Genomic DNA, 68,605 nt, shown 5'->3' with positions numbered 1-68,605 from the left:
CCGCCGAGGAGATCCAAGCACGTGGGCAGGCAAGTACTTCTGGAAGTGTTGGAGCAAACAGAGCAACGGATTAGAGGCTCAGCTTCAGACAAATCCAGCATGATGGTGGTTAACGTCCAGACACCGAGCTGAGGGAGACAGACAGAGCCTGTGCGGCTTCTTGTGTTGGTACTGCAGCCCAAAGTCATAGAATCGTAGAATCAAAGAATGGTTTGGGTTGGAAGGGATCTCAAAGATCATCCAGTTCCAACCCCCCTGCCATGGGCAGGGACACCTTCCAATACACCAGGTTGCCCAAAGCCTCATTCAACCTGGCCTTGAACACTGCCAGGGATGGGGCAGCCACAGCTTCTCTGGGAAACCTGTTCCAGTGCCTCAGCACCCTCAATGTAAAAAATTCCTTCCTCATATCTAATCTAAATCTCCCCTCTTTCAGTTTAAAGCCATTGCCCCTTGTCCTACCACTACATGCCCTTGTCCAAAGCCCCTCTCCAGCTTTCTTGTAGCCTGTTTAAGTACTGGAAGGTGCTGGAAGGTCTCCCTGGAGCCTTCTCTTCTCCACGCTGGAAAACCCCAGCTCTCTCAGCCTGTCTCCAGAGCAGAGGTGCTCCAGCCCTTGGATCATCTTTGTGGCCTCCTCTGGACCTGCTCCAACAGCTCCATGTCCTTCTGCTGTTGGGGACCCCAGAGCTGAACGCAGCATTGCAGGGGGGTCTTGGGAGAGCAGAGCAGAGGGGCAGAATCCCCTCCCTGGACCTGCTGCCCACGCTGCTTTGGATGCAGCCCGGGACACAGTTGGCTTTCTGGGCTAAGAGCGCTAAGGCAGCTGAGAACTGCCAGACATCAGTGCAGCTCAGGAGGGGAAGAGCATTGAAACAGTTGGAGTTAAAGGGTGTAAACCAGATGTGAGTGCTGGTGGTCAGCTCTATTGTTACAGCACCGTTTGCAGTCAGTTCATTAACAGCATCAAAAGTTCTCCAAATACCTGCCTTGGGATAGCTATGTGGTCCAACCTGCTCCCTCCCCCATGGGAACCTGCGGATGGGTCATTACGTGACACATCCCAGCACAGGGCTGTGACCCACAGGATGAAGCTGTCCTCACAGCGGGTAGAGTAAAACTCTGATTTACACACCGAGATCCGTAAATGCCACTTCTGCTCCTTAAATAAAAGCAGTTTTTTGAAAAAAACAAAAGCACGAGGGGGAAAAGTCTGATTTCGAACCTCAGTTACAAGCCACAGAAACTGAGATCGCACCTCGCATGCCAAAAAGTGGAATTGTTGAAGAAAAGTCATTTATTTCATGCCCCTGCCCTGGAGAGGACCAGCGTGCACGACACACAGCCACAGTGGCTGGGGCCTCTCCTGCAGCAGCCACAGCAGGTTCCTCCATCCGTCTCCGTAAATCTCTCCTGCCGGTGCTCCAGCACGGTGCTGCACGTCCCATGGGACTCACCTGGATCTGGGGATGGATTTGCCTCCTGGATATTCTCAGCAGGAGTGACTGGTTGACTTGCTTCATTCTGCACTCGGTACGTGTCCCCACTGAGCTGCGTCGTACTTAATTCAGGAGTTTCTCCCTACGGAGTTTGCAGCCTCTTTGAGCTTCGTGTCTCCTCCAGCTCTGCCGAGCAGCCTGCGGCATTGCCCTTCGATACGGGCGCTCCAGGCTGGAGGGTTTTTCTGTTCCTGCCTTCCACTGGAGACAAGCTGTTTCCTGGGGGACCCATGAGCAGCTGCCAACACCCAGGGCTGGACAAAGCCCCATCCCGAGCGCCTGCGCATTGAAGGGCTTATTCCAGAGCGTCTACCCTACAGGGGCCACAGGAAAGCTGGAGAGGGACTTTTTACAAGGGTGTGTAGTGACAGGACATGGGGCAATGGATTTAAACTGAAAGAGGGGAGATTTAGATTGGATCTAAGGAAGAAATTCTTCACTCTGAGGGTGGTGAGGCACTGGACCAGATTGCCCAGAGAAATTGCAGATGCCCCATCCCTGGAAGTGTCCAAGGCCAGCTTGGATGACGCTTTGGGCAACTTGGTGTAGTGGAGGATGTCCCTGCCCATGGCAGGGGGTTTGGAACTAGATGATCTTTGAGGTCCCTTCCAACCCAAACCATTCTATGATTCTATGATTCTACCCCAAAGCTGCCATGGTTGCACAGTACTAAACCATTAGTCAGTCCAGCGAGAAGGCAGCAAGTGGCCAAAATTTAGCTGCTGGTCTCACACCTCTCTCCATCCAAAGGGATTTATTTTTCTTTTTTTTTTTTTTTTTTCCTGGGGGTTTCATACTGGATGAGTCACTTTTCCTTTTAACCTCAGGGCTCTGAGTGCATGGATGTCCATCTGTCATCCCGGCTGCACTGGGGTAACGCAGAGGTCAACAGGATAAATCGCAGAGAGGCTTTGCGAACGCCCTCCCCTGCAAAAAAAATCCCCTCTTTGTAGCCAGGAAATAAAATCACCCCAAATCCATCAAATTACTTGCTTACATAATTAAGACGTTATTTTAAAAAATATCCTATGTTGACTTCCTTTTCCTTTTTTTTCCCCTCCTTTCTAAAAGCTTGTGGAACAGGATTCCCTGTTTTCCGTGGTCTCCTGACGCGGTGCCAAACGGCAGAGAGCAGCTGAGGTCACGTTTTGTCAAACAACCCCAAAGCCAACGCACTTGGCAATGACCGCGCACGAGATGTTACGGTCGTCCCGACACAATGAGTGGGTTTCATTCCGGGCCAGTGTGTTTTCCTCGGACTCAAGAGTACTGGTGGCAAAGCTCCGGTGGGGTAATGAGCCTCATCCACCACCGAGCCGGCCGCTAACACCATTATTCCGCTGAATTACCAGGAGAGCTTGCAGTCCCTGCTCACACCTGCCGTCCACCTCGCAGCCCAGGAACACGGCCCCAGTGCTCCTGATGTGGGGTGGTGGTGAGTGCCGAGCTGCCTCTGCCCCCATAAATCCTCCTGACTCTACATTAAAGAGAAATTTGGAAAACGAGGCATTAAGCAGCCCCAAGGGGAGCTGCTGGGAATTCCCAGGGTGCGGAGCTGCAGGGGAGCCCTCGCCCCACTCCTGCAGAGGATGATGAGGATGAGGATGATAGGGAAGGGAAGGGAAGGGAAGGGAAGGGAAGGGAAGGGAAGGGAAGGGAAGGGAAGGGAAGGGAAGGGAAGGGAAGGGAAGGGAAGGGAAGGGAAGGGAAGGGAAGGGAAGGGAAGGGAAGGGAAGGGAAGGGAAGGGAAGGGTGCAGACGAGCTGCTCCCAGGCTTCGGGCACTCGCGCCTGGCACCGCTGGCTCCAGCCTCCTGGGCTTCTTGTCCCAAGCCAGGACTCACAGCTGCAACCACTGTGAAGGTGGTGACGGGAATTTGGGATTTGTGGCTAAAATGCCTCTGTGTATTTCACGCCGGGGCATGGCAACGGAGCAGCTGGAAGGGAAGGACAGGGCAGCAGCTGAAAATAAATTGTGTTCAGCCAGGATGAGAGCAGCCCCATAACAATGAAGTGATGTAAACCCGAGGCATATCTTCAGCAATTAATTAACGTGATTCCGTACGAACAGCCCTGATGGTAACTCCAGTTTGCTTTCTGCTGTAAAAGCAGAGGCTGGCTCACAAAATGCTGCGGTCCAAGATTTGTAGTGGCCGTTTTGGCCACTGTCACAAAGAAAAAGGGCAAAATATTGCAGGTCGGGCTTGAGAAACAAATAAAAAGCAAATCCTTACGAACCTCGGAGCCTATTTTAAAAATAAAATAAAATTATTTTAAAACTTCTCTGAAACACAGTGTCTTTGTGGAGTTTAAATGAGCTTATAATCCAGAATACCGGGGTTTATTCTGGGGAAAACTCCAGAAGAAAGAGGCTATTTCAGAGGGTTTTTATGCCTAGAACAATAGCAGCAGTCTAAGATGCTGCTCCTTCTCTGCGGATATCCAAGCTTTTTCCAGCAGAAGCCAGAGAGGTTTCCCTGGCTTATGGCAGGGCCAGGGGCACACGAGGCTCGTGAGGCTCCTGCAGCAGCAGAGCCAGGACCGGAGCAGATGCTCCCACATCCCAGCCAGTGGTACCCGGGGCTGCGCTGGTTGCCCAGGCCACCAGATACTCAACAGTCAACTCCGGGCTGTCCCCCTCCATCGTTTCCATGATTCGAGGTGGATGGATTGCTTTTGTTGCTCTGAAACTGGGAAGCCTGAAGGGAGGTTGTTTTCTTTACATCTGGAATTGGCTGATGCTCTGCACAGAAGCAGCTGACATTCATTAGGTGTCCCTCATCCAAAGATTTAACCTCTGATTGCTAATAAGCTGATTTATGAATTAGCTGGTTTATAAACTGATTGCAGAGAGCATATCCTGAAAAATCTCATGCTCATCAGAGATTATCATCTGTGGCACTAATTGCAAATGTATGTTGGATTTCAGCAGCTTTATATTCTGCTTCGCTGAGCACTGTGATAAGGAAGAGCTGATACATCCAAGCAGAAGACCCGTTCACTTTAACGAAACTTTTATTTGAATTAATTAGAAACTCAGATTCTGTGGAGCATTACTGCTGCCCTGAATTCAATTACAACAGTGTATTCAGTAGGCAAATGCCAATTAATCAAGATTGGCTGAGTTCAACTCAAGAACCCCACAAGATACACTAAGAGCTGCGGGAACATATTTTCTTAACAGCATCGAGTCATTCTCCTGGTCACCTTGTTATTAATTCTAGCATTACACCAATGGTGTAAATCAGCATACAAGCATTGGTCTCAGCAAAGCTCCTCGTGAGCACCTCGTCCTAGAGCATAAAAGCCAAAAACCTAAAGCTAAAAAAAAAGTCCTTATATTTTTTCCTTGGCAATCACAGCAAATGGAATATAGAATTTCTGCTACATTTAGAAAACAACAGGTTTCCTTGGGGTTATCCTGAAATGAACCCAGTTTAGGTCCCCAACGCAGCCCCAGCAAGTTAAAAGACAGCTTTCCACTAACTTTGGTGGGAACCAAAGCTTCGCGGAGAAAACGTTGGCACGTCTTTCACATCACAGGCGTGTTGTACCGGGTCCTTCGGGGAGCAATCCCTTCATTAAACGCAGAAGAAACCGGGGGCTGTGTGTTAGTGACTGTCCGTGAAGAGAAGCAGGTGCTCCTAACGTGACTTCCAGACACCGAAGGAAGCGGAGACCCGGCGCGGCCCGTAAGCTCTGCCAAGCAGAATTCATGCGGAAAACGTCCATCGCAGTCTGCTCGACTCTCCACCTGCTGTCGAAATTCCCGACCGGGAGAGCAGCAAGTGCCAGGGGAGAGGAGCCGTGGGTGTGCCCCCCCCAGCCTGCCTTCTGCTGCCCATCGCTCCCAGATCACTGCTCCTCCGGGAGCGGAGAAGGCTTCCCGAGCAACGGAGCCGGAGCGGAGCAGAAAGGATGGGATTGTGTGAATTCACAGGATTGTGATTTGCAAGCTGTGGGTTGTGCTTTCGTTCCCAAAGGCCTCTATAAGGTCACCTTGTTTCTGCATGTCTCAGCTTTGCAACCTGAAGAAAGGCTCTTCCTTCTCCCCATCTCACCCCAAGATGTCCAGCCCCTGTCCATCAGCCCTGGCAATACCAGGACGGGGCACATACCAGGTCCTGACCGGTGCCAGGTTGGTGCTGGCTGCTGTTTATCCCCCTGCAGGTGCAGGAAGCCGAGGCTCAAAGGGACACCCTGGGGACCCACCACGGGGGACCGCAGGACTGCCCCGGTGCCAACACACTCCCTGCAGCTCTGCCATCCGACCCGCAGACGGACAATGCCATGGAAACAGGAACTGTTGCCACAAAACTTTCTCCTTACACTTAGAGGCCAAAACCCCAGTATCCTCGTCCTGGTTTCTGCTGGAACAGAGTTAGTTGTTCTTTGTAGCAGCCAGGAGAGCTCCGTGTTTGGGATTTAGTTCAGGATTTGTTATAAGAAGAATGTTGGCAGCGCACTGATGGTCCTAGTTGGTGCTGAGACATCAAGGACCTTTCAGCTTCCCGTGTTCTGCCGGTGTGCAGGAGCACAACAGGCTGGTGGGTAATGGCCGGGACAGAGGGCCCCCAGCTCCCCTTAGGATTTGAATTTAGGCTTAGGATTGAGGGGCAAATTGGCCAATGGAGTATTCCATATCATGCACTGTCATGCCCAGTATAGAGATGAGGGTAGACTGGGGAGAAGAGCTTTTGCTCTTCTGGGGGCTCTCACTGTTAGTCTCTCGGACTTCTGCCTCTCTCTCACTCTCCTTTCGGGTCTCTCACTTGTCCAGGATTGCAGTGTTGGGACTTAATTGTTTTGGGATCGTTAGCTGGGATGGGCCAGGCGTTGGTCAATGAGTGGCGAGCAATTACACTGTGCATCACCTGTTTGTATACATTATTATCATTAAACATACATAAATTCTATAATAATAATAATAAAAATAATAATAAATTGCTCTTATCTCAACCCTTGGGTCTCTTTCCCTTTTCCCCTTTAATCCTCGTCCCCATCCCCTGGGAGAGAGGGAGGGTGAGTGAGCAGCTAGGTGGCATTTAGTTGCTGGTCGGGCTAAAGCCCAACAATCCTGCTCACATCCACTGTATGATTTTATTCACTATTCTTTACATTGAGGGTGCTGAGGCACTGGCACAGGTTGCCCAGAGAAGCTGTGGATGCCCCATCCCTGGAGGTGTTCAAGGCCAGGTTGGATGAGGCTTTGGGCAACCTGGTGTAGTGGAGGGTGTCCCTGTCCATGGCCGGGGGGTTGGAACTGGATGATCTTTGAGGTTCCTTCCAACTCAAACCATTCTATGATTCTATTCTATTCTATGACCATGTTTTGTGACACAGGTGTGTTTTGGTTCTGGAGGAGGTGAAGCCCTGTCCTCAACAAAGCAAACGCATTTGCACTGACTCAAAAATGTTCCCTGCGTTTACACGTCCAGCTGTACTGCAGGATGGAGCGCGGGGTGAGCCGGGGCCAGGGGTCCGGCTGAGCCCGGGAGAGGGGATGGTGGGAGCAGGGCTGGCCTCCTCGGGAGCATCTGCTCAGCGGTGGTCTTACTGGGGAATTTACACACAGGCAATGCAAAACAAATGGGGTGGGTTTATATGTCACATAACGCTGGGCTACAGAAAGCAAAAACGAAGGCAAGAACTTCATTATGCTCAGCAACATCCCTCTTTCATTAGAAACCAAATACGTTTTGTCTGCAGTGACTATAAAGCAAATGCCTGGGAAACATCACAAGCAATCCATTCCTTCTTCTGGCCGGCTCCGAAAAGCCACAGTGACGGGAAGGCTCACGTGGGCTGGATCGGAGCCAACGCGCAGAACGTTTGGGGGCCCCTTCGTGTGTTCAGCAAAAGTAAATCCCATTTCGGCTCCAGCCTCTCTCAGGAACTTCCCTCTCAGGCACCTCCAATGGGCCAGAAAGGCTTTTTCTACACCCAGAAATCATTTCTGAGCATCTATGCGTGACATATCACCTGGAACTCGTGTCTGGCCGTACCCATCCACCTACGGGCTCCTGTTGCTTGGCAGGAGTGGGTCAGCCGAGGAGGGACCACGCGTCCGGCAAGGAAAACCCAAATTTTATACAAAGTGTCCCCATGCACAATAGGGCACAGCGGCCGCTCTGCCAGGTCCCCCACGCAACGCTGACTCACAGAATCTGACCCTATACATTTTATATATCTCTAGGAAAACTTTTTTTTCAAGAGTGCTAAGGTTCTGTATCTAGGAGCTGCAAAATTTCCATGCTGGAAGGATTTAGGAAATCACCAGGCTGAGGGCTGGAGGGGCACAGCTTCGCACTCGTGTTCTCCCACGGTGCTGGGTGCCAGCAGCCAAAGGTTAAGGCACCTGTGCTTCCTACTGACGCCCAGGTCAGGAATGTTGGAGGAAGTGCCTGGGAGGGGCGATGGAAGAGAACTGGACTTCTTTATAAACTAACAAGTCTCAAAGGAAATGACTTTAGTTTCTTGCACAGAAAGCTTTAGGTGAATGTGATTTGGCTGCCTATGAGAGGAAAAAACAGGAGACAGAAAAAAAACCCTCCTGAGAACACTTTATAGTGGAGTTACACAACTGGGAGACACAGAGACCTCCAGCCACGGAGAGACCGTGTCCAAAGCAGCGGGATGCTGGGGTGCGGGATCAGGAGGATGCGAAGGGGTGGATCCACTCCAGCCACGGAGGAGGCTGCGCTGAGCAGCCGTGGGACCAGAGCTGCTGCAGCCAGAAAGGTCTTGGCCACCGAAAAGGTCTCGGCCACCAAAAAGCCACCAGGGACTGCTGTGCCCCCAGCCAGCTCCCACCCAGACACCCTCCTTGCCCCTCTGGCAAACCACCGTCCCTACAAAATTAAGATACTTCTTTATCACTTACAACCACCGCTCTGGCATTAAGCTCTCTGTTGCTCAAAATATCAGCACTGCTACAAAAGTTAAGAGTTTTCTCAGTATAAAAATGGGAAAATATATGAGGCAAACTGTTAGCTGGCATGAAGCAGCAGAGATGAGTGCACTTGGACACGACACAGCTACGCAGACTGACACAGCCAGAGATCCAGCCTCGCTGATTAGCCACCCACGAGGAGCATTATAGAAAAAAGGCTTTTAAAAACACCAACAATAAATTTGCCACCTGGGTATAATTTGTGGATTTCGGTGTTTGTTTAGGTCATCACATATTTTGTCTCAAATGAAGCAGCCATAAAGTAGCACAATATCCTGTCCAACATGAAATAACTCCATAAATGGAGATGAATTAACAGGAGTTCAGTTCAAACCCGAATCAGGCTTTGCAGTTTGTTTGGGCTTCTCCATCCTGCCCATTCCACCGCTGCGGTGTGATTCAGCAGCAGAAGGTCTGTCCCCACCTCGGGCTGATGCTCACACCTAATGGGATGTGCAATTCTGTCTCTTTTTAGCTTTTTACAGTGAGTGACCCATTCTGATGAGGTAATAGGAACCTTACACCATTACAGAGGAGAAAGCTCTGTCCAGGACTAAAAATATCACATTTAATTGTCCAAAAGGACAGAAAAAGTGTGCTTCCTGAAGCATGTTGTAACTATTCAGTTGGACACCAGCTGTAACAGCCTCTTACTCATGAATTCTGTCTTCTTAGTCACAGAAATAGAGAAGACCTAATAAGTTGCCTCACTCGTTCAGTGAAGAATATTTTCCTGACAGCACTGTCCAAACTTTTTTTTGCCAAGTTCAGCAAAGGGGCTTCCACTATTTCCTTTGTCAAATCCCGTACGGGATCAGGAACTCTTAGGGATTTTTTTTTATCCCTGCTGTCTATTGTCGTCAGCTGGATTTCATCGCTGCCCGACAGCGCGGAAACGGCGCGTGCAGCGCGGGGGTCTGCGGGAAGGGTCGGCTGGAGGCTGTGGGCTGGCTGGGGACGAGCTGCCAACAAATCATTTCCAAATGAGTCATCAGCAGTTGCTGCTTGGTGGCTGTGAGATGCAGAGGAACCTCTCTGCCGTTGAACTCAGTTGCTCCATCCCAGCTTCAGTTTACGAACCATCGAGGCGCTCGAGGTTTGTGTGGCATTTCGAGGGCACTGCACATCTCCCCATCTTCAGCCCGTCGGACCCCGTCTGACTCGGGAAGGGGATCTAAGGCAAAGCTGGCCTGGCTCTGAGCCGGAGCTCGGGTCCCATGACCTCTGGAGGTCCCATCCAGCCTCACGTGCCCCGTGATCCTTCAAGGTGTTTCGTCAGTGCGTGTCGGCCAGCATACACTGGTGAGAAAGTTCTGGAAAGGCGAGCGTGGGTGAAGCTTGTAGCACATACAAAAGCCACAGCCTGGGCTCCCACAGCTACATCTGCACTGCACTCCTGGACCGAGTTGGCCAACACAAAATAAGCTGTAAAATCTTTCTCTAACCAAGCCTTCACGATGAGCACCCTTCAGGGACGAGGAGCAGCGTTTCCCAGGGGGGGTGAATCGCCCAGCGCCCGTCCCGCAGCGCTCCCCGTTCCTCACTCTGCTGCTTCACCACCTTTGAGCCACTGACCACTGGAGACATCCCGAAGCAATCTGCCAAAACCCGCCCAAATCGGTACACACGTGTTTCTGCATATGAGTGAAACGGGAGGGGGGGGGAAACACAACCCCAAAGTAACCTCTTTATTTGGCTGTAAATTAAAACCATTGCACCAACGCTATGCAAGAAATCCAATGAATTTTTATTTCTCCCAAAAGGTTCCATTGACCTCTGCTGAAGAGGATTTGGGAAATGCTCACTGGATACGTACCTGAGAGGTGTGCAGAGGTTGGCCGTGCTGTCCTGGGGCGATGCTCCCCGTGGCCGTGGCATGGCTGGGCTGTGGCTCCTGTGGGAACCGGGTGGAGGGGCCACACATGGGAACCCCTAGGAAGGTGGGCAAGGTGGGCAAGGGCAACCCAGCAATCGCTTCCTCTGCAAAGTACAGTCTAAAGAAAACTTCTTCTGCCCAGAATTATTTTTTCAATCTCTTTCAGAAGAACAATAGTACACTTATTTCAGCAATTCTACAAAAGCACAACGTGGAAAACTACCTGGGGATCTATAAACTTAAAAGCTTCCTTGAACATATGTTTAAACTATTCATGCTTCTCTCGAGACATTCTGAACAGGCACAATGGACTCCGCATCCACGAAAACAGAAAAGCAAATATCAACCTGTGCCAAGTATTTGTATTCTCTCTCCCCCAGCAGTGACACTGGTTGTTGTAAAAGTAGTCCTGAAATCAGGATATTGAAAGAAGCAGTGAACGGTTCTTGGGGTGAACTAAAGAAAAACGATGTGACTTGGGCCTGAGGAGTATTTTCCTGACAACAGGCAAGCAGAGGCAATGCCACAGTGCTGGGCGGCCGTGCTCATCAGAAGCACCACTAGATGAATGTTACTGCTACTGAGGAAAAATAAGGAGCTTCAGAGCACCACTAAGGTTGAAAGCCAACCAAAAAACCATGTTAAATCTTCAAAGAGGCACAGAGGACTTAAAAAGGCTGAACAATTCATCCTTCCTGCACGTTTTATGAGCTCCCAGAATTGCCAGAATTTGTTTGACGTTGTGACACCTCACCTGGCATTTCTAAACACCCATTAAAATACTGTATTTTTTGGCAACCACGCGCTATTTTGTATGACATCTTTAAAGGCTGCAATCATTCCGTTTTGGTGGAACACCGTTAGCTTCTTCTGCTCACCGGTGCTGTATCCAGATGGACCTTGGAGCAAACAATGGGACAGAAGAGGACCCTCAGTCCCACATGGGTTTTTCAGATATGTCCATCTTTTGTTTAAACCACAGAAAAGTGAATTAGAAGACCGGGTACAATTTCTAGCATGAGCTGCCTGTTTTTCTTGGAACTCGTTATTTAACCATTTGATGCCACAGTCTCACTCATCTGTTAGAAACATTATTTACCCTGTCTGCGACGACTAATTTGGAGATAATGTTTGCAAAAGGCCCTTAAATGCCTCAGTTAGAGAAGTAGATGGGAGTTATTTTCTTAATGATAAATTCAAGTTCAGCTATAGACTCATTGTCATAGTGTAATACTGTGCTTGAAGCAGACGAATACTTCAAATATCCATAACACTTGCTTTCCATGCTCCTTGAATTTTAAGTGGTTTTTGTTATTTTTTCAGAACATAAGGCATCTTTACTCCACACTCAGGTCATACACTTTCCTAAGAAACCTGGAGAAAGGCTGAGGAACATAAAGAGCTGCACATGTTAAAAAAACAATAGCATGATCTGACTCACGGATTATCCTAATGCCCACTAAACGCTCGGGATAACGGCCAAGCTGCTCGTTGAAGGACATTCCCACCGTCATCGGTGGGAGCTTTTCTATTGACGTCACTCAATATTGGATCAAAGTTTTCAATGCTGTTAAACAAGTTTTTGTACAATATCACCTAACAGCCTTGCATGTTCTTAAATATTGTTTATTTTATTTAAAATTGTTTATTTTATTTAAAATATTGTTCATTTTATTTAAACTCTGAGGGCAAGTTCTCCTCCAAATCCTGCAACGCAGCTCTCTCAACCTAAATGAGTTGCACAGATGCAGCCAAAGGCAGAATTTTGGCTGGGCCGATGCAGTTTCTGAGTAACATGTTTCTTTCTCTCCATTTCCTTGCACTCCAGTAAATGTCAGACCTATTTCTATGGCAATTCCTTCAAAATACTTTAAATATTCATCTCAGGCTCAGCTTTTCCGTGTCCGAGTAACTGCATGCTTGGGATGAGGGGAAAAAGAAAATCAACTTAATTTGTGCGGAATGAGTTTCTTTGAGGAGCGTGCTCCAGAAGGTAAGCTAGTGCAAAGCTCTGAAGGGGTTGAAGGCATCACAGGAGCATCTTCAGTGGGAAGAGCCTGCAGCTTATTAACCACAAAATTATGTGCCAAGAACCTAATGATACCAGAGGAAAGGGATGGACAAAGATGTGCTTGACCTTCTCTGAGCAGGGATGTGAATGTGTGTTGTCCTCTGACTGCAGGCGTCGTGTTCTCGGTCTCAGCCTAGACCATGCCCATCTTAACCATCCCCAGTAAGAACACATGACGACGAAACCTCTTAAAACTAACCTTATTTGACTGAAACCTATTCATGCAACCAGCTGAGCAGGTACGAGAAGGGTGCTGAGGAACCAGAGAGGATAACTCCATCGCCCACACAGCTGCAGCGGGAAAGGATGGGCATCTACACCCCAAAACGACAAACACGGGGGAAATCTCGACAGCCCAGAGCTGAGGGGACTGGTGGACAGCTGTAGGCGGGCGGCGGGAGGGCCTGACAGATGAAAGGAGCAGTGATGGATGGTGTTGCAGCAACAGTCACTGCACAAGCAGAAAAGGAAACAAAAGAAACAGGATACGGCTGTTTAAGGAGGTTGATATGTTACATTCCCACAAGCATTTATGAATTCCTGCTTATGCACTACAAATATTGGCCATTACTTTTATTTTTTTGCCCACTAAGCAAAGCTACTGCCTGTATTCAGGGTTTCTGAATTTGCACCGTTACGTTTTGTAATCTGAGAGCACAAATGCGAATTTAGGGAATATTAAGAGGGAAATAAGACGAGAGATGCAGTAAATCAAAATGTCAATCTTGAATTGTTATGACAGTCTTGAAAATTGTATTTGCGTGTTAGTTGACTGCGTTTGGTCTCACTTGGTGCCCAGGAGATCAGCTCCCAGAAATGGCAGGGTTTGGACACCAAAGCATCTTAATTCTGACCTGCAGGCCTCGCTAGTGAGAGGAATGCTTAGTCCATTTGTCTCTTTACAGTAACAAAAAAAATGAGGGCTGAGCTAAAGCCCATGATGTCAGTAGGGAGTTTCTTCATTTGGTGTTACTGTTACTGAGTTCCTCATTTAGTGCTTATGGATGATGAATGCTCTTTCTTTTCTCTAGCTTGAGCACCTCACAGCGTTTCATCTCAAAGTTCAAGCAAAATATTTTTCAAAAGATTTTTGGAAATCCTCCTACTGCAATCCGATGAACTCAGGAAATTGGGAGAGTTCGAATTGTTAAACACACCTCACACATCCAGGATAAACACCACCGAAAACGCTCTGCATTTTCCATTTAATTCTAGGGGAAGTTTCTTTCAGTTCCCCCAGGGCAGTAACAAGTTATAGAATCATATCATAGAACATAGAATGGTTTGGGTTGGAAGGGACCTTCAAGATCATCCAGTTCCAACCCCCCTTCCATGGGCAAGGACACCTTCCACTACACCAGGTTGCTCAAAGCCTCATCCAACCTGGCCTTGAACACTTCCAGGGATGGGGCAGCCACAGCTTCTTTGGGAAACCTGGTCCAGTGTTTCACCACCTTCATTGTAAAAAATTTCTTCCTTAGATCTAATGGAAATCTCCCCTCTTTCAGTTTAAAGCCATTGCCTTGTGTCCTGTCACTACATGCCCTTGTCCAACGCCCCTCTCCAGCTTTCTTGAAGCCCCTTTAGGTACTGGAAGGCTGCTGGAAGGTCTCCCTGAAGCCTCCTCTTCTCCAGGCTATGTTGTGATTCACTGTGTATTAGCAGTTTTCACCTGTGATGTGAAGGTGCTCGTGCCTCTATAAGTAGATAACTTCTGCAAAAGTCCCATAAACAATGACAAACAGCCCGAGTGGAGCATCTACGCTAAGCACTGAGCTGAACCTTGTGCCTTACGTCTTGTTCTTGTGCCCTAAGCAATTTTATCAGTGTTGCTTCGTCCTTGCCATGCAGTTTACACATCGTGTTTGCTGGACCAGGACTGCTCGCTCCGGCTTCTCCCTGGGCAGCGTGTCAGATACCCTTGGCACAGTGAGAATGCCTCTGCACGGGGCGAGACAGCAGCTGATGAATCAGGCTACATGAATTCTGGCAGAACGCACAGGGATAAGATATCACAAGCCTTATCTCCTCATTTTTCAAGCGTACTGCTTGTCCCTCTGTCCCTATCACCGTGAGGCTGTGGGATGTTCTGAAGTGAATGGGGAAGCTTCGGTGCAACCCACCTGCAGAAACCTTTGTGATTACTGAGGATTAATACCGGCATCTGTGGAACTCAGCCTTTCAAAAACAGTTTGCTGTACTTATCTCTGAACGATAAAAGGCAAACTTTCCTTGACCTGCATAAATTCGGAACATTCAGCTTAATTTTCTCCAGTTGTCTGCATTCTGGGGCTGTACAACACCAAAAAAGGAAGCACCACTATCAACGGAGTCAAGAGTGAGGGTGATAAATGCTGAAATCCCAAAGAAAGGCTGGGGTCCTCCTCTGCTGAACAGGTACAATCGCTTGGTTTCTACCACATGAAACAATAATACTAAAAACGTACCAAATTTGTTTGCAGAATATACCAACAGCTGACATCTCTCATCATCTCACAAGAAAAAAATACAAAAGCTCAGTGTTTAGCTGCTCGGCGAAGTGACTCACATTATACCAGAGGTTTTGACTTTGTTCTTCCAGGCACCCTTTCTGACAGGAAATCAATCAGTTTAATCCCATAATGGGAACAATTAGCCTTACTGAAAAAGCAGATCACTTGTAATCTCGTCTTCTGCTTACGATATCGGGCCAGTATTTCTTGTTATTTTCTCAACTGCTGCTCATCAGTCACGTTGTCATGCCTGCAAAGAGGTTACAGCTCATGTAGAGGAAGAGTCGGGGCTAATCCTGCCCTCGCTGTCAGCACCAGGAGGTCACCCATCCCCAAAGCAAACAGAGCAGCTTCTTGCATCTGGTCAATATATTCCAGGCTCATAACCTCACGAGTGAGATGAAAAGGAACTGAGCATCTCCTCCGGTGCGGCCACTGACAGTGGCAGGGTCCCCAGTTGGCCACTTTGTGACGTCCAGGCTTGTCATCAGGTTAGTCTCAGCCTGGGAATTAGAGGCTGGTAATTAGACCCGAGCTAACAGGTGCTTGCTCTTCCATTTGCTCTGCTGCCTGAGATGGAAAATGGGACTGATGGTCCTGGGGTGAACACGGGACCAACTCACTTTTCAGCAAAATCGATAGGAAGCAGGAAATACCAAAAAAGGCCGTGTTTTGATTGCAAACAGTACGATGGAACATTTTGTGAGCTTTCCCCGAGCCCTGACCAGCTGCCTCGTCCTTCTCCGCAGCCTTATGTGAAGTTGCTGGTTATCAAGACGAGGCTGCTGCCACGCCAGGTCATTGCTTCCCTGTGCTCTCCCTTGGGAAATCCATCCGCCGGCTCTTATCTTGTGTTTAGTCTGCGACGTCTGCGAGGTGGGGATTCATCCCTGCCGTTCCACGGGTTGCCAAACCCCGGCTGTACGAAGCTCTGGCAAACGGCTGGGAGGCTGATGAGCACAGATTAGAATAATACAGAACAATTGTCTCGGTAGTATTTGCCAGATTTGCCAGAACATAAGAATAAACTGCACTTTGGGTCAGGCACTGCTGCTTTTGACCCTCTGAATATATTTTACAAAGACAAAGGATTTATTTACCTTGGTCCTTACCGTGAACCTGCGTCTGCTGCGCGGTATTTAGGAGAATCAAAGCCAGAACTGGCCTTGCACAGCACAGCTCCTTGCGTACGGTTTTCTCCGTAGCAATCCAAGAAAGCCAGAAAGCCTTGGGAGGCAGCAGCCCGCTCCACCTGAAGGTGGTTACAGAAGATGAAATTCTACTGGACCAGCGAGATTTCTTTCATTATCCTAATGATTTCTATCACAGCTGGATTTTTCTCTGTGGGATGCTTAGATCAGTGAGATAAACTTTTTAGAAATGATTTAGGCAAACAAATGAATTCAATAGAATTCAGAATGACAGCTCCCCACACTTGGGCATCCGCCAAGGAACTCTCAAAAGCCAAAATAATAACTCAGATCTGAGAGCTCCTGCAAAGCCTATAAATTAAGTAATCCTTTGGAAACCTGCAGTTAAATCTATCACAGGGTTGGGATTTGCCTGGACTTAATCCAGATAATGAGTTTCAAAATTAACTGTGTTCACAGGATGTTGGTTTTTTGGATATTTTGGATTTTTTAAACTATTAAGTAAAGAACGAAACTGAAACCCTTCAGAATCTGTTGTACGTGAATCCCATCGGGTTAGGAAGGCACCAGAAAGGATTTGTTTAGGCAATGAAATTGGAAAATTAAGATGAAACTGTCTAGGACTACTACTCCAACAGCTCCATGTTCTTCTGATGTTGGAGGCCCATAAAAATGAGGTGTCTTTGGAATATAAATGTATTCCAGACCTCTGTTTACCCGAATGCAGGTGAATGCGACAGAAGTTCAGTTAATATTTTCCTCACTAGCTTTCTGTATGAAGTAGGGAACTGCCAAATGAACCTCTATTAAAACTTCTTGCAGTTTAATAATTTCTACTAGTACCAAATAATCACCTTCAAATGGCCTTTTAACCTACATGTTGGGCCAAAAAATGTCTCACTGTTAATTTCATCTTCTTCAGATGACATTCCATCACCGTCCTGGATCAGCGTTTCCAAATGTGCCCTTTCTAGAAGGCAAATTAGGCATGACTGATGGATGAGTGAAAACTGTAATTCCCAGCACATTCCCAGTTACAGGTCACATATTCTTGCTGAATAGTTTAATTGTGAGGTGAGATATATTCTGGCTAGAAATGGAGATGTAGCTGATGTAGCTACCAGATAACGGAGGTGCCAGCAGTCATCCTGGGGACTCCACAAACACTTGGGTGGTTCTACAGGAAGATGCTGCTGGTTTAGGAGAGTCATATGTGCCACATGAATGTCATTAAGTCACTTCAAAACCTAAGCTGTGCCTGCTGGGAATAAAACAGAAAGTACATGCTGATTCACTGAGCAACTTGACAAGTTGCAACCAAGAGAGCTGCCCCTGCTCTAGCAATCACAGTTGTACATACAGGTAGAGGTTTTTATTCCTCCACATCAAAAGAACATTCATCTATAGAGCAGCTGAAGTCTACTTTAAACTCTGAAAAACAAAGAAGCTTCTCTTAGCACGCCTTTTGCAGACCTCTCTGACAAATGTAGTAATTTATTGAACTTACAAGGTTTTTCAGGTATTTTTTTCATAGTCTACAAACAAAATCTTTCATGAAGGGCCTGAGGGCAGTGCAAAGAGGACAGTAACTGCAACATGTCACGGACTGGTAATCAAATTGTGTCCATCAAGCAATTTATGAATGACTAACTTCTAATAAGAAGGAAAACACTGAATAAAATGTTCGTAACAACCCATACATCAATTTATTGCCCTTAAACTGATGTGAAAATATCAGAGGATCTCATTTTGACGTCCACTAGACCCAACCAGCTGCTATAGAGGACTCCTGGCTAACTTCAGCCTCCCGAAACCGCTCCGAGGAGAAACCGCCATCGTCCAGAAGAAGATGATTTGTAGAGCAGGAAAATCTCCTGACCTAGAGGAAAACTCTCAAGCCATAACAATGCTTGAAGTCACTCTCATGTGGGCAGATGTTCAAAACCAGCGTTGGGGGGTCATTATTGGGCCTCTCAGCTAAGCTTGGGAGCTCTGCTAGGTGTCGGGAGGGTGGCAAGTGGAAAACCTGAATGCTCATTCAAAATGGGACACAGAGCTGGATATCCGTAGTTTACCCAGTCGATCTGTGATAACAAAGGAAGGAAACCGAGAGTGTCACCAGTGGCACAGGAGAGCCAGAATGGAACAGTTCAAAAAAGAAACAAAGAGATGATAAGGCTTCGGGGGTGGAAAAACACCGGAAACGAACACCGAGGAAAATATTGCAGTGGGGAAAGATAAAGCGAATGGAGTGATGAGATTGAATTCCCCAACACGTTTGACCTCTGTTTTGAATAATGTGTGGTCTTTGTTAGAGCTGGCGGCAGGGCGTCAGCACGCGGCAGAAGAAGGAGCACGTTGGAGATACGGAGTTTTAGCCGGGTGTCAGGGCTCGCTCCCGCAGCAATATCCCCCCAGCTCCTGCCAGTTCTCCTGATTTCTGTTCCGGAAGTAGAACTCGAATTAGTTTTTACAAATGACTTGAAAAATAATTTTAAAATTCTCAAGTTATCAAAGACAAAACAAATAAATTTATGAGCCCCCCTTGGTTGATTGAAGCGAGAGCACCAGCGGGTCCTTTGCAGGCTGCAAAATTGTATTGGCTTTGCTCAGAAAAAGCACATGTGTAAAGGTGTGTGAGCAACTGGGGGAAAATGGGAAATGTGGAGTTCTTTAGCTAATGTTCTTATTGCCCAAATCCTGGGAAAAAAACCTCTGTCGCTGATAGAGGGGGACCAAATTAATTCCTGATGCAGTTCTGAACTCTGAGGGCTGCTCTACACGTGGGCACTTTCCATCAGGAGCAATTCAGCTGCAGATACTTTTATTCAGAGTAAAACTGCCTCTACTTCACCTCAGTTTAATATATTTTGGAATATAGTCTCATTTGGATCAAGCACATGCACAAGTTTATACTGATTTGGCTAATTCTAATTGTATTTTACTTGGGTGAACTTTGCAATGAGCCTTTAGTTACGTGAGGGGCTGAACATTCAAAGTGCCTCGGAGCCAGCAGCTTTCCCAGCAGCTTTTGAAATGAATACTTTAATAGTGGGGATTTCTGCGTTTTGATCAGCTATTTCCTGTGCCAGTGGATGGCTTTGAAAGCCCCGATGGTTCGCTGCGCAGCAGAGCCCACCGCTCACAGCCCGAGTGCAATTTAGAAACCGCCCCGGTAATCAAGCCCCGATGAACACCAGTGGAAAATGTTTGGCTCCACTGAGCTGCAATCTCCATTTTTTTCTCTGCTCTTTTCCTTTTCTCTGTTTTTCTCGTTGCTACTTTCCAGCAAACTTAGTTTCTTTCACAGAAAGGATTTTTTCCCTTTCCCTCCTAAGAGGAAGGAGATGCCAGTGGGGACACACCGTGCTCGTGCACGGCTTTAACCCAGACCTTGGGACACTCCTCGTCACCCAACAGCAAGAGCAGGAGGTGGGATGTAAACAAGACCTCCACTCTCTGCAAGACAAATTTTGGTGTTCAGCTGGACGGATTTTCTAACGCATGTAAGGAAACCTCAGGCCAGCCTACTCCCAGACTTCTGCAGGCTGGGTGATATCATGCAGGAATGGGGAGAAATGATTCATCACCAGTTGCAGAGACAAAAGTCAGCTCTTACAGCCTCTCTCCGTGGAGGACAAAGCATATGGGTGGAAGCTCTGCAGGTACCAGCTGCAGCTGAGCTGCTCCTCTCTGGGTACCTTTCTAGCAAAGCAAACAAAGGTGGCTGTGTTTCGGGTTCATAGCACAAAACACCCGCTGCATTCACGTTGCTGAATCCCACGGCTGCAGCGGAGCTCGGGAGCGTGTTTAAAAGTCTCAGCTCCCAGCCCTGTCCCGGACCGAAGCCGCCCGGATAACACGGGCACAGCAGTGAGCCAGTCGCACGGAGCTTCCCGTGTCACAAGCGCGTGTGAAAAGACTTCACAGCAGGCAGCACATAAATCAAACTCACAGAAACTGGGCGACAAGAAGCTACATGATGAAACCGGACTTTTCGAACAATGAATCCTTTGTTAGTTCCTTTTTTGAAGTGGGATATTCCGGCCCAGCCCTTTCCAGGAAGAACAGAAGCTCTCCCAAGCCGAGACATTTTGAGTTTTGCTTTCAGCTTTTGGGGAAGACGCTGAGCAGCTGTGCTGCCCACCCAGCCCACCACTGAGCTACTGCTGCATGCCTACAAGACATCACCTTAAACACCCTCTGCTGCATGGACATCTTCTGGGTGCTCTGATGGGCACCGATTTGGCTGTACCACCAGGAAGCAGCGATGCCCTGTGGTGCCTTGATGCTGCCCAGAGAACCCTGCAAAGACACAGTGATGCTGGGGTGCATTGGCTAAGTGATTCCCAAACTGCTTTAAACCCAACCTGATTATTTTCTTGGAAGTTTATCTTTTGGCCAAGTGATGATTGTGAAGGATTCCCAAACTGCTTTAAATCCAACTTGACTATTTTCTCGAATTTTTCTCTTTTCCCCTTCAACATAGAATCACAGAATGGTTTGGGTTGGAAGGGACCTTCAAGATCATCCAGTTCCAACCCCCCCTGCCATGGACAAGGACACCCTCCACTACACCAGGTTGCTCAAAGCCCCATCCAACCTGGCCTTGAACACTTCCAGGGATGGGGCAGCCACAGCTTCTCTGGGCAACCTGTGCCAGTGCCTCACCACCCTCGGAGAGAACAATTTCTTCCTTAGATCTAATCTAAATCTCCCCGCTTCCAGTTTAAAGCCATTGCCCCGTGTTCTGTCACTACACACCCTTGTCCAAAGCCCCTCTCCAGCTTTCCTGTAGCCCCTTTAGGTACTGGAAGGTGCTGGAAGGTCTCCCCGCAGCCTTCTCTTCTCCAGGCTGAACAGCCCCAACTCTCCCAGCCTGTCTCCAGAGCAGAGATGCTCCAGCCCTCCCATCATCTCCGTGAGCCCCGTCTGGCCCCGCTCCAAGAGCCGGGAAAACCAGTATGAAAGCCCCGCGCCACGAATGGGCGGGACGGATCGGTCCGGCCCCCACGCCCCGCCCCGCCCCGCCCCGCCGGGCGCGGCGTGGAGGCGGGACCGGCCCGTCGCGGTGGAGATTCCCGAAGCGGTTCGGTCGGTGCTCGGGAGCCGGAGCCGCAGTGGGGCAGGGAGCGTCCCGCCGTCGCGATGTCCCAGTCGGTGATCCTGCGCGGTCCCTCGCCGTGGGGTTTTCGCTTGGTGGGCGGTAAAGACTTCAGTGCCCCGCTGACCATCTCCAGGGTGAGCCGGAGGAGAGGGGAGCGGAGCGGGGACCGGGGCCGGCGGCAGGTGATGGGCGGCGGGGTTGGGGCCGGGGTCGGGCCGCTGGTACCCGGGGCCGGCGGGCAGCAGCGTTTGAGGCGTTTAAAAGTATATCTTCTTATATCTAATAATATATACTCGCCGCGCTCTGAACGCAGCGCTGTTTCAGCCGCTCTCGTGTTCGCGCAGAAAACCTTCTCCGTGCTTTTTATTTTTTGGATGTTAATTCATAAAGATCGGCTTTCAAAAGTTTTTAGTGCTCAGCGCTGCAGAGGGCTTGGACTCGTGCCCTGGACCGAGTTCACAGGCTGTTGAGGGGTTTTTTTTTGGTTCGGGTTTTGTTGTTTTTTTTTTTTTTTATTTAGGAAAGCACGAGTAAAGTCAGCGAGAAGTTTCTCAGCGCAGGCTGCTGCTTTGCGGGGTCCCCGTGGGCTGGTAGTAATTACTGTGTAAGTGCGCTGGCACTCGTGTTTAACCTCCCAAAGATGTATTCTGGAAACTTCGCTAAAGACACCGCCGCGAGCTTGAAATAAGCTTTGTGCGTGGATATATCCGAAAACAAGCCTTTCCCCCTTGCAGGAGGGAGCGCGGCGAGGTGGCACGATGGGCTGTGGGATGGATGAGGTGCTGTGCCCCAGCTGGGTGCTTTCCAGTGGGTGCTGGTGTTTCCATCGCTGTCAGGGTGCCCTGGGAAAGGGCTGGACACCCGGAGGTGCCCTGCCTTGCCACGGCATGTTGAGGCCGTGTAGTGCTGCCGAGCTCTCCTGGGGCGCTTGGACGAGCCCCGAGCGTACGGAAAGGCTCTGAAAGGAGCTATAACTTAAAAATATTGTCGTAACGCACGCAAGCTGTTTGCTGTCTTCTCCTTCATCTGCCAAAGCTGGGACAGAAAAGGGAAAACATGTACCCTGAGCTTTAAAGGAAGAATTATGGAAGAGAGCATGTTTTTAAAGAGACTTGGTTTGTGTTTGAGCTCGAACGCGCCTGTTGCACAGCTTTATGTCTCTGTTTTTGCTTTGGACTGTCCCTTACCAAGGGTTCCAGCGAGGGTTTTTTTTTGAGGAGTAGCAGGAGGGGATGGATGGAGGGAAGGGAAGACATAGACCAGGAAAGCCTGGAGTGATGCAGCTGGTGGGGCCGGCCAAAAGTCGGGCAGGCGCCTGCACGCAGCCGGGGTGTCTGGACTGTGGGGGGGGGGGGCAGTTGGTTTTCGGGGCTTAGCCTTGTGCACGGGGAAGTCGTCTTTGTCCCCCCCCAGTGATGTGGGATGTATCATAACAAAATACCAAATTGCCTCGCAGTGACCATAAAATAATGTTCCTGTTGTGAAAATGAACACTGTAATTTAGCAGAGGGAGCCAGTTTCCCTGTTACTTTGAAAAAAGTTTGGTTTAATGTTAAACAAGAAAAAACAAAGTCTGCTTTTGCCTAGACGGGTGGCTTGCCAGATTCCTTGTTTGATTCAGCAAACCTGGGAGGTGTGAGGATAATTCTCACCAGGCCAGTCTTGCTTTGGATTGCAGGGAGCTGGAACACAATTAACAGTTGTAGGGTGTTATTTAATGCGGGGCAGCCTTTTAAATCAGATCTTTTTTTTAAATTCTGCTCCCACTGAAGATGGAGGTGATGCTCTGATGTGCTGTACGCCACAGCTGCTCCCGGAGGGTGATAAACAACCTGCTAGGATGTAAATATGTGTGTAGGGGCTCTAGTCTAGAGAGAAGAGACCCGCTGCTTCTGCAAATAGGACCCCAAAATGTTAAAAGTTGGGAAGAATTAGGAAGGAGCTGTTATGTAGTTAGAGTGGGAAATCTTTTCAGCTAGAAACCCGGGCAAGGGGGCTGGGGGCTCCCCATCCCTGCAAAAGTGGGGACAGGGAGCCCCCAGCCCCCTTGCCCAGGCTACAGCACTGTAGGAGGAAGGGTTGAGACTTTTGGCTGACTCCTGCTTTCTTCAAAGTGCTTTTTTTTAAAAAAAAAAATTATTTGTTTTATATTAAAGCGCCATTCCATTACAAACACGTTTTGAAAAGCAGAAATTCTGCTGGGAGGTGGGACCGGATACTGGGACTCCACGTTTCCAGCTGTGCAAAATGCTGATGTGCTCCAGGGGTGATGGGCTGCCCGAGGGATGTGGGTTTGCTGCACCCCACTTTTGTGCCCAAGGAGGGCTGAGGACCGATGTGCCAACACCAACGAGGTGTTTGGGCTGTACAGGTCTGCAGGAATCCTATCTGAACTGGTTAAATTGGGAATTTATAGGATGCTATTTGGGATTCCCAGCATCCTAAAGCCACCCGTGCTCAGATCTGGGTGCCAGAGGCTGGCTGTCTTCTTCTAAACCACAAATTCATGCATGTAGGGGTTGGAAAAAAAATATTCAGTTATTAATAGGGTGGTTTCCTCTAGCAGAGACGTGTCACTGCCACGGCGAGTGATGCTTTGCTCTGCTGGGGGGACCCTAGAAGGGTGCAGTTTCTTCTCCAAAACCTGTCTGAGCGTCATTGCTCTGGGTTAAGCGAAGGCAGAGTTCCTTAACATGACGTTTGTGGGATATGAAGCTGAAATATTGCTGCAAAAAGGGGAGATAATGAAGCAGTCGGTGGGATTGGAGCTGCTAGAGCTGGCGGAGCTGAGCAGGAGGCACCGTGGTGCGGCTGAACGCCGGGCAGGGAGGAAGGCTGAAGGTAGTCCCCAAAAGTGGCTTGTGACAGCATTGTCAAGGGATAAACTTGAAAAAAAAATACGGATTTGGCAGCAAGGAAGATAACAATCTTGCAGTCCTGCTTTGGAATGGGACTTGACTCGTTTCAGCCTTTGGCCCCCTGTGAGGCCGCTGCGTCGGGGCAGGTGTAGCTGATGGTGCGGAGCCCGTCCCTGGCAGCTGTTCCAAATGGACTCATGAAATCAAGGAATGATCTGTTTTTCCTGGAAGCAGGTCACTTTCCTGGGTGGTTTGATCAATGTTAAATGACGATGGGTAAAGATCTGTTTGCCCAGGTGACTGGGAACAGCTGGTGCTGAGTGCTGGGCTTGGAGTGTGGAGCTCTTCAGCACTAAAGATAAGGCAAGATAAATGCAAATCCAGAAGGGTGTGCTTAGGGCATCTTCCTCATGTGGTCATGTAAAAAGCTAGGTGTGCTCGCCACCCTTTTTTCCCTCCCCCTGTTTCTTCTTGCATTTTCTGGGGGACCTAGACAAGCAGGGCTGGAGTGTGGTGGGCTGGTTTGGGGGTGCGCAGCCCCGAAGGATGCTGTGGCAGCTCCACGTGGGGGTCGTGACGCCGATGTGTCGTCAGCACAGCACTGGGAAGGGGATTGTAGCTCAAGGCTGAGCTCTGGGGAGGAAACCCAGCTCGTTTTATGCCCAGAGTTAAGCTAACGCTGGGTGTAGCACATCATTTAATTGGTGGTTCCTCCTCCTCGTGATATTTATAGGGGTAAGGGAATGACCCAAAACATCTGCTTAGAGTTGGCCTTAATGACTTGATAGAAAGTGGTGGTTTAGACTTAATAATTAAGTTTCTGGTAGCTGACAGCTGCTTTTCTGTGATTGAGCAGGCTGACAACTGGGTACTATTGGCCTGTGGTGGGAACGGGGCTTTACTGCGGGAACAGCTCTGGAACCGAAATGGAATCACTTACTCAGCTGCTCTCAGTGTTGTGCTTGCAACCACATCAGTGAGCGCTGCGGTTCCGTGTGGGATGACAGTTGATCTGCCCCTTGCCTGGGATTAAAAGATAATCGGTCATTAGCGTAACTGGAGGAGCTGAACGTGTTTAATCACTTGAACTGGCTTGTCCAGCTCCTGGCGCAGTCGGTGTCGTCATTTACCCAACTCTGCCAGTCTTAATCCAAGCACTTGGTGCTTTTAGAGTCACAGACGAGCTACTTGGCTAAACAGATAATTGACAAATAGTCTGATTCCAGTATTTTTCAAAAAAGGTTTTATTACAGTTTTTCCTTTATCTGCTGCCTTCAACACCAGTTTACTTGCTAGTTTCTAGCAGAGCAGCAAAAATGTGTTTTTCCCTGTTGGCGTGGAACTGTAACACAAGAAGGGTGAGAAATAATTGGCCTGCAATCCATTACCCAGGTATTGTTTGAGTTAAGGTTGACTTTTAAACTTAAGTAGCTTTTGTATTTGAGCAAATACGTGCCCTGTTAAAGGTTAGGATACTCGAGAAGGAATTCTGCTGAGGGAGGAATTCCAGTAAAAGTGGCCTTGTTGACTCCGGGCAGCCGGCAAATGCCTGGTGTGTTGCTGTGATCCCACTTGAGTGCAGCGAGTACCTGCTTGGGGTAATGATTTTTGGGGTGACCTGCGAGGCTTATAGTACAATAGAATGGTTAGGGTTGGAAGGGACCTTCAAGATCATCTAGTTCCAGCCCCCGTGCCATAGGCAGAGACACCTTCCACTAGACCAGGCTTGTTCTTGTGTGCTCCAGGTTGGGGATGGCAGAGCACCGAGAGCTCTGTGGTGCTGGGTTTAACTGCCCCAAGAGCTCCATGGGTGTTGGTGGAGAAGGCAAGGACCAGAGATGCCAGCAAAGGGAATGGGGTGGAGAAGGCAAGGACCGGAGATGCCAGCAAAGGGAATGGGGCTCTTTTTTCTTTTGCTTTCCATAAGGTTTTTTCCTGGTTTTATGTCTAACTGGTATGTATTTTATTATTTATTACATGGAAATGATGTGCTTTGTGTTCGGAGCTCCCAAACGGACTGAAGTTGTCCGTTGAAGTTGAAGGACTCTGTGATGAATCCTAAACCCAGGACCCCAGCTGATTTCTGCTGACCTTTCGTGGTTTTATTGCCCGTACAGAAGAACAAAGAGATGCTAGCTATTAATGTTTGTTATGACATAATCATTCAAGTGGGATGATTTTTTAAGTGGAAGGAAATAGCTTTGCCAGTCGTTCTTTTTTGCTTGCATCGTTCTGCCAGTGATGGCTGCTGGTAAGGTCTGGAGTGTGAGGGATTGGGTGACTGCACGTGAAGCTGTAGTGGTACTTAACAGCTAATCTGAACTACAGATAAGAACTAATGGAAGTATGTAACACATATTTGCTGCTGAAGTTGTTCTGTCACTGAGGCTTTATTTAATAAGTGCAAGAGAAGAATAAATGCTTGTGCTGGTTCAGGAGACAGTAATGGTAGAATATGCTGGAATGAAAGCCCTAATGCTAATTACCATCATCAGGCACGCTGATAATCCGGAGTGGGAAAGCAGGCGGAAAGAGTGATTCATGTAGGTCCATTCATGCAAGGTCTGACCTTGGGGCGAGTTCAGCAAAATAAACCCAGCACACCCTTGAAAACACTTCGGGCCTCTGCCAGGTTGAACAAAGCAGAATGGGCTCAGTGTAAGTGGAAGATTTAGGGTTGGGGGTTTGGTGTTTTGTTTTTTTTTTTCTTTTAAATGATGATGATGTCAGTTTTCTAACTTCTTGAAGACTGTAAGATTGCCTGTTGGGACAGGTATTCAGAGTTACTTTGGAAAAGTGCATGGTTGCATCCCGCTTGATACCAGAATAGAAGAGAATAAAGTTAGATAAAGACTTACTAAAATGGCCCAGTTAGTGTAGGAAGCATACAAGGGAAATATGTAAAATTGTTCTTTAATTTTCTTAAACTTTAAATTGCTGTATAGCACAATAGATGGTGATAATCTTGATCCTGCTGGAGGCAGATCAATCCTTTCATTTTAATACAAATATACCACTATGGATGGTATGGAATTAGTGCAGACTGTTGTAATTTAATTTTTTTTCATAGCTTGGGGGGGAAAATGCATGTCACAAGTCTGCAGGAGTCACATGGCAAACGTCCTCTTACATATAGTATTTCTATCTGAATTCATTGTTTGATTTCTGAGCTCTTAAAATGCGTTGACTCGTGGTTCTTAGATACCCAAACACTTAGTGAAAGTGTTTTTATTTTTTAAGTCATCTGTGACCACAGGTGCTAGAGTGTGAAAGAAAACAGTAGATCTCTCAAGATCTGGTAGCGTTGATAAAAAAGCTAAAACAAACATGTTCACAGAAAATACTCTGCTTGATTTGTTGTCAGTGCAGTGCTGCCAGACGAGGACCCGAGCAAAGCGCGGCGTATCTGGCCAGAGCTCGTTAATGCCGTGGATTTGTACACAGCCATTAACACCACGCCTGCCCCAAGCCCTGGTAGATAAGGGTATGTTTGGTTTCTACTTCAGGACTTACCCAAAAACTTCAAGCAAACGCAGGATTCATCGGGTTACTCGGGGCAATTGCAAAAATGTCGAGCCGTAGCGTGGCATTCGAGCAGCTTTTACAGCCAAAGGAGACCTACAATGAACCCGCTTCCTCACCAGGGAGCACGTTTTTATTTAAAAAATAAAATAAAATAAAAATTTGCTATGCAAGAGTATTTCAGCCAGTGAAGTTTCCAAACATGATGAAGCTGCCTCAAAGCCCATGCCACGCTCCATCTTCCTTGTCAACCAGAGCAACTCAAGTCGCGCCCAGGAAACCATAAGTAGTTCTACACGTTGTGTGGACTGACAGCAGGTTATGTGCGAGCGGCGTTTTACAGTACAAGCTTCAGAAAACAAAATATGCCAGATTAGAGAAGATTATTTCAAGTAATTATTCTTCATTATTAGATATGGGCAATGCACAGCTAGAAGAGAAACTGTCCTGAACAGTTAAATCTAGGACCGTTTGGTAACGGGCACCGAAGAGTAGAAGCTCAGCTGGGAGGTTTACAGTACGCTGAGTCCCAATGCCGTTCACAAAACGCTTCCCAGGACCCTTTAGCACATGTAAAGCTTTGGGACAAAAGCTTAAACCTCACAAAATATCCGGCGTTGGCAATTAAATGGGGAGAAAGGCACTAAACCCCGCAGTCTGTGGGAATTATCGCTGCCTGTTTCACAGGAATGAAGCTTCAGGTTTACTCAGCAGATGAATTGAACTTCTGGTGTTGGAGAGTTGTCTTCTGTTTGGTTTTGAGCAACCTGGTGTAGTGGCAGGTGTCCCTGCCCATGGCATGGAGGTTGGATCTTGAAGGTCCCTTCCAACCCAAACCATTCTATGATTCTATTCCCCCGATGCTGCTGAATGCAGTTTCCCAAGTGGCATCATGCAATGGTGCGGTGTCTCGGGGACTGTGGTGATGCTCCAAGCGCACTTACATCCAGGCTTAGCCATGTCCCCCGGGGCAGGCTGTCCTGCCCTGGCCTTGCTCCCCACCGTAGCAGAGTGAGTGTAACACAGATTTAAGAGTAATAGCAGATGTAGTGGTTAAGAGCTGGTGTATCTGCAACTTGTCCTTGGAGGATGGGGTGAGAGGGCTCCTGGTGACTGTGGCCAGCAGCATGGTGTGCTGCTGCTCCCAGCCTGAGCCCTGCCAGAGTTCTGGGTGCCCTTGGGCTGAGCGAGGTGAGCTCTTGGCAGAATGAGGGCAGATGCTGGTGTCTGAACGACCTGTGTCGTTCTTGATCAGCTCGTTGAGGTTTGCACTCAGGTTGTGGTTGGCTCCTCCAAAACTCATATCTGATTTCCCTGATTCTCAGCCTCTTCTTTGTACAGAGACCTCAGCCTTTGAGCTGGATTAGGATCTGTGCTACGAATCTGATTCTAAGTTTGGATCTGGATCCATCAGTACTTGGATTCAAAAGGATTTTCAAGTGTCTCACCTTTTATAATGCTCCTGCTCTGGTTCTTTCCCTTCTGTGCTCTTAAGCTTTTTGTTTTCTTCAATAGTTGAGCAAATTCACATTGCCTAAACAATGCTCTTCATTTACTGGGCTGTGCAGCATACCTATATAATGTCTTGAGACGTTGGAGGGACTTTTTACAAGGGTGTGTAGTGATGGGACAAGGGGCAATGGATTTAAACTGAAAGAGGGGAGATTTAGGTTAGATATAAGGAAGAAATTTTTCACTCTGAGAGTGGTGAGGCACTGGCACAGGTTGCCCAGAGAAGCTGTGGCTGCCCCATCCCTGAAGTGTTCAAGGCCAGGTTGGATGAGGCTTTGGGCAACCTGGTGTAGTGGAGGATTTCCCTGCCCATGGCAGGGGGGTTGGAAAGGGATGATCGTGAGGTCCCTTCCAACCCAAACCATTCTATGATTCTATATAAGCAGTTAGAAAAATGCCAATGAATGGGTGAGGAATATACGTCAGTTCAAGGCATGATGCTTTGAAAGGCTGAAGAGAATCCCTGGAAGGAATGCTGAAAGGATTCAGGGAATTTATCTTCATTAGTTAGTAATTTAACTCTTGGTTCTTCCTGTTTTAAAAGATATTGCTACCGTAAGATCGTCTGCTGCCTCGTAGCGTGCTTCCTGATAACAGAACAGGCTGGCTTTGTTTAAAAGCTGAGAATTTTGTCACGCTATCTTGAAAGCCTCTCGAAGGCTTTAATCAGGCCCTTTTGATCACGCTTGCAGAACAGAAAATTTCCCCGGACTTGCCTGTGACAAACTGCCATTGATTTACAAGAAGAGTGGTGTGGTCCGTGTAGGCTTGTGGGGGATCATACGTCTTAACCCGTTCAATCCTGGGAAGACAGCTGCAGGAGTTGATGGGATGTGTTGTGTTTTGTTGCAGTAACGCTTTTTCTAAAAAAAAAAAAACAACAACAACAACAAAAAAAACCCCAACAAACTGAAGAAGACCTGGCGGAGAGAAAGGTGCCCTTATTGTGAGGGTGTGATTGACCTGAATAGATTCCTTTTGTTAATTTGGGTGAAAACTGCTGGGAGAATAAATACAAAGTTCTTCTCCCTGATGGCTGTGCTGAGACCCGTGCAGGCAATGAGGAGGAACCGTGTCCCTTGGAATTGGGTGACATTGCAGAGGCAGGTTTCTGGGGAAAAGAGTTTAGAGAAAAAAAAAAAAAAACAAAACAAAGTAAGTTAAAGTAATATAACAAATTAACCTTTCATTAAAGCGTTGATTGTTTCAGCTTGTGGTGTTGGCCCAAAACTGTTGCTTAGTGCAAAGCATTTAATGTGCTTTATTTTTCTGGCCTGATGCCAGCTGCTTGCACTTAGTAAATCCTAACGAGGCTCCAGCAGCCGGATAAGACACTGCTGCTGCCTTTGGGGCTTTCCCAGTTTGTCCCGTAGCATCCACTGGGCTGGGGAAGGGGCTGCTGGGGCTGGTCCCCGTGGAGGAGAAGAGAGGAAATGGGTGGGTGGGAAAGGTGAAAATTATTGGAAAAACTTATTTAACAAATGTGGTTAGTAACTGTGCAGATATAGTTCAGTGGTTGATGTGGCAGAAGGAGATGCTGACTTGTGGGGTGTCAGTGTGGGTGGTGGGGCAATGTGACCTGTCCTGGTCCCAGGGAGACCCCTGACACCGCCCTGAGCGACGTATCCATCGGTCCTGTCTCCATCAGTGTTCATTCAGCCTTGGTTTTTAAAATGGTTTGTTCTTAGCGCTGGTGGAGAACTTCAAAAAGAAACAAGCAAAAATCTTATCGCTGTTTTTCTTGAGCCCATCCTATTCCCAAACCTCGATTCCTCTGGAGGCCCCTTTGAAGAACACGCAGCTCCAGTGACTCAGCACAGGTTTTCTTTGCAGCGTTTTTAACTTCCCAACGTACCCAATTACTCTCAAACTGGTGCACGCTCCGTTCAGGTCGCCCGCGCTGCAGTTACGGCTCATATCAGAGCCGCAGCCCGTCCAGAGGGGACATGAGCAAGTGCCCCTGGTAGAAGCTTCATCCCAAAACCTCAGCGCTGTTGGGCTTTAACTTCGCTGCCCTGGAGGGACCTGACAGCCCGGGCGATCTGCACAGCTGAACCTCCCTGGCTCGGGGCTACAGCCCTGGGGGGCAGGATAACACACAAAACAAGGTTTGTGGTTGAACAACGAGCCCTGAGCTTGTTCGTCGCTGAACTTCAGAGAAAAGAGGCTGGTTGAGGGATGTTCTGGGTTGAGCCGATGGGTGCTGGGTGTGGGGCTGCCTGGATGAGACACCCGGATCCCTCCGGCTCCTTCCTCTGTTCATTCATTTCCATGTGACAATAGAGGGTCATCTTCCTTGGATGTTTTGCTCCAAGCGTAGACTCTGTTACAAAAAATCAGTATATTTAAAAGTGCATCCTTGTCCTTACAGTGGTCCGGGTTTTGCAGAGGGCTGTCTGCACGGATCCACACGGAGCGAAGCCGGTGGGGCCCTTGCACGAGGATTCAGATGCGGTCCTGGCCCGTACCCAGGCTCCTGGGGCTTTCTGTGGCACCTTAGGTGTCACAGGCTTTGCACAGCTGTGAGTTAGGAGACCTTGCTTTGAGGAATTTTAAACATTATTCACTAAAATACAAACTTTGGGCCTGACAGATGTTACAGTACCAATTCCCAAGCTGCTGTGACGCCGACGCTGTATCTCAAACTAATGAGTGTTTGGAGTGCAGCTCCATTTCAAGCCCTCAGTCATCTCCATGGCTAGCATAAAAGGCTGATATGAAGATACTGCCAAAATAATTTGAAATAAACCAGAATCTAAAAATAAGAAACAGCTGAGAGCCCCATTTATGAACCGCTTATTCTCCAAGGATGCTACAATCTGGTTAAGATCAGCGCAGGGAGAAAAATCCGTGGGACATCTAGACAGCATTGAGTATACAAGAACAAAATACAGCTGTCCTGGGTCAAGCTGAAGGTCTGTTAGTCCACAAGGCTGCTGGCAGCTGGGGCTGTGGGATGGATCCCAAGGGAAGCGGATAATGACAGGCAAGCGCATGGAGATGCCTCCTTGGAGGTGCTGGTTGAGCTTCTGGTTGACCTTCTGGTGGGTCTGGCAGCTTCTGTGGCTGTAGAAGGAGCCCGATGCTCTGTGAATGCCAGGTCTTCATGCACGGCTTCCCAAAACCAACAGGACAAACGCTTGCCAGGGGAAAAATAAACCGATCTTAGAAATATCCTGTGTCGGAGCTTTACGGCTTTTGTGGGCTACGGTCAGAAATAGCTCCTGTTGTTTGCCCTGAGCTGAGTCACCGGGGAGCCTGCGAGCAGGGAAAGAGTTGGCTGGGCAGGTTTTTTTAGAGCAAAATAGCCCGGCTGAAACTATTGGAGAGCAAATGGCAAATGCTGATTGACTCTGACAACGCAACAAAAGGCTGAATTCGGGCTGCCAGTTCTACTTAAATGCAAAAAGTGGTTTGGAGCCTCTCAAACACCTTTGGGTTCACGTTTCGGTGGCATCGTGGCTGTAATCAGGCAGGGAGCGGTGCAGCAGGTCCGTGTTAAGCCGAGTGCTGTTGGCCTCTCACCAGCTGTTTTACTGGCCTCAGTCCTGTGAGCAGCCCCAGTGCGATCCACAAAGGGCTTTGGTGGCAAGGCTAAATCCTCTCCGCATTCCCTATGGAAATTGAACTGGAAAAAACAGATCGAGATGGAAATTGAACTGGAAAAAAACAGATTGAGATGAAAACAGGGATGCCCGCGTGCCTCCCTTTCTAAAAGACCGGCTGCTCAACCATGGCTGGTGGTGCTCAGGGCTCGTGGGCACCATGGAGCCAACAGCTGGCACTTGGTCTCCAACTGTCTGAAAAACCACACCGGCTTTGTTAGCATCTGGTTGCCCCCGTGCACCGACATAAGCTACATCCGAGGGGAGCTGGAGGACAGGGCAGCGATCCTGTTCCCTGGATCCTTCGAGCAGGGTGTGATGGAGCAGAGACAGAGGATTACACCCGTGTAAATCACGAGTAAACCGAGTGAAAGCACCGCCGCGCTCTACGTGCAGTGAGATAGGAGTAACCGAAAGTCGGACTCGCTGTGCTTTCTCGCTGGATAAACCACGCGGTTGGTTAGTGGAGCGTTAGCAGATGCTCTGAATGACTGGAGAGGAAATTAGAGGGCAAGCACGTTGCTGTTAAGAGTTTAAACAGGCACGCTTACCTGTCCTGCCTATGCCTTGCATCGTTTTATATTATTGCAAAAATTAAAACCACATTTGGGCTGATGTAAATGAAATGGTAATGTCTCAAGAAACTCTTTTATGGGCTGCAGGGTTGGTCTTATGGCTGACCACAAACAGTACCTGGACCTGTCATTAGTTCCTCAGGAAAGAAGTTATGAGTTTTATAAGGTCTGGCATTCCTACAAAAGCAGAAGGAAAGAGTTGTGGAGGCTTAGCAAGCTGCGTGATATTCCGTGCAGAGCTAGAAAGAGACAAGTCATTTGAACGACGGTCCGGAAAAACTGATGTCAAATGTAACCTCTCCGTGGGAAGCAATTAGGGTGACTGCACTCATCTTCTAATTATGTAGTTAGCCGAAGAGGAGGGTCACATGTGCTCTTTAGGGGTTGACTCTCACAGCATGGCTTAAGGCCCGCAAGCCAAAGGAGTCTGGAGCACCTCTCTTGAAAGAGGGTGTTGGGTTATTTCAAGCCAGACACAAATCTGAAGGGAGGACCCGGTCGCACACTGACTGGAGTTGACAGAAATCTCTTGATTTAAAAGAGCTCTGTTGTAGAGGATGGCCCTCAGAGGACCGGGGCTGACCCAAGAGCCCTGGCTCTGACATCCAGCTTCTGGTAGATGCTATTGGTGTAGGCAAAACACATATGACTTCTCCAGAAAGAATTGTTCTTTTTATCTGCTGCTTATTCCAAGAGACTGGACTCTTTTAAAACCGAGCATTCTTTCAAGTAACCCTTTTATTTTTTCCTGCCTAGATTAACCCTGGCAGTAAAGCAGCCATGGCAAACCTGTGCCCAGGAGATGTTATTCTGGCAATCAATGGAGAGAGCACGGAGAACATGACGCACCTAGAAGCACAAAACAAGATCAAAGCATGCATGGACCAGCTACTGCTCTCCCTCAACAGGTAGGTCCTCCTCTCTTTGATGTGCTCTTGCATCAGCTTTGCTTGGCTCCTCTGCAGAAGGCTTGTGCCTGGCCCTGGTTCAGTTGTGCCCTTAGGTTTGGTTCTTGGTGCATCCTCATGGTCCATGTAGTTGTTTTGTCTTTAAAAACAGCGAAACAAAATTATGTTTAAAAGATCCCTGATACTGTAAGTAAGTCTAGTTCATTTATCTAAGTCTGGATTCTTGCCAGCTCCTGCAGGCTGTGAGCTGGGTTGGATCCTTCAAGCCAATGGAGGTTTTATTGACTCAAGCAAGAGTAGCACGAGGATCGAAATCTTCTTTGGGTGAAGCCTCCCACTTCATTAACATCCACCTAGAATTTTCCTAAACATTTGTTCAATGAATATACATTAGCAGGTCCAGCCAAATACACTTTTATTTTTTAGAATATTTCAAAGCAAAATGAAGGCTTGGGGGTATTTTTTTTTGCTTTCCATTAGAATTAATTCTGTAGCTAAAGATTCCTGACACAAATCACAATTATCCAGTCAAAATGAGTGCTCCTTATAAGGCCCGCAAATGACTGATGTTATCTGTAATAGATTTAAATAAGTTTATACAATTTCCACTTCAGATTAAAAAGGCATTTCCTGCTCTAAAGAACTGTCATTTACTGTTTATATTTCTCTTGGAAAACATGTCATTTCTGACTGGGGGCCTGGGCAGCGGGGAAGGAGCGCTGCCGTAAATGGAGCAAAGCCTCGTTGGTTCCTCATGGCTCCTTGGATGGAGATGTCTGAGCTGCCTGGCCAAAGCAGAGTCCCCTGAGCTGAGCCTGTGCGTAGGGATGATGTGACTTCAGCCTTAGGAAAGAAAGAGCAAAGGGAAAGCAAGAAAACCCTTCATGCAGGTAGAATTTCCCGTAGCCAAGGGGGACGGTCGTTTTCCTTTCCCTGAGGAGCAGTTTTGAGGAGACTGGATGGTCTTCTGCCCAGAGCAGGGGCTGTACCCAGGGCAGGACGAGGGTTCCCTTTCTGGCTGACAGCAGGCTGGTGGAGCTCTGCTTGGAAGAGGTGGAAATCCTCGTGCAGTGACAGAAGGGTTTGGTGGTTTGACAGCAGAACGTCTTCGTCAGCAGTTAGAATAAGGTTTTGCTGAAAAGAACTTTTGGCACGGCAGCATTTTGTTCTCGTGTATGAGGGTTTCTACTGTGTGAATTTGTGGACTGAATTCCCACTCTGATACTCCATTTTAGCCACTGGTGTCCGTTGGAATCTGTTTGTTGGCTGAGATAGGACCCTCAAGCACTCCTCCTCCATGAGAGGCACATGGTATGGGGAAGCTTTCTGCTGGTGTCCACCTGGTCCTTGTGGTTAGGAACTGATACTTGAATCTTGCCAGCGGTAGCTGTGACCGTGGTGGTGGTGATGGTAGGTGCCATCTCAGTGAGCTCGATGTCAGCAGTTTGTCTGTCAAAGAGCGTCTCCTCTCTTAAGAGGTGACTTCTTGCCCGGACGCAGGGCAGGGGTTGAGTCCATCGCAAGAGGAGTGGACAGAGGTCTCACAGCAGTGCAGGTACGTCCCTTAGTGGGGTGAAGGATGATCTGTCTGTTGAACCTGCCTGAGATGCAGAAACATTCATTAATTACCTGGCAGTGGTCTGGAAGCTGCACTGTGGAAGACTTTTGGCAGCGAGAGGGTCTGTGGCTTCAAGCTGGGTTTGCCGAGCTACACCTCCCAGTGTGGATGTTTCTAACTGTGAGACCTTCCAGTATGCCTGGAGGAGCAGTGGATTCTCGATAGCAGATGTCGCTGGTGATGGCCTACAGCCTTGGCGGTGATGCCAGGGTTCGTGGGTGAGGTGGCCTGGGCTGTGCGAGGCAGGAAGGGTAGGCAAGAGGATTGCAATGTTTTTTTCAGGCCTTCAAGCCTTCATAAATGCAGATTTCAAAGGCTCTCATGTATTATAGTCGGGCAAAAATGAATGCTCGGGCTTCTGCAAGACAGGAACAGATGAGATGGTGATGGTGAGGAACGGTTCGGTGTGGAGTGGCTCCTCTCCGGGAGGAGATCGTGCTGTTGGGTCGGTCAGGTGGCTCCTCCGAGAGCAAACGCACCTCAGCCGTGCCCAGAGAAGCCCACAGGAGTGGCCTTTCTCTTGATAGGAAAAACTGAAGAGTTCATTTTTTCTAGAGTAAGGAAAGCAGCTCTGGTAATGCTTTATTAGGTCTATTTTTGGTTTGGCCCAAAGTGAGTGCTTGGTGACATGGCTCTTGGATCTCTCTTCTGTTTCCCGAGTGACCCATTGCATCCAGACAACTCTGCCCAGCCGTTAGTCATCGCTGGAAGCGCGTCCGGCGCTACCTCCTCGGTGTCAGCAGATCCCTGCTCCGGGACCTGCCTCCTGCCAAGCGGGGTGACGTGGTGCTGGGACAACACCGTGTCCCAGGGCAGCGGTGGGGGGGTTGTCCAGCATGTCCAACTACCGCCCTTGGCAACGGCTGCGCGTCACTGCCCTGGGTGCCACCACAGGGCTGAGCCCCGGGAAGGCTCCATGTGCAGAGCATGGATGAGGATCTTCTCCTTCCTCGGGCAGAAGGGCGCTCTCCAAGCAGTGCCGCTCTGCCTTCAACAATATATCGTCTGCAAATCAACACAAGGAATTTTATTTTTTTAAATAAGTGTGTTTGTCTAAATATATTTGAAATATAATATTATTACATTATTTTTATATATTCATTTATATATTAATATATTTATATATCCAGATATAGATTATATTTGAAATATAATAATAATTCGTTGTATGTTTTTACTGAAAATGTATGAAATTTGATGTCAATCCTGTTTTACCAAAGCAGGTTCCCTCCCGCCAGGCGCGAGTGCCAAGGGAGGACAGGGAGCTGGGCAGCGAGCCGGGCACGAAGGGCTCCCAGTCCTTTGGTGCCCTCAGGGCTTCTTCCATCCCATGCCCTTTCTCCACGAAGCCTTGACATTATGGGTTACCAAGATACAGAACAAGACTGGTTTTGTGTTCAAGCTGTGGTCAGTAAATGCTCTTTGGCGAGGCAGTTCCGCAGGAAAGTCGGGACAGGGGGACGTGCTGGGGAAGGCACGGAGGAGTCATGGTGTGCTCTGACGGGATGTCCTGGGACCGACGTGGCCCGTCTGGATTTCGGATTGCAGAATGGGGATGGATGGGATGCAGAGAGCCCGTTGAGTTTGCTGGGAGGAGATGCTGGTTATCCTCTTTATCAAATTTGCTTCGTTAAGACGTTTGGATACACCGGTGGGGAAACAAGTAAAGAGCCACTGAGCCTTTGTGGGTGGAATGAACCATCTGTGTGTCAAACCGTCCCACGCAGCGCAGGCAACGTCCCTCTCCCATGCTTGGGAGGGCACAGCTGAAGTTGGTGGGGTTTCTGTTGTGATGCAAACTTTGGCCATAGTCCGGCGTGCCCATGTGGCTGGACTGCAAACAGAGCGGCTTTGATGGTTAGCGCGGTCCGTCCTTCGGAACGTCACACTGGCTTTGATGGTTTTTCTCTTAGCCAGCTGCATCCTTCTTGGAGGAGATGGCCCCAAGGCTACGTTGGGAAAACTGCTGGGAAGGAGATGTTGCAGCTTTTCACGGGTGTCCCCTGTGTCCCCCACAGCCCAGAGTCAGTGCTGGTGTCCACGGGGCTGGCCCTGCTCGCAGCCTGCACCACCATCTAGTTGTTTTTTGGACAATCCCTGCTCTGTCGTTTGTCACGGATGCCACATGCTCTCAGGCAGATCTCCCTCTGTCTTTGCACCCCCGTTCTCAAATGCCATCCTTGGCCACCCCTCGTCCCACTGACGTTGCTGGGTGTTTTGTCGCCAGCTCCGTCGGGTCGTGTTTTGCCCAAAAATGTTGAGGGCAGTTTCTGGGCAGCGGTACCACGGAAAGAGAAGTGCTACAGTAGCTGTTCTGTTCTGAAACAGAGCAGTGGAAAATCCTCCTCAGCTCATGAAAGAATTGGATTTATGTGCCCAATGCTCGTGTGGGTACTGATGTAACGTGGCTGGAACTAGATGATCTTGAAGGTCCCTTCCAACCCAAACCATTCTGTGATTCTGTGAATGACCTTGGGCATCCCTGTAACACGGGATGGGTGTCAGGTCGTGGTTAACGGCTCCGGGATGCGAGGCTGGGAGTTCACGTTGGCCTAGTGAGGCTGGAGCAGCGCCCGGGCTGCGGGACGAGGTGGTGATGGTGCTGATGAGGATGTAGTGGCATGGTTCAGGATGCCCTGATGATAAATCAGCCTCTTCCAGCGTCATCTTCCCAGCTGTTGAATCCCAAGCCAAGGTAGCACAGGGTCTGCTTCGCCCGCCTGGCTGGCAGCGGCGAGGGAGGGCAAGGGCAGGTGTGCGGCAGCTGGTCGGAGGTGACCCTGGGTGTCAAGCAGCCCCATCAATTATTACTCTCAGAAACGTGGAATGGAGATCTTGGCATTTAGCCACAAAACATGTGCGTTTGGCAGCCAAGGATTTCAGAGTTTCAAATAACGTGAATGTGTGGATAAGGATGATCCAATGGTAAAACTTGGTCTTTTTGTGTTTTCTTTCGCTGTGAAGTTGTCACTAAGTTACGCAAACGAAGAAATTCCTTATCGGACAAGAAGTGTGCTTTTGGGCTCATCTGCCCTGGGAGTAACGTGTTCATAGAATCATAGAATGGTTAGGGCTGGAAGGGACCTTCAAAGGTCATCTAGTCCAACCCCCCTGCAAGGAACAGGGATATCTCCAACTAGATCAGGTTGCTCAGGGCCTCATGTTCCTGTTCCTGCGATGCGCAGGGAGGAATTCACATGTGTTGCGAGATTTTCCTTTTTTCTAAGTAATAATTTTGATGCTGTTCTTCCCAGTGCCATCCCATTACAGCCCTTTCTTTTGGCAATAACACGGGGCCGTTGGCGCGTGGGGCCGGGTGGGTGCTGGAGGACTGGCAGCATCTGCCCAGGGTTGTGTTGTGTTTCCTTCCTGACTATGGTGTTGAATCATAAATCCTCAAAGGTTCGGCTTTGGTTCCTTCTATCTAAAATAAATTCTGGGAGCAGGTTTTTTTCCCCTCCACCTGGTTCTTGTGCTGCCAGAGGGCAGGTATTTCCGAGGTGGTAACTCTGTTTTTTAAGTGGCAGCTGTGGAAGCCCCAGCCCAGCTCTGGGGGCTGTTTTGCTCCGTGCTGCCCCGGACAAGGGGCTTGGAAGGAAGCGAGCCGGCGTGCGCAGGCTGGGAAAACTCTGATTCCTTCGCAGACGGCGACGGTGTGCGGCACGGTGCCCGCGGGACGGGTCGGATTCGTTCTCGTTTGCTCGAGAGCACGGGATGGGTAACTGAACCCCGTGTCCCGAGGGATGGGTAGGATGCAGGAGCCAACACGGACCGATGCACTGTTACTATTCTGCACGGAGAATTTGAGTATGAAGATTTTTTCCCTTTGTTCCTGCTCTCTGTACGGAGATGGAGTTTCTATGGGAAAAAGCCCAGTAATGAGTCTGCTGGACGTGTAGCCCCAAAAGTCCCTGGAACCTTGTGTGGTTGATGTTCCTCCGAGCTCCCCTCCCGCCTCCCCCAGCTCGCGGAGGTTTTGTCGGGGTCCATTTGCGCGCTGCTGGAGGATGGGAAGGATGACAATGTACGATGTTCTCAAGTTTCCAGTAAAAGTACAAGTGAAAAAGTGAATCACAGCTTCCCCTCTGGAGCTCCTCGAGGACTAATAGAAAGGAAAACCGGCAACTTTCCAGAGCCTGGATACACAGTGATGGTTTCAGCCGAGAGGAATGAAGGGAGGAGAAATCTCATAGCTTCTCCAGGAAGCTCCAGGAGCTTCACCGGCTCCAGGGTGATCTTACAGCAACCTTCCAATACCTAAAGGGGCTACAAGAAAGCTGGAGAGGGGCTTTGGACAAGGGCATGTAGTGACAGGACAAGGGGCAATGGCTATAAACTGAAAGAGGGCAGATTTCGATTAGATCTAAAGAAGAAATTTTTTACAATGAGGGTGGTGAAACACTGGATCAGGTTTCCCAGAGAAGTTGTGGCTGCCCCATCCCTGGAAGTGTTCAAGGCCAGGCTGGATGGGGCTTTGAGCAACCTGGTGTAGTGGAGGGTGTCCCTGCCCATGGCAGGGGGTTTGGAACTGGGTGATCTTTGAGGTCTCTTCCAACCCAAACTGTTCTATGACTGTATGATTCTATGATTCTCCTTCAGGTACTGGGTCCATGGGGGTGCTCAGCAGAGCTGAGCTCCTGCACTTGCGTGGCTGTGCCGTAGCGGTCGGCAGCACCCAGATTCTGATCTGGCACTTTCCCAAGTGCTAAATCTTAGTTTATAAGAGGATGGAGAAATTAGAAATTCAATAAGACCCAGGAATTCTGGCAACTTAAAAGCAGCTCTGCAAGTGTAGAGAGGAAGACTTGTAGATCATTAGCAGGTGAAAAAACATTTTGGTAAAATACGTGAGCATATGCAAGTAATCTTTTGAGAATGATGTTGAGTTTCTTAGTAAACAAATCGTGGGATAAAAGGCATCTGCAACTTCATTTTTTTTAGTTATGTCTTGTTAATGGGACCATTTCCCACGAAGCCCCATGCTGAAGGCCTAGCACTAATCCAGGTCAAGTTATTTTTCGTTGGGATTGTCCTTGCAGCCATTAAAACGGAGCGTTGTTCGTGCAGGGTAACGATTCCGACGTAGCTGACTTTAATCCCCCACGACACATCTGAAAACACTTTTCCCGTAAATTAAACGACTCGGAACGTGTGAGCGTGACGTCTGATCTCTCGCCCCGACGCTAGAGAAGCAGGATTAGTTTTTGCTGTTGCCTGAACACAAAGCTCTGACTGTTGGTAGCGTGAACCTGCTGCCAGGGTGCCCTGGGTTGGCCGTGCTGGCCCCGGGACCCCCTGCTCCGGGGAGGTGGGCACAGGGGTGAGCTCAGAGCATCAGCCATTCTGCAGTAGTGGCACCCTGCTTTTGGGCAGTCACCTCTGAATTATTTTGGATTACCTCGTATTCTGCTGTTTCCATGGGAAAGAGGGAGTCTCCTTGTGTCAGTGTAAACGCTCATCATACTCACGACTTGCATTTCTCTTTGGTGAGGCTGATGTTTCCCCCAGTCTCCTTTGCTTTGCCTTTAAAAGTGCCAAATAGAACCTAAATTGTGCCATATCAGCTTAATTTGGGAGTAGGTCATGGAATGGTTTGGGTTGGAAGGGACCTCAAAGACCACCTAGTTCCAACCCCCCTGCCCATGGGCAGGGACACCTTTCACGACACCAGGTTGCCCAAAGCCTCATCCAACCTGGCCTTGAACACTGCCAGGGATAAGTGGAAGCGGTGGCTGGGGTGAGCCTGGCTCGGCTCAGGTGGCTGCTGGAAGCCGTGCCAGGCTGACTTGCTTCTCCCGAAACCTTCTGATCGCTCAAAAGGTGTTTTTTTTTTTCTTTTTAATCATTAAAAGCATTAACTATCGAGGGACTTTGTGTCTGCAAACCTAAGTCTGGCCGTGTCTTTCATTGAGCGTGAAGACACCTATAATGATTTTTGGAAAACAGAAGTTCAGCTGCTTTCTGGTGCAGCCGGGGTGATTTTTGTCTGTCAGGGACATGGGGAACTGGGATGCTCCCAACAGAAAGCACCGACAGTACTGGTGACCAGATGCCGTAGCTTCACGCCGAGCAAATTCACTGTCGTTTTTATCTTCTGCAATCAGAATCGCTTGCTGAATCTTGATTCTTATTTCCTGGGAAGTCCAAGTCTTTGGGGATCCCTTAAGCTGTGTTTTGGCATGTGGGCTCCAGAGCCGAGCGAAGGGGAACGTCGTAACCGCCCCTTCTCCGCGGCCACGCGTGTGCACGGAAATTATAATTATGATCCCTGCCAGTGTAATTAAGCATTTTCATTGTTCTGGGCCTCCAGATGAAATTCTCAGTGTGGAAGCAATATCCGCAGCACTGCATCGTGGCAAAAAGCAAGTCGGGATCGCTGGGAATGCTGCCGTTCTTGGGAAGGACTGTTTCCTTTGAAACACCAAACATGGTTGGGAAGACCAGCTTAAAAAGAAGAGTCCCAGCCTAAAAACTGAAATTATTACCATAAAGATAATTAATTGGTACAAGACTTTTAGCTATGAGAGAGAGCAAGGTCTTCCCTGTTGAAAAAGCTGTGAAGATAGTAGCAAGTAGTGATTTGGAACAAAAAAAGCTTAAATCCTTGGGGGATGGATCTGAAGTGGGTTAAAACCAGTAGGAGTCTTTGCTTCAGTAGGTTTTGGATTAGACCCTGAACTTGGGAAGGTGGGTTTGTGTGCTGACTGGTTTAGATGGAAAACACCAAAAGCAAAAGAATCACCTCGAGGATTCCTGGGTTAAAACTGTGCTCCTTAGTTTTCAAACTCGGGCTCTGCAGATAATTAACCCAAAGCTGAGTGTGGCGTGTGGCAGGGGCCAGGGTCCGGCGGGGGGTGCGTGGCTGCAGCGAGTGATCTGTGCCTGTCGGAACCAGACCCCCCGCTTCCATTAAGCTGTGCCTACGCAGGTTGTGGGGATAAATGGAAGAGTTCGTGTTTGAAAACTTTATCTTGTCCATCCTGTGGTTTTTCCCTCTCCTAGCTCAACCTCGTAGCATCCCAAAAAGCCTCACCCAGGTTCCTGCTGCTCCCTTGTGCGCCAGGCGCCGGCGAGGATGGCCGCGCTGGCCATGGCATCCCAGCCGTGTCCCCAGATGTGGGGAAAAAGGGATCAGGCACATGGAAAATCTTTTGGGCAGTGGCAGGGTCCTGCTCTGGCTTGGCAGGACTGGAGATGCGTTTATGGTTGGAAACTGTATTTTTAGGACTTTTTTCCTCCAGCACCTGCGTTGCAAGGGTCAAGATGATTCATATGGGGTCACACAAGCCTTGTAGTGGAAAGGCATTTATATGGTTCCTGCTGTGTTCTGGTATATAGCCCTGCCAGGGAATAAAAAAAAATAAACATATGAATATATTTCAGGATTCAGGGCCAGAATAAAGGGGCAAAGCCAGGAGTGTGCAAAACAACTCCCCTCCCAAGCCTGTCTGCTGATTTCTTCATCCGAAAGGAGTTTGTATCTTAAACTCCACACGAAGTCGGAGTCTGTAGTTCAAGAATGGATTTGAGCTTCGTGGGTTTAATGGCGTGGAACTGGCATCTTCTCTATTTTCCACTGTACTATTTCTGAGGATAGTTTTAGACAAACGTGTGTGTGTGTGTGTCTATATATATATATATACATTCCCTGGCAGACCTATGTACCATATATATATATATGGGTTTTGTTGTGGGTTTTCTTTTAAATCTGATTTTTTTTGTTTGGAGTTTTTTTGTTGGGTTGTTTTTTGTTTTTTTTTTTTAAAAGCAATTTAAGTTAAATTTGCTTTCCCATTTCAGAGCCGAAGGGAAGACCTGGTCCCCCCTGTTCTGGAAGATGGCAAGGCTCAAGCGTACCGGATCAACGTCGAGCCGGAGCCGCAGGTACGGCAGCAGCAGCCCTGCACACAGGCTGCTCTTCCAGCTCCTGTTTCTGGGGAAAGGGGATCCGTGTCCAGAGTCTGGAAAGCCCTCTGCTCCTGCCAGAGGTTGAGGAGTTTCTGTGTGTGGTTTTAAAACATCATATTTGTTAGATTTTCCTGTGTAGGTCGTGCTGTGCTTTCCTTGGGCTCCTGGGGTGAGCTGCATCCCTGAACTGATCCAGCTTAAACCCAGATCCGTTAAACTGGCTTAAAACTCTGTAATTGCCTTCTGCCCAAGTTAGGCTTTGTTGAACCAGTTTGCCAGCGGTGTGGGGAGGCTGGGCAGTGCTGGGGGGGGCAGCACCCAGCCCCAGACCCTGCTCGAGGCCGGTGACCGAGCTCGTGGTCAGCGTTATTTCCAGCAGAGCTGCTGGAGTCCTGCTTGGGGCACTGCCAGTGCTGACAAACCCGTCCCAGTATCGCACCAGAGCGGCTCGTGGATTCGCTCATCTTTCCTGCCCTGACAGAGCGGGGTGATCCGTGTGCTCGGGCTTGGAGTTCTGGCTGTGCTTACTTCATTAATCAATTATGGCAATCTTTTTTGACAGTTATTTTTTCTTAATAGACTTTGATGTGCCCAAAACCCAATGAATAATGTTAAATGAGGACCAAATGTGCAGCAGTCCCCCTGCCAGATACAACATTTCTGAGGTTTAATGCAGATTGGATTTGAATCTGACTATTAATGTATGTTACATATGGATCTTTTTAAAAATTAGACAGCTACATAGAATGTAATGAGGAGGTAGAGAGGATTTTCCTGAATCCAGACCTACAATGAAAATGTGTAAATCTGGGGAGTTCTCAGGGGGTAAAGCAGATGTGTTTGCGGCGAGGCACCGAGAGGCGAACCAGCAAGAACACGCAGGTCCAGGCAGTGGGTTCCTGCTCCTGCTCTCTTTTTCAATGGCTGTGTCCTCATGTCATCTTGCTTATGGCTTTTTGGGTTTTCCAGAGAGGTGGTGAAGTAGGCACCATGCACGATTTACTCCTGGTGTGGTTGGACCCGAGATCTATTAGGGTAGATTTAGATCAGATATAAGGAAGAAATTCTTCCCTCTGAGGGTGGTGAGGCACTGGAACAGGTTGTCCAGAGAAGCTGTGGCTGCCCCATCCCTGGAAGTCTTCAAGGCCAGCTTGGATGAGGCTTTGGGCAACCTGGTGTAGTGGAGGGTGTCCCTGCCCATGGCAGGGGGGTTGGAACTGGATGATCTTTGAGGTCCCTTCCAACCCAAACCGTTCTATGATTCTATGCGCTTGGTGACTCTTCTCCCTTCCCAAATGGACGGCGCCTGGAGCATGGTCCGTGCTGGCTTCTCGGGATGCACGCCAGCAGCTCTCCTCACCCCCGCATCATTGCATGTGCCCTCCAACTGGCATGAGGCTGAGGGCGATGGGCAGCACCCCAGAGCACAGCCCCTTGCAGCGGACAGCCCGTCCCCTGGGAGCGGAGATCCCGCTCCTGGCCGGAGTCCCCGCTGGAGTGATGCCATACGACCCAGGGCTGTCCCGGGCTCTATTCATTCAGCCCCAGTAGCAAAAGTGCTTCTTAGATTGTGGAAAAGAAAAGACTCGTAAAGTAATAGCTTGGCTCAAAATGTGCAACTTTTGGGTGCGCTTCCCAGCGCCTGGGGAAAAAAAAAAATCTGCTTTGAAACACAGGGGGGAAAAAAAATCTGCTGGAATTCTGCCCTTGAATCACAAAAGTAGGTTTGGGGTTGCCCTTGAAAAGGGTTTTGAAAGTTTTACCCCAAGTGGCCTTTCCGGTAATGTGGAACACGTGTCATTCCTTCCTCCAGGTTTTGCTCTGTCAACTTTTCCATCGTTCTGGGCAAAGATGCCTTGAAAGTCTTTTGACTTGTGAATACAGTAATTCTTGCTGTAGGCCCTGAAACGCGTGAGCAGAGTGACTAAATCCCTACAATTTCTAGGAAAGCACGTACCCTGTAAGCAGGGAATAACTGCCCTCACAGCTGGAGCAGTTGGAAGTGGAGAGAACTGCTGGTTTGCAGTTAGGAGAAATGATGCAGAACAGGGTGCTAGTGAGTCATCTGTGGGAAATAATGGTTTTTTTTAAAAAAAGCAGATTTTGGTTATCAGTTAGTGACGCTGTACAGGTCTGTCCCTAACAGTGAGGGTCTAAAGAGGAGGGCACACTCAGTGACGTTCAAACTTGCATAACGAATGTCTGTCGGACCGGGTGGTGGGTGCCGGTGCGGGGTGCCTGGTGCTCTCCAGCCAGCACCACCATCACGTGAGGTCAGGATTCCCATCACGCAGACATGACATCACTGCTGACGTGTTGAGGTTTCTGGTCTCACCGGCTGCTCGCCTGGTGCCAGTGTTGCTGTGGGCACGGCCCCGGCCATCCCTCCCTGGCAGATGGGGAGAGCGGGAGCGCTGGTCCATCAGTCCCTGGAGATCCCACTGTCTTTGGCTTCTTGTAGCATGAGCTCGCCAGTCAAAATACCACCATGTGGTGCCAATAAAAGGAGAGGGTGTTTGTTTTCATGACCATTCCTGAACTGCCGGAATTGGCAGCTTTCTGGCCCAGGGGGGGAAGGAGACGTGGGCTTCGGGCCGTGGGGCAGCGCCCCGTCTGCGCTAATTGACAGTAGATCAAGCATCTGGGTGTGAGAGTAATTACAGCAGAAATTAAATTGGCAGCGCGTAGCCGAAGCTGGAAGAGGATGCAAGTCCTCCCAGACCTGGACACTTGGCTGAAATAAGCTACGTGGGGTGGAAGGCTGGGTTTCCTCCGGCTGCCCGGAGAGGGAGAGGCACTTCCCGGAGGCAGTCGTCACCCCTGTCCTGGTGGGAACGGCAGCCCGGTGCCACCCGGCTGGCAGAGCGGCACCCGGAGGGATGGAGACGGTGGATGGGTGGTCCCTGTCCCCGTTGCCTCGGTCCTCTCGCACTGTGCCTGTGAGCGGTGGCTTTCCAAGCCCAACCATCTAACTGAGGGCCGAGCTCCGAGCTGTGCAGGAGAGTCGCACGGAAAGGCTGGGAAGGCTGTTCCTGCTCATCGCTTCAGGGGTTTTTTCTATAATGTGTTATTTTGTGCTCGACACCAAAGTCTCAGTCCACAGAGATTCATGTTGGTTTGTTCTGGCTAAAATGGGGTGTGAGGCGTGCGGGTCACCATGGGAAAACACTGACCGGGATGGGGTGAAGAGGAGGAACTGGGGGAAACTTGCATCTGCCATGGCTGTTTGAGCAGCCTGAACCCGGTGGTGCAAGAAACTCCGTGCCACACATCAGCCAGGCCCATGGAAATGCAAACACAGTCGGAAAGCCAACTGTGTCCTGGGCTGCACCCAAAGCAGCGTGGGCAGCAGGTCGAGGGAGGGGATTCTGCCCCTCTGCTCTGCTCTCCTGAGACCCCCCTGCAGTGCTGTGTTCAGCTCTGGGGTCCCCAACAGCAGAAGAACATGGAGCTGTTGGAGCGGGTCCAGAGGAGGCCACCAAGATGATCCAAGGGCTGGAGCACTTCTGCTCTGGAGACAGGCTGAGAGAGTTGGGGCTGTTCAGCCTGGAGAAGAGAAGGCTCCGGGGAGACCTTCCAGCACCTTCCAGTACCTAAAGGGGCTACAGGAAAGTTGGAGAGGGGCTTTTTACAAGGGCGTGTAGTGACAGGACACGGGGCAATGGCTTTAAACTGAAAGAGGGGAGATTCAGATTAGATCTAAGGAAGAAATTTTTCACTCTGCAGGTGGTGAGGCACTGGCACAGTTTGCTCAGGGAAGCTGTGGCTGCCCCATCCCTGGAAGTGTTCAAGGCCAGGTTGGATGAGGCTTTGGGCAACCTGGTGTAGTTGAGGATGTCCCTGCCCATGGCAGGGGTGTTGGAACTGGATGATCTTTGAAGTCCCGTCCAACCCAAACCATTCTGTGATTCTATGATTCACTTCATTAGAAGTGCTGTTGTTGGATGGGCTCAGGTCTGTGTGGTTGCAGGGCGAGCGTTACGCTGGCAGGGCACAGGCTTCTGGTGCCCGGCTGAAGACTGGCTGCCTCCTGTTGCTCGTGTCCACCAGGCAGTGTGGGCTCTGCAGCAGCAGAGCTCTTCATACCTGATCTGGCCTTAGAAATAGCTGCCTTGTAAGAGTATCAGTCTACTACACTGCTGATCATACTTGCTTCTAATTAAAAAAATCTTTGAAAGATCTTGTGTGGGCTTTAGGTGTGGGTCCGAGCCTCTGGTGTCCCAGCTCTGGGCACCTGGGGACAGCAGCGGTGTCCTGCGGTGGAGCAGGGAGTGGGGTTTGGTGCTAACTTGTCCCTTAGCACTGGTTTTAACAGCTTTAAAAAATGTCTTAAATATTCTCACATTTATTTTTTTGGTCTCAGTAGATCATTGTTTCGGTTTTATTAAGGATGCACAACTTATTTGCTTGGTTGGCTCTGAGTATTGCTTTCTCAAGGGGTTGGTGTTGTGCTGGAATCTCCCATATACGTGTTTGCAAAAGCAAACGGCACAGGCCGTGCTTCTGTGAACTGGGGGTTAAAGCCTCCTCACTGGGGAGGTGGGATTTCCTTTCCCAAGGTGACCAACCTTCCTTCCTCCCCTGCTCAGCACGGTGGGACGGGCCACGGCTGCTCCTGGGAATGCTCTTGCTGGGATCATCGGCCAGCACGGGCATCGACTGGGGCTCTGGGGACAGGAGGATGGGGGAAATGTCTGCCTCGTGCTTTTGGGAAAACAAAGGATGAGATAATGCCCTGGCATGAGACCCGGTTCCCATCACATGGGGACTCCCGGCGTGTTGCTTAAGGATTGAGTTAAGAGCAGAAACATGCTGGATCCTGACGGCTGCTGTAAGCTGGAGTAGGGCAGCATTTCACACTCAAATATCAGGGGTTTATACACCATCCATATCTGCTGATCCAGTGTACTGGCTGAAGAGGTTACACAGAAGTTGGCACATGTGTTGATTTTTTTTTTTCCCTGTGATGCAATATTGAATTACTTAAAAGCAAATGAATTTTCTCAGTACCACTGTAATGGGTCGACCTGTCGTGGGTGTAACCTTTCATGTGAAGTCCTCTGTGCACCTCTTCTGTAAATCACCATCTTTATGGAGTGAGCTTCAATGGTCCTGGTATATGAAAGAAGAATGAACAGTCTGGGGACAAAGGAAACAAAAAAAAAAAAGAAATGGAAACTTCCAAATGGTGTTTTCTTCTCCCCAGGTAACTTGGGTAGTTTGTTCTCATCGGAGGTAAATAGGAGCTGTACTGAGATAGTAACGACGTGGGTTAATTGGGTCAAAATAGAAAATGCCATTGGATGAGGCACTAGCACAGATAGATGCCATGTTATTTCACTTGATAACATCAGTTTCAGTGGTGACTCTGTTAACACAGGCACGGAAACTGCCTGCTCGTGTGCGCAGCAACACCGAGTGCATGTTCGGAAGCGCACGTCGGCTTCACGGTGTTTCTGTTCTTACCCATCAGGGAAAAATAACTCCCCCCGTTTCATGGGTCCCTCCCAGCTCCAGATACTCTGTGATAATTCTATGGTTTTTCCTTCTTGCTCACTGAAGATGAATGAATTGCTCTTTGCAGCCACTCATTTCACCTGCTGGGTTGAGAGCATGTGTGGAGAGCTGTCCCCGAGGGGCTGGGATGCTGCTGGGTGCTGGGGAAAGGATGCTGCTGGGTGCTGGCAGGGGGGGATGCTGCTGGGTACTGGGGGAGGGATGCTTCTTTGTTAATGAGTAAAAGCAAAAGGTTGGGGCGTTGCAAAAGCGAAAACCAAAAATATTATCCTATGGCTTTTGGTGTGTTTTCTTGTGTGCCTCACCCTGGCTTCTACAGAAAGAGGTGTTCAGATGAGCCACGCTGAGGAAGTAGGTGCCTTTGGGGTTTAAGCATGTAAGGTTAAGCTTAAGTCAGAAGCTTAGCTTGTTGCCAGCGAGGCTTTTTTTCTCTCCTTTAGCTGCTGGTAGTGGTTATGGAAAGAAAATCAGAAAGTGTGGTACGATACACCCTGAAAGTGAACAATTCCCCCATCTAGGAGTAGAGGAGACGGTGAGCTGAAAAGGATGGAATTAGGATGGTGACTGTTGGTGTCACGCTCACTAGGTTTGTTCTTTAGCCCAAACACCAGATGGTGAGAAAAGTGATTTACTGGCAGCATTAGATGGTGGCTCGGTCGGGAAATGGGAACAGCAGCATCTTTCCTAGGAGCAGGGGGAGTGGGCAGGAGGCTGAGCTGGATACCAATTGTGATGGGGTTTGGGGTTTTTCTCCCTCTGTAGTGGACTTTATTGTCTGTCAGGGGGAGGTTGGTCCGACCCACCCAGCAGCCCGTGCTCGGCAGGAGCATCAGCCGGACGCCTGCACTCATCCGTGGTCCCTGCACCACTGCTGGCTGCCCCGGGGCTGGAAAGGTGACCCTGAGCACTGGGAAGCAGAGAGAAAATCCTTTCTAGGGTGTCGAGACTGTGGTTGAGCTTAGCTAAGGCTGGGTAGTCATCTGGCAGGAGGGCGTTGCTGCCACCAGAGAGAGGAGGAAGTTTTGGGGCTCTTCTGTCTTTCTTCTCTGGGGTTATTGTATTGCAAAAATACCTTGAAGATTCACAGATGTTCATTTTCTATGAATGGTTGTTGGGTTTTCCTGTATGGATGAAAGTTAAATACTACTTGTTGGATACATCGTAATTCTTCTATGCTTAGGCTTCTTCACCTCCTCTAATTTCTTCTCAAATTGCTTATCATGACTATTAGTTCTGTTCACGTGCGGAGCGGGGACTGGGGTTGTCTCAGGGCTCGGAGAGCTGGAGATACTCACACCTCGCCTGTGCCTTGGCACGAGTCTGTTCCGTTCCTGCCGGGCAGGAGTCGCTCCCTGTGCAGATGGATTTAGGCTGCCTGTGCAGAAGGGCTTTGTCTGCAGAGCTTTGCTCGAAGGTGTTTTGCAAACGCAGCCGGTTTGTCCTGCGGCTCAGGGAGCGTACGATCCCCAGCGATCTCGGGGTTTTTTTTATGAAAGTGTTAATAAAAGCAACACATTTGTACAAAGCCCTCCTCTGTCTGCTTGTTAAACACCCCCTTGCACCGTTGCTATTAAAAACACCCCTCTGTCCTGGAGCGGGCACCGTAAGTGGAAACACATTTTAATCATTCTTGCTGGTCTCAGGTCACTTTTTTTCCCCGTTGCTGTGGATTTTTAAGAGACCACCAGGGAGCCAGGTGGCTTAAGGGATAAAGTCGTGGTATTGCAGCTCGAGTCCCTCCCGAGCTCTCTGATTCACTCGAGGGCTGTGGCTTCTCCTGCGGGTGGCACTTCGCCGGAGCTGCTGGGAGCTGGCAGCCGCCAGACCCTCGCCGGTGGCCCTCGGCGTGACTGCGCCGAGGTGAAAAAGTGTTTGCTCCGTAAGAAGGGTCTGTGTAGCTTAATTCTCTCTAGTTGTGAGGGATTGTCCCTGGGTTAGAGGTACACTGTCCTTGCACTATACGACATATAGTGCAGAACACGTGCAAATACAAGCTGGAATGTTTTCCTGACTTACTCTAAAACCGGTTTATTTTAATAATATCTAATTTTACATCACAAAAATGCTTCTCTTGAGAGCACTTCTTCAGAAAGGGGTTGATGTCTTCCTCCTGGAAGTTAAGGAATTCCCACCCATCATTTACAAATCATAGAACGGTTTGGGTTGGAAGGGACCTCAAAGGTCATCCAGTTCCAACCCCCCTGCCCTGGGCAGGGACACCCTCCGCTACACCAGGTTGCCCAAATGGCTTCGAAACTTCCCTGTCTGTGCAAATATGTTTCAGCTGACTCTTGTCAAGGCTGCTGTAGCACTGTCAAAAGTGACATGTCATTTAAAGCTAGTAGGAAATGTTCATTTTTCACCTGATCCGATGCCTCTGTGGTGCCTGGGTCGAGGGCAGCGGGGGCTGTCGGTCAGCCCCAGCTGCTGGACTCATGTGTTTATGGAATTACTCCTGGTGTCTTACTTAAAAATATCTGAAAAGTAAATCTGGTGTTTAGCTGGCGGCTGCAAAAGGAGCGTAGTAAGAAGGATACGACGGATAAAGTTTTTCTTCAGACTGTGGCATGTGCTGAAAGAGGAACTTGGCAGAATATTTGAAATCTGTCTCATAAAATAACCCACATGCTCCATTCATTCAACTTCAGCAAACTGCACCCGACCTTTTTTCTTATCTGATCATCTCTGAGCTGAGCTAAATAGTGGGATCGTACTTAGGAGAGCTTTTTAAAGTTAGATTGAAGCCTGCTTAGTCTGTAAAACCAGGACATCTGGACTGTGCTTGTAGGGAAATACGTGTTAAAATGTGTGTAGCTTTTCAAATTTATCCTTTTCCTCCAGCTTTGGGGCAGCTGTGGACATAAGGGTTCACCACGGGACTTCCTTCGAGGCAGTGAGCTGGAGAATCGATCCCACTCCTGCAGACACTGGCCATGGTGTAAATCTGTTATTTGCATTCAAATGGAAACGTGCCAACCGTCCCGTACAGCTCCTTTGTGGGATAATCATAACATTTTCTTTCTGGGACTTTTGAACTGGTTTATCAGAGACAAAGCAGTGTCTTTGCTGTTGGAAAGCTGGGGGAAGGAGAGGAAGGGATCGCTGTATGGCAGTTGTCTTCTGTGCAGAGGCTGAATTTCAGTCTTGAGGGCGTCGGGATGTGCTAGGATGTGTCTTGGTGTTGGGATGTGTCTTGGTGTCAGGATGTGCTAGGATGTGTCCTGGTGTTGGGATGTGTCTTGGTGTCAGGATGTGCTAGGATGTGTCTTGGTGTTGGGATGCGCTAGGATGTGTCCTGGTGTTGAGATGTGTCTTGGTGTTGGGATGTGCTAGGATGTGTCTTCGGGCTTAATTGCTTGTCATGTTTGTACGAAGGAGGACTTGCAGCAATGAAAGCAGTAAAATTTTGCCCCCAGAAAGCCTTCTGCCAGGAGAGGTCTCAGAATCAGGTCCTCGAAGTCCAGCTGTACCCCTTGGGTCAGAAGAAAAGGCAGCACTGGGCAGAAACTGCACCTTTGCTTTAAAAAAAATCCTTGCCCGTGTCCTATGCCTTTCTCTTGCTGCCAGCTCTGACCTGGTCCCATTGAGACCTGGGCAGCCAGCGGTGCCCATTGGAGAAGCCGGGGAGCCCATCACCAGGCTGTCTGGGCATGGTGGGGACGGGTCTCAAACGGCTGCTCAGCCTTGCAGGAACCGTGATGGGTTTGCCCTGGGCTGACCTTCCTTCAGATGTGGCTGTTGCAGCAGACGGTCTGATGGTCTCCTAACAGCAATAAGTGGCATACAAACATTATCCCGGTTCTGCAGAAAAGTGCTCATGTCCTCTTCTCTTCCATGGAAGGCAGCTGAGGGACCGATGCCAGGGACACATCTTTTAGCCATATATTGCAGAGACGGTCTCTGCAGAACACAGCTGGGCTCCATTTCCCAAGCTGGGAGTGAGGGAGAGAGAAGTCCAACGCTGGTGAGGAGCCAGAGCACTCGGGCTCGTCCTGCTGCTGCTGGAGAACGGACATGAGTAACCAAGTGTGTTGACAAGAGGCACCTCTTCCAGGTGACCCCGTGGCTGAGGGATGCTTTGACCTCCTGGTGCACAAATAGCAACGCTCGTGTCCCTAATTCTGCATTTCAGCAGCAAACGTCCAGCTGACGCTGACTGATCGTGGTGGGGTTTTAGGAGGAGAGCGGGTCTGAAGTACATCAGACAGAGAGCTGCTGGTCCCATCCCTGCAGATCCAATCCCACCACTGCGCAAGAGGGCTCCAGGATGGATGTGGGACTCGGAGGTGTGCGCGGCTCTGCTCCCAGGGAAGGTTCCTCAGATGTGCTGTTGCTCAAAGCCCTTCCAAACCCAGGCCATGGGTGTAGGTGCTTACATGGAGGTGGTAGGAGCCAACATTGGCCTCTCAAATTAGCCATCTTCAATTTTCATCTGTCTGATAGTCTGGAAAATGAGCTCAATTATTTTGTTTGTACTTCTGGCCTTTTAAGGGTCTTATTTAAAACACTGAAGTGAATGATCTTTAAATGCTTCGGATCAGAAGATCAAGTCTGATGTTCTCTAAATCTGTGTTCAAAAACTGTGGTCTCTAGAGCTGAACACTTGTGGTTGAAAAAGGCTGGAAGGACAAACAGGGTATTTTGCAAAACGTCAAAAAAAAACAAAAACCTCTTTTTTTTTTCTTTTCTTTCCCCTAAAGAATAAGAGAACTTGAGGCAGCAAAACAGTCAAACTTTAGGAAAGTAAGGTTGGATGTATTTCACCAAAGTGTATCAGAACACAAACGTGAGTTCCCAAAACCCTTAAGAAGTCGTGTCTGGTGCAGCAGGTTCTCGGAGCGTGAAGGACAGTTAACTCCTGCAGCTCTGTGGAGCACAGCCGAGAGTATCCGAGGCGGAGGGCACGGGCGTTCTGCCTGCCGAGAGACAGGCTCGGGTTTAAATCCATGAGTTAAACTCTTCCCAGCTTTGGATCCCAATGTTATTCCTGTTAAGCAGGCAGCGGAAATGGCATGCTCACCTTGATGTATTTTAAAAATCTGGAGAGATTTATGCTTTTTTGTTGACTCTACGAAAGGTGGTTTCAAATTGTGATCAACTCTCTCCCAAAGAGAGGGACTGAGGCTAATTTTCAAAACCCTTCCAAAACTCCTGGTTGACCACGTGTTTTCCTACTTATGGGAACGGTTCTTTTAGCAGTGATTAGCTTGATAGAAGTATCTAATTTTTTGAGTCTTCTGTTCAATTACAGGTTTGGCTAAAAAATCTACAGGACTAAAGCATCTCAATTGAGCAGAGCCAAGGGCACAGCTGTAGGAGCTGGCAGAGTCTGTCTTCATATCCGTTACCGAGAGCACACGTTAGCTCTGCGTGGGGAAGCCACAGGGTGTAGTTGTGTTTCTGTTGAAATCCTCAACTCGCTGCTTTTAATGCTCCTCTCTATGTTTCCTGAAATTGGAAACGATAAGTCCTGTGAAAAGCATTTGAGCTTCGTTGCTTTGCTGATGGTGCACATCGCTCCACCGGCTGCGTCCGGGCATCGCGCTGTCGCTAAACGAAATACCTGCAGCTGATAGAGGGGAAAAAGAGATTTGGTAGTAAGCAGGCATGGAACAGAGGGACTTGCTAGAAATTGAATAAGCACTTGTCAAAGAAGGAAGAAAAAAAGCTCTCCCTATTGCTGGCTCCTTGAGGAATTCATAGAATAGAATCACAGAATGGTTTGGGTTGGAAGGGATCTCAAAGATCATCCAGTTCCAACCCCCCTGCCATGGGCAGGGACACCCTCCACTACACCAGGTTGCTCAAAGTCTCATCTAACCTGGCCTTGAACACTTCCAGGGATGGGGCAGCCACAGCTTCTCTGGGAAACCTGTTCCAGTGCCTCACCACTCTCAGAGTGAAAAATTTCTTCCTTAGATCTAATCTAAATCTCCCCTTTCAGTTTAAATCCATTGCCCCTTGTCCTATCATTACATGCCCTTGTCCAAAGCCCCTCTCCAGCTTTCTTGTAGCCCCTTTAGCTACTGGAAGGCTGCTATAAGGTCTCCCCGGAGCCTTCTCTTCTCCAGGCTGAACAGCCCCAACTCTCCCACCCTGTCTCCAGAGCAGAGGTGCTCCAGCCCTCGCATCATCTTGGTGGCGTCCTCTGGACCCGCTCCAACAGCTCCATGTCCTTCTGCTGTTGGGGACCCCAGAGCTGACACAGCACTGCAGGGAGGGTCTCAGGAGAGCAGAGCAGAGGGGCAGAATCCCCTCCCTGGACCTGGTGCCCACGCTGCCTTGGGTACAGCCCAGGATTCAATCCAAGCAACCTGTCGTTCAGCATCTTTCCCTTAAATATAAAAGGAAGATTGTTCCTTTGTGCTCTCAGTGCTGCATTGCATGGTCTGACAAGAGCCAGGCATCCAAAACCCAGTTCAATTTCTCTTTTCTCCTGTCTTAATAAATGGTGGCACCCAAGAACGTGCTTGAGACTCTGTACAGGGAGGCACCGCTCAGGGCAAGCAAAGCTGGCGGCATCTGGCTGTCAGTGTCCGAGGATCAGTGGAAAGAAACACAGGAGCTCAGGCACGACAGCCAACCCAAAGTGCCTGGCGGGCATTTTATTCCCCCAGCAGCTCGGAGTGAGGCGCTGGGTGCTGCTGGCACTGCTCCTGCTGCAGCCACATGGGTACGGCTGCCCCGGCTGCCGGCACCGCCTGCCGAGAGGAACGCTGCCGGGCTGCTGGAAATAGTTCCTGGGGATAGAAATCCTGCATTGGGACGAGCAGCCCTTACCTGTACGTGGTAAGGCACAGGCAACGCTGATGAACGCGCCTCGAGGAGGAGGAGGACATGGTTTGATGATGCTGTGCAAGGGGTGGCCAAAGCAGGTGCTTGCTGCAGGTTGTCTTTTTTTGTTTGTTTGTTTGCAGTGGCTCATTCTCCTCCAAATAATCCATTTTCCTCTGCTTGTTCCTTCCCCTGGTGGGAAGGGACAGGCTGGGGGTCTCCAGCGAGGTGGTGACCGGACAAGGTGGGTCTGGCTGGGCACTGGCCAAGGGCACTTGTTGGCATCATGCTGCATCAATAGTGCAGCCCCAAACAAAGCCACCCCAAAACCCACCTGCTCCCCGGGACTGGGACTTCAAACAGCTCCTTTCTAGCTCTGCCTCACGTCTGTCTGGGGTGGGGTGACTGCGTGAGTCGTGTTTGCCAGGAGGGGGGAGGTCTGGGTGCCAGGAGCTGCAAGTGCTGCATGTCAAGGGGTTGGTTGTGTTCATAATTGATGGTGCTGGAAGGGGAGCGTGAGAAAACAGATTGAAAGTGTCTGTTTCGTAGGCTGTAAGAGTTGTCCTTGGTGAAACTTCACAGGCTACCTCTTAGGAATGGCTTGCAAACCCTCTTAATTTAAGAGAGGCCATAAAAAGTAGGAAGAAAAGCCAGCAGAGAAAAGCAAACTAGGTCCCGAAGGGGGGAATTTTTTTTTCTGATCTTGAGTTTGAGAACTGGAAAGAAATCCATCTGGTTCTAGGTTTCTGAGAACAAATGCATGAGTGTTTTGCACAATGAGAAGCCTGCAGAGATCTCATGGGAAAAGGCTGAAACAGCTTTTGAGATGAGAAAAAGGAGACAGAGCTCAGTCCCAGGAACAGCTTTTTGTGCAACAGGAAAGTTGTGTAGTGCAGAAACTGAGAGCAACCAGGAAGGCAAGAGCAGTGTGTGCTCTCAGAGGGGTAAATACTTTCCCATAAAGCCATTAGCTGCCCCCAACATGAAGCACAGATCTCCAAAACCTGCAAAGAACTTGGTGGAAAAGGCTGAGGGACATCGCTGGAGGTGTTCAAGGCCAGGCTGGATGAGGCTTTGAGCAACCTGGTCTAGTGGAAGGTGTGCATGCCCATGGCAGGGGGGTTGGAACTGGATGGTCTTGAAGGTCCCTTCCAACCCAAACCGTTCTGTGATCCTGCGATCCATTGCTTCATCTTGACGGTCTTGGTCTGGTAGATGTTGGGGTAGCAGGAGCACTTCAGTGTCCGTCAGGAGGAGCCCGTTGATCCCTATGGGTGCTGCTGAGTCACCCGTGGCTTTATAGGGCAACTGAACTAAGGGTGAGTTGGCACCACCATCAGCATCCTCCTCCCATGGGGACGGGGTGCCGGAGCCGGTGGTGATCGAGGACACCAAACAGGTTGGCAGTGCAGGGAGGGCTCCAAACACCCCACTTCCATCGCCGGCCTGTCACGCCTTTTGGAGCGTGCCCAAGCAGTGAGTTTTAGCTTTACAGCAACACTTGCTCTCGGTGTGCAAATTGTGGAGCTTAACAGGGATGAGTGGGCAACGCGTTACGAACTACGTGGGATTAAAGCAGGTCTGTGGCCATCGTGGTCTGCAGACCCGTTGATGGAGGAGGTCAGCCACCAGCCCCGTGCTCCCCAGCAAAGGGTCTGGGTGTCCCTGGTGCCCTCCAGCCACCACTTCCCTCGGACCGAGCGCGCAGCTGGGCCCCCACGCACAGATAATTAACAATAATGGCTTTTTAAAAGCTGACTCTGTAGCTCGCAGTGGCCTGCCAGCCAGCACGGGCCGTTGCTTTCTTCCCTGAAATGTTTATGATCCTTCTTTTCCTCTCCGTGTCACGGCTGAAAGCGTTTTCTTTATTTCCCTTGAAATAATAATGTAAATCTGGGAACTGGAAACCCATAGCTGCGTTGTAATTTTTTTTTTTTTAAGAATATAAATTGAGGAACAGTTAAAATTATATTATTCCTGGCAGCAAAATTCCTTTTTTAATAGATAATTGGAAGTTATATGTTGGAAGCAGCTTTCCCCACGTGTGTGTGCGTGCACGGTGCGGAAGGAGCGGTGCCGAGAGGCTGTCGAGGTGCTGGAAGTGCCAGGAGCTTGCTGGAATCTGCAGCTTTTCAGCTGGTGGCAGAAAAAAAAAACCCTCAGAGGCACCATTTTGCAGTTTTTAATCAAGCCCAGGTTTTATCAATGGGAGTTTTACCTTGGGAACAACCGAACGATTGGATTCTCAAGATCCTTTTCTAGCCAGATCTGGATTTTATTTCTCTTAGCTGTTGGTTTTTACGAGGCTCGGCAGCACCAGTGTTTTCTGCTGGGCACCAGTGGCAGCCATTTGTTTCCAATTAGTATTTATTGGATTATTTTGGCCAAAAGTAAGCTTTGTATCAGAGCCCCACCATATGCACTTTGTTACTTGCTCGCAGGACGGTGTTTCCTTTTTCCACGTGGTTTTGCATCCGCTTCGGTCACCCGAAAAGCGTCGCTGGGGACCTGCCCTGGGACGGGTTCAGCCCAATTAAACGGATTAGAGCCTCTTACACAAGCAGCTATTTCTTCCATGGGTATGGGTGCATTCCTGCCTCGCACAGCTGGAAATAGCAGCAGCTGGCACGTGTCCGTCGGCTGCGTCCGGCGTTCTGCCGTTGTCCCGATGGCTGGAATGAGCCCCTATCCGTGGGTAAATCCAAGAGTAGCAGTAGGTGCTGTTGGATTTCTGGGTGTGCGTGGGGCTGACTAACAAAGCCTCGGAAAAACACAGAGGTCATGTTTTCTGTAGGTAAAATAATATGGAAAACTTGCCTTTTAATGGCATCTGAGTTCCCGACATGAGGCCATACGACAAAAATATTTCCGTAGTATGCCTTGGGAATTTAAAAGCAAATGAAAATATGGATACCAACCTTCACCCGTACGTTTCTCGCGCTGTAGGTGACTGATCTTATTTTGGGAAATCCCGAAACGAACACGGGTCTTTGTGGATGAGGGTAGCTGGAAGGAAGTGAAAATACCAGGAGTGACCCCTTGGCTCCAGCTGCTGCCGAGCTCGGGGTTTATGGTGTTTCGCTAATGTACATCCGAGCACTCGCCCTGGAGCCAGGAGTGATGTAACACGGAACGAGAAGCAGATCCGCAGCCTTTTCTCTTGCGGAAATGACAAATAGGCTTTACGGGAGAATAAACGCGGAACGCTCGGCGCGGGCTCGCCGTGGAGGAAGAGGCAAGTTCGTTTGGTCGGGGACCAGGCGAAGCTGCACAGATTCAGCACGATTTAACTGCGGGTCAAGCCTGAGTTTTCCCTTTCCTGCTGCATATCCCTGTTTTCCGTAGTACACATAAAATATTGTTACTGCAAACTGTGCATCCCAACGCGGCCTCTCCACGTGTATCGTACCAAGAACTATAAATCTCACCATTTTCTCTGCTTTTTCGTCTCTCCCAGGACAACGGGCCAGCCCAGAGCAGGAGGCCAGTGCTCCCCGGGGCTGGGGGCAGCCCCATGGACAACAAGCAGCTGCTGAACGTGCAGCACCAGCAGCACCCGACCCGGCTCCATGCCAGCCCCAGCTCCGAGTCGGCTCTGCCAGGCCAGCTGAGTGGGCTCCACATCTCTCCTGCCCACAGGTAGGACCAGAGTGCAGCTCACGCTCCTGCAAATTCCGTTTCAGGGGTGTGCGTGGGGGCTGTGATGCTCCCAGGGCTCTGGAGATGCCAGGTTGAGCTCCTGCTCTGTTAGTTGAGGTACATGGGAGAAAAAAAAAGAAAGAAAAAAAAAAAACAAAAAACAACAAAAAAGGGGTGTTGGAGATGCCAAATTCTGAACAAAATGGCCAGGTGTGTGTATGTAGCAACTGCAACACTGAATTTAAGCTTGTGATGGTGAAGCAACGTTCAACGGCTTTATCTCAGAGGTGGGTGACAGTGCTGGTTTTCCAGATCCACGTAAGATCCTTCTGTTGCCAGTGGGGGTAGGTAGATCAGCGGCATCGGATCCAGTCCCCAGGCTGGGATTAAGGCCAGGGAGTGTCACAGACGTTGGTATCCTGGTTTTCCAAAGGATACATTCAAGGCAGGATGGAAGGGAGTGGAGAATCACACGTCCACAGAGCCTGGAACAAACACTGAGCCAGGGAGCTGGAAGTATCCGCAGAGAAAATTAACCCCAGGAAAGTTGGGATGTTTATAGATGTAAGATCTGCTCAACGCAGCTGTCTGGGAGGCTGGGAAATAAATAATGCTCGTAGGAAAGAGGAAGCTTTTTGTGTAGCCAAGAAGGGTTTGGGTGGATAACTCGGACTTTGAGACGGACCAGGCTGTGGACTGCGGTGCTTCCACACGGCGTACGCTGCTGCTCCAGACTGGCAAAAAATATTCTGCAAGAAAGTGTAACATCTGTGTTGAATACAAAGAGCAAAGAGAGTTTCTTTTCAGCTGGGGAACTCCGTGCCTGCACGAATTCATATTTCAGCAACGCTGCGAGCCAGCTTATTCCCTGTGCTGCTCCGGGAGAGTTAATGACGTTGGAAAGAGGAGAACAGCACAAAAAAATAGACAGAGAACAAAATCTGATGTTATCTGCGTGTGAGCCAAAAGCCAGGAGATTAGCTTGGGTGTTTGGGAAGAATTGGGGCAGACATGGCTTCTCTTTGGGTCTGTGCTTGGTCAGGCTGGGCTGGTGGAAACCTGCCCTTTGTCACTGAGAACGTGTGAACTGATGCTCCAGAGGGCGAAAAGGGCACTGGGGGCACTTGGGGCACACTTGGAGGGTTGGGCTGGCCCGGAGGCGTGGGGACGGGTCCTGGGCCCCGACAGCAGCACTTGTGCCCCTCGTCTCGAGGGGTCGGAGCCACAGGAGAAGCGGGTGGGTTGCTCCCAGAAATCGGAGCTTTGACTTTTCTTGGAAAGTGGATTTGAATTTTGTTTGGGTTTTTTTTTTCTTTGTTTAAAAATGATTTTATTTTTTTTTTTAAGCAGGCATGAATATAATGCTGGGGGAGAAACTGAGTCAGATGATAGCTAAAGTGTTAAACTATCTGATGGAGCTCAAGGCTCTTGCTATTTTTATTGGTTTTGTAATGACCTTGATGACCTTCTCCATAAAAAGGAGAAGGAGCCCCTTCCCACGAAGCTGTGCTGTGGCGCCTCAGCAAAGCACAACAGCACTTGAATTGGTCTGTGCTCAGCAGGACACCCATGTACCCGAAATATTTTTGGTTCCAAACTGCGCTTTTCATGTTTTGATGTATGGAATGAATAGGAATAATGGTTTAAATTACTATTTGTTGCCTGTCATACCCTGGTTGTGCTACATACAGACACGGAGCAGCTTCAGGTCTGGATGCTGAAGGTCGGCGCGTAGTTGGGGGGGAAATTATGGGGCTGGTCTCGTGTCATGTCCCGTCCTTGGTGCCGTGCAGCCCCGTGGGGTGGTTTTCTCATTTAAGCTGTGGGCTGTGTCTGGCAAATGGATCTTTTAATGCAGTCCCCTACGGAAACGCTGCCTTCCAGAGAAGAGTTTGGAGATGGGAAGGGATTTGCTGTCACGCCTGTGCCTGACAGTACCGCTCTAACAGTGGGACGAGGGGAGGGTGGATCCCCTGGCCCCACATAATTAACAAAATGCATTGTTTTTCCCGTTGTTTGGTTTTTTTCCCAATAAATTCCATATGTGGCAGAGCAATTTGCAGGGCTTGTAAGCAGCTGCCCTCTTTCCCGAAGGCATCTGGCAACTGGGACAGCCTGAGCTGTGTTGCTCAATCGGAGCCAAAGAGGGAACGAGTTTAACATCCCTGTTCCATGGTGGCTTCTGGGACAGGCGTACCTCCAGGCAGGGAAAGGCATGGGAACAGAGAGGTGTTTAACTGAGACTGTGGGAATGTCGAGGTTTCAGCACCTCCCTGATGAGCTGACGATTGCTGGTTATGTTTGACTTGAGCCTGTCTCGCTTTTCCTTAAAAGCCTCGACCCCTTGAAGTCTCTCCCACGGAACAGAAATGGGATTGATGTAGAGTCGGATGTCTACAAGATGCTTCAGGATTATGAAAAGCCCGTTTCGGAGCCTAAACAGTCCGGATCCTTCCGGTACTTGCAGGGGATGTTGGAGGCTGGTGAGAACGGTAAGGAGGTTGGCACCCATCGCGTGTCCCGGCGGGTCCCCTACACCTCCCCGCGACCAGGGCTGTGGCACCGCGCTGCCACAGGGCTTCAACCATCATCCAGTCCCTCTGCACCCCGTTCCATGGCCCCGCACCCACCAAGCTGCTGTTGCAGCCTTGACCTCCTTCTCTTCCAGAAGGTCCAGAAGCTTGAAAAGCTTCTAAAGGATCCGTCTGCGAGAGCCAGGTTCTCGCACACTCCTCTCTTCTCCGTGATTTTGCCACACATGGCCTTGGTGCCAAGTTGGCTCAGCTCAACGTGGGAGGGTCGGAGTGCCCTGCGAGGGGGAACAGCCGGATGGCAGCTTTAAATCGGTATCCTGGATGCTCAGGCCAGCATCTAGGGGCTTACTGAATTTTGTGGCTGCCTTGGGCATCGTGTGAAAGTTGGATTTGCAAACAGCTTCTGCAGTGGCAGCTGTTTTGCTGAGATGGTTTATCCAACGCAACGGCTGAGGCGGTTGTGTAAGGTCTCCGACGGAGAGCCGTGGGCCTGTCTGAGTACACGGCGTTTGCATGAGGACGTGGGATGGTCCTCAGCAACGCCGGAATAGAGATCAGGAGCTCTTGGCTCACTCCTCGGGTCTGTCACAGCTTCCTGCCTGTGTCATTAATGGGGGCAGGAGCCAAATCTGAGCATTAAATAATAAGATCCCCAAACTATACATTTCAGCTTCTTTTTATTTGCCTTTCAACCCTAAGTCCACCGGGGCTTTTGTCTTCAAACTTTCAGGCTTCGCTTTACAGTCATTAGGGCGAGACTCTTCTTTCTGCTCCCTTCCAAGAGCCTCATGCTTCCAATCATGTGAATCCAGGAACTTAGATTTTATGGGAAAATACCAACTACTGCAAATCTCATTATGAAGCCGTGAGCGGCAGAGAGTCAGGCTGTTGCACTTCAGTGCCTGTGTACATAAAATGATGGAGAACCATGTTCTTTGACAAGAATGCTCTTGTTTCACAAGACACACGACCAGAGGTAACTTCTGAGCATTGAGAGTTTCCACCAATTTGAGTTTTCTCGGTGGTACCGAGACCTGTCTGCAAAGCGTGAGATGGGTCAGCCTTGGAAGTACTGGGTGTAAATATTCCAGCCTCTCCGAGGCTGGCAGGAAAACCGATGTTAATTACAAGTTCCACATGTATCACAGAATGGTTTGGGTTGGAAGGGACCTCAAAGATCATCCAGTTCCAACCCCCCTGCCATGGGCAGGGACACCTTCCGCTACACCAGGTTGCCCAAAGCCTCATCCAACTTGGCCTTGAACACTTCCAGGGATGGGGCAGCCACAGCTTCTCTGGGCAACCTGTGCCAGTGCCTCACCACCCGCAGAGTGAAAAATTTCTTCCTTAGATCTAATCTAAATCTCCCCTCTTCCAGTTTAAAGCCATTGCCCCATGTCCTGTCACTACACGCCCTTGTAAAAAGCCCCTCTCCAGCTTTCTTGTAGCCCCTTTAGGTACTGGAAGGTGCTGGAAGGTCTCCCCGCAGCCTTCTCTTCTCCAGGCTGAACAGCCCCAACTCTCTCAGCCTGTCTCCATAGCAGAGGTGCTCCAGCCCTTGGATCATCTTGGTGGCCTCCTTTGGACCTGCTCCAACAGCTCCATGTCCTTCTTGTGTTGGAGACCCCAGAGCTGAACACAGTACTCCAGGTCCCTCACCAAGAGTGAGCACGGGCAGCTGCCCGGTGCGGCATCTGCTGCACCCCTGGGTCTCCTCATTAGGAAGAGGCAAATGAGAAGAACTGTGTTGATCCCAATTAACACCACTGCTGCCTTCCTCCCTTCTCAGTGCCAGGGAAAGGGAACAAAACACTGGAACAGGTTGCCCAGAGAGGTGGTGGATGCTCCATCCCTGGAGACGTTCAAGGCCCGGTTGGATGAGGCCCTGAGCAACCTGATCTAGTTGGAGATATCCCTGTTCCTTGCAGGGGGGTTGGACTAGATGACCTTTGAAGGTCCCTTCCAGCCCTAACAATTCTATGATTCTATGATTCTAAAACTGAAGCTTTTCCATTTTGCTCCTGCCTCCCCTGGCATCCCTGGCCCTGGGGTGGCAGGAACCCAGTGCTGCCCTTCGGGAGGGAGGGAGAAAGAAAAGGTTGTGGGCTGGGGAAGGGGAGGATGAAGAGGTGCCAGGACCCTGGGACTGTGCCCCCCAGTCCTGGATGCCTGCTCGCCCCGGCAGCCTCTCGGCGCCCACCCGTCGCCGATGCAGCACAGGGTGCTGGGAGCCTGGGGCTGAGTGAGTTGCAGCTGACGGGTACCAGCCAGCGAGGACATCTCTGGCATCACCTCCTGGGTTCTGCCACCCACCCCTTTCCCCTGAGCCGTGCTGGGCCGGGGGGACGTGCTGCTGGCTGCGGGCACAGCCTCGCTCCTGCCTTGGTCGTTACGACGCTGTTTATTTCATAAGGGATGAGGAATTAAGTGCAAAGCATCACTCCTGTCGTAAAGCCCTGCGATGTTTTCAGCACACTGTAAATCCCCAGGAGTGTTCCTGCCAGGTTGTTCTACAGCTTCCACCCCTGCTCCTCTTTCCTTAAGCCTAAACCGATCCGTTTTGGCCCCAGCCTGCTGTGCGTCGCCCTTTTTTTAAAGTCACGACCTCTCCTGAGGAGCTGGGTGTCTCGGACAAGGACCTAGTTTCTATGGAAGGTGTTTCTACTGGAAGCTGTAATTTCTTCAGCGTCACCAGTCCCATCCCATGCCCTGAAGGAGCAATGCCTCGTGCTGAGGAGCGGGCGCAGGCCGGCGATGCCGGTGTCGCCGCCGTCGGTGCCGTCGGCGCGGGAAGGACGAGCGCTGCAGCCGCAAGCGGGGACGGTGGTGGTTAAGGTGGTGGAGTTGAAGCATCTCGCTGCCCTCCTGAGGACCATAAATCACGATGAGACCATGGGCTGGTAAATAGAAGGAAACGATCCATTGTTTGGGAAGATGGGAAGCAGCTCTCTCTGCAGGGCTCGTTTTGCTGTAAAATCTCTTTTTTTTCTTTTAAGCAGCTTCTCCGAGCGCTCTGCCTGGGAGACAGTGACAGTTTCACTGCTGACAGTTGGCAGATGAGCTTGTCTAGTCCAAGCACACCGTATCTCACGCTGGGGGAAGCCAACAGCTTGAGCAGTTGTTTGGTTTATTCCCAGCAAAGCAGTGGAAGGACTGGCCAGGCCAGCTCGGCTGGAGCCAGCCCCACGCTCGTGGGAGCCCCGGGCTGGAGCAGCCTCACTCCGCTCCTGGGCAGCCGCTCTCACACGTACCGGGGCTCTCAGCATCTCCAAATGCCACGGTCTGTCCTGGGAAAGTGGGGTTTGGTGGGAAATCAGTCCTTTTGGTTTTACTGGCTTGGCCAGAGCCATTGGCAGCGTTCCTCTCCGGATCAGAGCTGCGGCTGGAGACGGGGTCTGCTGGGTGAGGACGGCTGCACATCCCTGGAGTCACCCCGGGGGGTCAGAGCTGGGTGAGCTCCCCCCTCCCCAGCCAAGCCCGGGACAGTGGGTGCTCCTGGGACACACTGACGTGGGAGCAGGGGTCTCTCCATGGAAGGAAGCTTTGCCGAGCAAAGCCCTTCCAAACGTACCGTGTGAGCCTGCACGGGATGGGCGAGCGACCGCCAGCGATGATGCACCACTTCCAGGTACCAACAATTCGCTTTAGGAAAGGCAGAGACGTTCCTGGAGCCACGGTGGGCACTTCAGAGCAAGATCCAAGTGGAAGTTCCTAAAACCAACACAATGCTTATGGACACTTGGGTGATGAAGTGCCCGGGTCTCTGCTGAGCCCTCCTGGGCATCGTGGGCATTAAACCCATGTTTAAGATTGACTGTGGGCTGAAGTACCCTGGAAGCTCAAGGAGCATGAGATGCCCCAATGCTGAAGAATGGCTCGTTCATCCAAGATCTCCTCTGCTTCTTTTCCGAACCGTGTCCACTGATGGAATAAAATGCATTGTCCTTCTCCTTGAGCTTTTCCTTTTTGTAACCTGAGGCCATCACAGAGGAACCACAGATGAAAAAATACCCAAAAGACCGGTCAGTTGGGAGCCGTGAAGAACCATGCAGTGAATACTGGAAACTTTTAAGTGTCCCAACAGTTAGCAAAAATCTTGTTTGTGTGGTCCAAAGTGTGAGGGCAGATGATTGATGATCTGTAGGGAGGAGGGCTGCAACACTGAAAACTTTGCCATCGTGTTGTTCGCCAGCACGGAACTTTCATTGCTTCCTTTCATGGAGTTGGACCTTTGTGAAGGGAGACTTGGTGCCCCAGAAGACCTTATCTTCTATCACAGTGTTTTATTTTAGATTGATTTAGGTTATTTGAGATTAAATGAGTGTTCTAAGAAGAAAAATGCATGTAATTCTATTATTTTTTGTTTTAATTTGCCTAACCTCCATAAGGCTTTCATCTTTGTCTCCTGGCCTGATGGTGGATCTACCAAGTGCACCTGAAGTGTTGCTGTGATAGAATCTCTACTTTCTGGAGCTTTTCTGAGATTTTTGCTATTTATCTTTCTGAATTCATTGCATGATACTGCAGCTAAATTAATCTCATCTCTAGATTGAGGCCGCTTTGCCTTTTGACGAGGTGTATGTGCTGTGTTGGTGCTATCATGGTACACAGGTGGATCATCTGCTGATGCAGCCAAGGGCTCGTGCCACCATCTGTGCTTCGTTAGGGTGAGCAGAGGGTCCAGGCAGTGTCCTGCAGTCATCTGCAAGCCCGAATGCTGTCTGATTTCTGAAATAGTTGGTCTCACTGTTTTACTTTCTTACAAGCAAATTGCAGGTTCTGTTGTGAAAGGCAGAGACTCATCTGAGCCTTTAATTAAAATAAAAAAAGAGGGAGAAAAGGAAAAAAAAAAAAAAAGTAAAAGCCCCGAGAGGACAAGTTTTCAATCTGTGTCTGTTTAAAATTCTTGGCAGGTGAAAAACTCGACAAACTGAGCAACCCCCGAAACATCAAGTCCCCGGTGTCAAAGCTGGGCGGTGCCATGACCGGGCTGCAGCTGCTCCCCGAGTGCACCCGCTGCGGGAACGGCATCGTGTAAGTGTCGCGTCTCGCCGGAGCCTCCGGCTCGCTGGGGACGGGAACGCAGGGACGCGGCGGGGTCCGGTCCTACCAGGCACACGGGTCAGAATTTATAGCGGAAAACCTTGAATTTATAGCGGAAAACCTTGAATCCCTTTCTGGTTTTTGCTATAAACCTGGACTTGAGGAATACGGTTTGGATTGTCCCTTTTAAGGGAATCTTGCAGCGAAACGGGGATGATTCATGGGGTGGTTTCTGCCCGGCTTATCGTAGTAACTGCCCGGGGACTAAGCGTAGCGCTGGCAGCGCGGGCACTCTTTCGCTGCCTTGGCCCTTTCGAGGGTCGAGTAGAAGAGGTCTGCGGGTTATTTTCGTTTGTTTGTGTAAGAGTTACACTCTGGCGGATGGACGTCGGGTCTGATTTCGGAGAACTTAGGCGCCTTTCTGCTTCGTCGTGTTGTAATTTATGTTCTGCTGTGATTTACATCCTGCCCAAGCCAGATCTGCTGGCTGAGCGTCCTCAGCTCAACCGCGTTGTTGCCGGTGCCGTGGGCTGAGGGTCTGAGCCCCAGCCCTGCCAGCAGCACTTGGAGGACGTTGGCTCCCCGCGCTTGGATCCGGGCTTAGCGTCGATAGTTGAGCCTCCGCTTTGCGTCCAGCCGTGGAGCGGTGCCCGGAGGGATGCGGACAAACAGGGGTGGGGGTATCCCTTCCCGTGGGAACATGGTGGAGCTGCAGAGCCTGGAGCGGGGCGGCAGCTTTGGGTGGGCTGAGATGTTGGGATGGGAACCCACCATAACACCCTCACATGCCTCTATGTGCTGCCTTCCTTCACTTACTCCGTTTACTCGAGGCAGCGGGAAAAAGCTGTCCGTGCTCCTCGTTCCTCCATCCCTTGGCTCCGTCTCACTCAAGTTCTCCCCATCTTCTCCCCAGGGGCACGATCGTCAAAGCTCGGGACAAGCTCTACCACCCCGAGTGCTTCATGTGCGACGACTGCGGCCTCAACCTGAAGCAGAGAGGGTATTTCTTCATCGAGGAGCAGCTGTACTGCGAGACGCACGCGAAGGAGAGGGTTAAGCCCCCCGAGGGATACGACGTGGTGGCTGTTTATCCCAACGCCAAAGTTGAACTTGTCTAAAGCCGGGCTGTGCTCCGGAGAGGCGCCCACCCACGTCCTCCCCGCCGGCTGCGCGGCGTGGCTGTCATCAACCCCGATTACCGAAGCCCAAGTTAAAATGCCTTTTCCTAGATAAAACCGTTTACACTTGGGATCGCCAGGGGCTGGTGTTGAAAGCAATACCAACAGGTTTTTCCCTTCCTTTTGACACTCTGCTTTTTGGGTTGCTGCGTTGGGTTGTTAGTCTGTGCCATAACCTCATCCGAGATCTGTGTAAATATGGATTAACTCGCTCCTCTGTTTCATGTCAACCCAGTGTTCCCTTTTTTTGCCCCTCTCTTCCGAAAA

General features: G+C 49.7%; 1 protein-coding gene across 1 annotated transcript; it reads left to right on the top strand.

The window, feature by feature from the left end:
• The first annotated feature begins 21,174 nt into the window (after window positions 1-21,174).
• PDLIM4 (PDZ and LIM domain 4) lies at window positions 21,175-68,278 on the top strand. The gene is given in 8 exon segments (XM_086621648.1): window positions 21,175-21,281; window positions 33,976-34,127; window positions 43,546-43,562; window positions 43,565-43,629; window positions 59,402-59,583; window positions 61,918-62,075; window positions 67,031-67,151; window positions 68,074-68,278. Coding segments are annotated over 8 exon segments (993 nt in total). The 5' UTR covers window positions 21,175-21,188.
• Window positions 68,279-68,605: the final 327 nt, after the last annotated feature.

The sequence above is a fragment of the Tauraco erythrolophus genome, chromosome 16, assembly GCF_009769465.1.
Source record: "Tauraco erythrolophus isolate bTauEry1 chromosome 16, bTauEry1.pri, whole genome shotgun sequence".
Lineage (NCBI taxonomy): Eukaryota > Metazoa > Chordata > Aves > Musophagiformes > Musophagidae > Tauraco > Tauraco erythrolophus.
The sequence above is the reverse complement of the archived record's forward strand: the minus strand, read 5'-3'. Positions and strand labels throughout refer to the sequence as shown.